Below are 72089 nucleotides of genomic sequence, written 5' to 3'. Positions count from 1 at the left end.
AGGCTCAGGTAAGCCTAATATTGTGAACCAAAGTGGAAGAATCTTAATAGTCCCGTTGAATAGGAACCCCTACTCGACGTGGGGTGTCGGTGCGGACACGATTCGATGCACCCAGCCTTGAGTGGTGTTAGCTGTGGAGGTGCATCCCGTGCTTAGTCTGTGAAGCGAACCGAGTCCTCTCTGGAGTGGCCTCAGCCATCTCCAGCTCCTAGGGAATGTGATATTGTCGGTGGAGAGAAGAACAAGCTCTACCTTAACTCTAATTTATTAATTCTAATTACGTGCTATATATACATTGTCAGGTAACTATCGAGAGGTAAATATTCATAATTATTTACCCGTCGATGTGCTGCCTGTTTTTATCATCCTAAACTACCTCGACGGGTAGTTGGTAAAGGACAATGTAGTGGTAGATCACCACATCTGCAAGAGCCTTGACTCGGACTGCGAACTGACCCCGAATGCTTGGGACCTTCAGTTCAGGTCCATACGAACCCTTACAGCCTAGCAGAACGACCGTTATCGATTCCTGTGTGCTATTTGGAGACCAACCACCACGTGCTCGAAAAGCTTAGCGTGAACCAGCGTATGCACAAAACGTCTTCACGCGCACGTCACTCGAAATTGGTCCTAGTCAGTTGTCGATCGCCTGGACACGACGTTCATCCGGCGTTTTCCACCCCGAGGGTGGTCACTCAGGAAAATCTAGTCGACTAAAAGCTCGGCTCGAAACTGACCGAGTGCTTTTAATAGCTTCGTTTCAACCAGTGGTTTCGGCCGTGGGTTCTACCAGTGTGGGTTTATGCGTAGACAACTGCAAGACTGTAAGCACCAGCTATTCGAGAAAAGCGATTGCTAACGAATGATGAAACTGCCACCTACTTCGACCTAGCGACGTGGAAGCTCCTCGCCGGAGTGAAGATAAGAAGAAGAAATACGGTAGGATAGTAGTAAGAACCTCTTCCCTAAAGCTTTGTAATCCCTGAAAGAGAAAAACTCGTATTAATACAATCACACCCAGTCCTTTTTATCTAATATCTTTGATCAAATGTTTCAATATTTCTTTTTTCTATTTTCTGGTTATTTTGATACCAATCCGTTTGGGTTTAAAGGGTTTCCACCTGTGTACTGTGCCTGGGAGTTGGATGATGCTGATGATCGAGAGTGTTTGAACCATTTTGACCCGCCTTTAGAAAAGAGTCTCAGCCGGACTTAAACGCACGTCAGCAGTCTCCCCTGTCGCGGGAGTGGCGCATAAGCTGCTGAACGGTAGTGGGTACAAATAGCTTCGTTTAAAGTTCAGAATCAAGCTCCATACGAACCTTTTGTGAACTTTCAAATTCAGAATCAGTTCGGTATGAACTTTTTGTGACATAAAGTTTACATTTAGTGCCACCTGGACATTATACGAACTTTATAGTTCACATTTTATACTAATTGGAGTTATGGTGAACTTTGACACAAGTGTCATATATGAAATCAGCTCATGAAGTAAAATTTTGCCACATCACACGTCGGTCGTATGGAGCAGTGGTACGCATCCCGGATTATAAGAGGAGGACTGCAGTTCAAAACTTGTGGTAGGCGCATCGTCACGTGGAGTCTCGCATCTTAAATAAGAACAGGATTTACGTTCCAGCGAATAATCATTGAAAAAAAAATTTAAAATGGTTCTTGCAGTACATCGCCTTATAGTTTTTATTTTATTTTGTAAAGTACAGTTGAAGTTCATTGTCTAGCTGAATAGCATGCTATACAGGACTCTCACCAAACTTTTTGTGAACTTTGTTGTCCACTTTAGAAGCTGAAAGAAGAAGAAATGTACTGTTATCCGTACTTTTGGTTGCTTGGGACAATATCAGAACTTGTTCTTTGAAATAACTTTTGGAAAAATCAATAAGTTTCAGGTTCATTCCATTGACCCCTTAAGGTCTGAGGGAAGGGTTTTCCGTTAAAAAAGCACGTGGTAGCACTCTCTGAGAGAGAAAATTGCCCAATTCAGCCCGCCAGAATGACGCTGTCAGTGTCGCCAAAATTATTTCATCATTATGCAGTTCACAATTGCTTGAGAATTTGCCGTAAACGGAGAACAAAAGGAATTGGCAACAATGGGGAAGAAATTTATCACTCATGCAGTGGTTCGGCGAGAGAACAGCAGCAGCGCCGACCAATCACGCAAAGAGGAAATCAAAATAAACAAACTCCAGCTGGTTTTGGAAAATGAAAACATGAGTCGTTTCTAGAACAACATTAGAAAATATCGTAGGAAGATTTCTGTACAAGGTTTCCACACAAGCTTTGAAAAGTATTTGGGTGATAACAGTGGTGCTGGTGTAAGTAAGACAAATAAAACAAATAAGACAAATAAGACAAATAAGACAAATAAGACAAATAAGACAAATAAAAGGGGCCCTCCTTAGCCGTGCGGTAAGACGCGCGGCTACAAAGCAAGACCATGCTGAGGGTGGCTGGGTTCGATTCCCAGTGCCGGTCTAGACAATTTTCGGATTGGAAATTGTCTCGACTTCCCTAGGCATAAAAGTATCATCGTGTTAGCCTCATGATATACGAATGCAAAAATGGTAACTTGGCTTAGAAACCTCGCAGTTAATAACTGTGGAAGTGCTTAATGAACACTAAGCTGCGAGGCGGCAATGTCCCAGTGGGGGATGTAATGCCAACGAAGAAGAAGAAGAAGACAAATAAGACAAATAAGACAAATAAGACAAATAAGACAAATAAGACAAATAAGACAAATAAGACAAATAAGACAAATAAGACAAATAAGATAGATAAGACTAAGAAGAAAAATAAAGTAAGTTCCTCCAGGAGTTCCTTCGGAAGTTCCTCCGGAATTTCCTCCAGCAATTCCTTCGGAAGTTCTTCCAGGAATTGTCTACGAAAGTTCCTCCAAGAAATCTTTCAGAAGTTCCTCCAGGAATTCTTTCAGAAGCTCCTCCAGAAATTCTTTCAGAAGTTCCTCCAGGAATTCCTTACGAAGTTCCTCCAGGAATTCCTTCCGAAGTTCCTCCAGGAATTCTTTCAGGAGTTCCTCCAGGAATTCTTTCAGAAGTTATTCCAGGAGCTCCTTCGGAAGTTCCTCCAGGAATTCCTTAGGAAGTTCCTCCAGCAATTCCTCCGGAAGTTCCTCTAGGATTTCCTCCGGAGGTTCCTCCAGGAATTCCTCCGTAAGTTCCTCCAGGAATTCCTCCGGAAGTTCCTCCAGGAATTCCTCCGGAAGTTCCTCCAGGAATTCCTCCGGAAGTTCCTCCAGGAATTCCTCCGGAAGTTCCTCCCGGAATTCCTCGGAAGTTCCTCCAGGAATTACTCCGGAAGTTCCTTCTGAAATTCCTCCGGAAGTTCGTCCAGGAATTCCTCCGGAAATTGCTTCGGAAATTCTCCAGAAATTCTCCCGGAAGTAGATCCAGGAATACCTCCGGAAGTTCCTCTGGGAATTCCTCCGGAAGTTCCTCCGGGAATTCCTCCGGAAGTTCCTCCGGGAATTCCTCCGGAAGTTCCTCCAGGAATTCCTCCAGAGTTCCTCCGAGAATTCCTCCGGAACTTCCTCCAGGAATTCCTCCAGAAGTTCTTCCAGGAATTCCTCCGGAAGTTCTTCCAGGAATTCCTCCGGAAGTTCTTCCAGGAATTTCTCTGGAAGTTCCACCAGGAGCTCCTCCGGAAGTTCCTCCAGAAATTCCTCCGGAAGTTCTTCAGGAATTCCTCCTTAAGTTCCTCCAGGAATTCCTCCGGAAGTTCCTTAGGAATTCCTCCGGAAGTTCCTCCAGGAATTCCTCCGGAAGTTCCTCCAGGAATTCCTCCGGAAGTTCCTCCAGGAATTCCTCCGGAAGTTCCTCCAGGAATTCCTCCAGGTATTCCTCCGGAAGTTCCTCCAGGAATTCCTCCGGAAGTTCCTCCAGGAATTCCTCCGGAAGTTCCTCCAGGAATTCCTCCGGAAGTTCCTCCAGGAATTCCTCCGGAAGTTTCTCCAGGAATTCCTCCGGAAGTTCCTCCAGGAATTCCTCCGGAAGTTCCTCCAGGAATTTCTCCGGAAGTTCCTCCAGGAATTCCTCCGGAGGAATTCCTCAGGAATTCCAGGAATTCCTGAAGGAACTTCCGGAAGTTCCTCAAGGAATTCCTCCGGAAGTTCCTTCAGGAATTCCTCCGGAAGTTCCTTCAGGAATTCTTCCGGAAGTTCCTCCAGGAATTCCTCCGGAAGTTCCTCCAGGAATTCCTCCGGAAGGAACTTCCTCAGGAATTCCTCAGGAAGTTCCTCCAGGAATTCCAGGAAGTTCCTCAGGAATTCCTCCGGAACTTCCGGAGGAATTCCTCCGGAAGTTCCTCCAGGAATTCCTCCGGAAGTTCCTCCAGGAATTCCTCCGGAAGTTCCTCCAGGAATTCCTCGGAAGTTCCTCAGGAATTCCTCGAAGGTTCCTCCAGGAATTCCTCGGAAGTTCCTCCAGGAATTCCTCTGGAAGTTCCTCAGGAATTCCTCGGAAGAACTTCCTCGAGGAATTCCTCGAAGGAACTTCCGGAGGAATTCCTGAAGAACTTCCGGAGGAATTCCTGAAGGAACTTCCGGAGGAATTCCCGAAGGAACTTCCGGAGGAATTCGAAGGAACTTCCGAGGAATTCCCGAAGGAACTTCTGGAGGAATTCGGAAGGAACTTCCGGAGGAATTCCCGAAGGAACTTCGGAGGAATTCCCGAAGGAACTTCCGGAGGAATTCGAAGGAACTTCCGGAGGAATTCCGAAGGAACTTCGGAGGAATTCCCGAAGGAACTTCCGGAGGAATTCCCGAAGGAACTTCCGGAGGAATTCGAAGGAACTTCCGGAGGAATTGAAGGAACTTCCGGAGGAATTCGAAGGAACTTCCGGAGGAATTTCGAACTTCCGGAGGAATTCGAAGGAACTTCCGAGGAATTCGAAGGAACTTCCGGAGGAATTCCCGAAGGAACTTCCGGAGGAATTCGAAGGAACTTCCGGAGGAATTCCAGAAGGAACTTCCGGAGGAATTCGAAGGAACTTCCGGAGGAATTCCCGAAGGAACTTCGGAGGAATTCCCGAAGGAACTTCGGAGGAATTCCCGAAGGAACTTCGGAGGAATTCGAAGGAACTTCCGGAGGAATTCCGAAGGAACTTCCGGAGGAATTCGAAGGAACTTCCGGAGGAATTCGAAGGAACTTAGAGAGGAATTCCCGAAAGAACTTCCGGAGGAATTCCCGAAGGAATTCCCGAAGGAACTTCCAGAGGAATTCCCGAAGGAACTTCCGGAGGAATTCCTAAAGGAACTTCCGGAGGAATTCCTAAAGGAACTTCCGGAGGAATTCGCGAAGGAACTTCCGGAGGAATTCGCGAAGGAACTTCCGGAGGAATTCGCGAAGGAACTTCCGGGGGAATTCCCGAAGGAACTTCCGGAGGAATTCGCGAAGGAACTTCCGGAGGAATTCGCGAAGGAACTTCCGGAGGAATTCGCGAAGGAACTTCCGGAGGAATTCGCGAAGGAACTTCGGAGGAATTCCGAAGGAACTTCCGGAGGAATTCCAGAAGGAACTTCGGAGGAATTCGAAGGAACTTCCGGAGGAATTCCCGAAGGAACTTCCGGAGGAATTCCCAGAAGGAACTTCCGGAGGAATTCCCGAAGGAACTTCCGGAGGAATTCGAAGGAACTTCCGGAGGAATTCCGAAGGAACTTCCGGAGGAATTCCAGAAGGAACTTCCGGAGGAATTCCCGAAGGAACTTCCGAGGAATTCGAAGGAACTTCCGGAGGAATTCGAAGGAACTTCCGGAGGAATTCGAAGGAACTTCGGAGGAATTCCCGAAGGATCTTCCGGAGGAATTCCCGAAGGATCTTCCGGAGGAATTCACGAAGGAACTTCCGGAGGAGTTCCAGAAGGAACTTCCGGAGGAATTCCCGAAGGATCTTCCGGAGGAATTCACGAAGGAACTTCCGGAGGAATTCGAAGGAACTTCCGGAGGAATTCGAAGGAACTTCCGGAGGAATTCCCGAAAGGAACTTCCGGAGGAATTCCCGAAAGGAACTTCCGGAGGAATTCCCGAAAGGAACTTCCGGAGGAATTCCCGAAAGGAACTTCCGGAGGAATTCCCGAAAGGAACTTCCGGAGGAATTCCCGAAAGGAACTTCCGGAGGAATTCCCGAAAGGAACTTCCGGAGGAATTCCCGAAAGGAACTTCCGGAGGAATTCCCGAAAGGAATTTCGGAGGAATTTCACAAGGAACTTCCGGAGGAATTCGAAGGAACTTCCGGAGGAATTCCGAAGGAACTTCGGAGGAATTCCAGAAGGAACTTCCGGAGGAATTCCCGAAGGAACTTCGGAGGAATTCGAAGGAACTTCGGAGGAATTCCAGAAGGAACTTCCGGAGGAATTCCCGAAGGAACTTCCGGAGGAATTCGAAGGAACTTCGGAGGAATTCGAAGGAACTTCCGGAGGAATTCCAGAAGGAACTTCCGGAGGAATTCGAAGGAACTTCGGAGGAATTCCCGAAGGAACTTCGGAGGAATTCGAAGGAACTTCCGGAGGAATTCGAAGGAACTTCGGAGGAATTCGAAGGAACTTCGGGAGGAATTCGCGAAGGAACTTCCGGAGGAATTCCCGAAGGAAATTCAGGAGGAATTCCAGAAGGAACTTCGGAGGAATTCGAAGGAACTTCCGGAGGAATTCGAAGGAACTTCCGGAGGAATTCGAAGGAACTTCCGGAGGAATTCGAAGGAACTTCCGGAGGAATTCGAAGGAACTTCAGAGAAATTCCCGAAGGAACTTCCGGAGGGATTCCCGAAGGAACTTCCGGAGGTCTTCCCGAAGGAACTTCCGGATGAATTTCCGAAGGAACTTCCGGAGGAGTTCACGAAGGAACTTTCGGAGGAATTCCCGAATGAACTTCCGGAGGAATTCCCGAAGGAACTTCCGGAGGAATTCCCATAGGAACCCCTGAAGGAACTTCCGAAGGAACTCCTGGAAGAACTTCCGAAGGAATTCCTGGATGAACTTCCGAATGAAGTCCTGGAAAAACTTCCGGGGAATTCCTGGAGGAACTTCCGAAAGAATTTCTGGAGGAACTTCCGAAGGAATTCCAGAAGGAACTTCCGGAGGAATTACTGGAGGAACTTCCGGAGGATTTCCAGGAGGAACTTCCGGAGGAATTACTGGAGTAACTTCCGGAGTAATTCCTGGAGAAACTTCCGAAGGAACTCCTGGAGGAACTTCCAGAGGAATTTTTGTAGAAACTTCCGGAGGAATTCCAGGAGGATTTACTGGAGGAACTTCCGGAGGAATTACTGGAGCAACTTCCGGAGTAATTCCTGAAGGAACTTCAGAAGAAATTCCTGGAGGAACTTCTGGAGGATTTCCTAGAGGAACTTCTGGAGGATTTCCTGGAGGAATTTACGGAGGAACTTCCGGAGGAATTCCCGGAGGTACTTCCGTAGGAATTTGTCTTGATTATCTTATTTGTACTGTTTGTCTTAGTTGCTTTATTTGTCTCTTTTATTTTGCTTATTTGTTCTATTTGTCTTATTTGTTTTATTTATTTTCGATTATTTATCTCATCAAATTCCAATATTTGATTTCAATTTATATATTTGGTATCCTCGTGTTCACAAATAGGAATACGCTTTTTTCTAGTGTCACGCTAGATACAAAGTTGACGGACTTTCTACCGCTCTCATCGCTCCTTTCCTGCCGTGCGCCACAAGAAAATGTGCTGTTGGCTGCTCTCCCGAAATGGTAACTTTTGTATGGAATTTAAAACACTTAGTTGAAGTAAAAAGAGCTTCCTGCAAAATTTATTGCGGTGACATATACTTTTTATTAATACATCAAAATGATCGTTGGAAAAATTCAAAACTTTTGTCAGTTGGGTTTTGCGAAATTCGGTTCCTTTGTGCCTCAAATCATCGGAGAGGGGTACTGAGAAGCGAAAATTTCAGTTCTACAATAGTTCAGTATTTAGAGCTTAATTCAAATTTGGGAAACAGTAGGTCCATGAAAATTTGTAGGAACATTCCTTGATAAATTTCAAAGAGATTGTCAGTTGGGATAAGCGAAATTCGTTCCCAATTCCGAGTTATAGACATTTTAGTACGAAAATAGCACTCTACCGCGAGAGAGCTTCCCTCAGACCTTAAGAACAGAATTCGATAGATTAGGCGATGTTTTAGCCCAACCAGCATATCAGGAATGTATATCTTAAGGTTAGTCAAAATGTAAAACTGATTTGGGCTGTTTTTTATTTGTTTAATAAGTATCTTTGCAAAATGCGCGAAAACGATCCAAAAAAATATGAAAAACGATCCGTCAATAGCGTCTGATTTTGTGGATCAATTAATTTAGTTTCATTGGCCTTCTTTCAAAGAGTTATGGATCATGTTACTGATGGACTTATGGATTATCATCACAGGAACATATTTTCCTATCAATTGCTAAATTTTAGCGTAGCTATGGATCTTAAAATTATTCTTTATGGATACTCCCGAACTATTTTATGGATTTATGGTAGCGTTTTATGGAACATTCAGAAGCTATTTATGAATCGTTTTTCATTTTTTATGGATAGTTCTTTATTATTTATATGCAAAAGTATATTTTGCCCTAGAAAATTATCAAAACCAAACAAAAAAATTTGCAGTTATTTCATTCATAACACATATTACTTACGAGACGAGGCAGCCTTGAGGCTAAAGTCTCTTTAATAAAGATGTAAAAAAACATTTTATTTTCTGTTTATTTTGTGAATGCTAAGAATAATGTCTGTCTCTTATGAAACGAAGTTCGTCGTAAAAATAGTTATTATTGAACTAAAATTCAATTAGTTTTAAATTTGCGAACTTAGCCATTGGAAACAATATTGAAATTCACAATCATCTGTTCCAACGCCAAAAAAATTCAGTTACGATGATAAACGCAAGCAATCATAACCGCTTCAAACGACTAGAAACAAAGTCCTCCTTTTGCCACAGTCATATGACCACCGAACAAAGTATCCCTGGCAGTTGGAAATTGCATCAAAGCGAAATACCATCTGCACAACTAACAGCACCACTCGTTTCGATTGAATTCACTCCATCCACCCCGACGACGCCGGGGTAGGTTTTCCCATGCTCGCCAGATTCGAACTGATCATTGAGTTATTGCTGCAATAAAAAATCATTCCCACGCACGTTATTGTCCCATGGCCGGCTCCGGCGCCGCGGACAAGCTTCGGTATGCTGAAGTTTAGGTCATCCTGCCTCGTTGCTGTGCTGGGCCGTCGATGAAGGTCCATTTTTGGACAACTTCCGTCCGTCTGTTGGTACGGAGCCATCACACACTCATTGGAACGTCACCAAAACATACGGTTCGGTGTAGTTATCTGCTAGGAATGAACAGAAAAAAATGTACAAGATTTATCCACTTGAAGGGTTTTTTCGGTCTAAATATGTATACTTTACAATGCTCAAATAACTTTTCAATGATTTGGTCAGTCATTTGAAGCGATTTCCAGCATCTTACAGCGGTAAAAAGGTCCAACCAGAAATTGAAAAGTTTTCTAAATCTTAAATGCAACGTCAAACTAGCCCGTGAAGAAGCAAAACTATTAGTAAGGTTTCGTTTTGAAGTTTCTGATTACAATTTGTAATAATTAATTTGGGTACAATTTTGTTTGTTTGACAGTCCGAAATCTGTTCAATGTGAGTAGACAGCCTTTCCACGAGCTTTGATAGACAAGTAGAGTATAAAAAAAACTCAGAACGGAACATGAAACGACCGATGGCTGTTGCGGAACATGTGAGTTCCAGAAAAATGCGCATGGCTCACGGACCAGATTGAAATTTATGACGTGAATTGTTTTCGTTTTATTGGCAATTGAATTACGCCTTTCATTGTTTGGGGAAATGTTTTGGACAACACACGAGGCATTGACTATAGGTCGAGAAGAAAGTTTCAGTTTGCTTGATGGAGTGAGCCATTCCTACAGATATGTGACCGTTCGTAGCCTTCATATATGTGGTACAGAAAGTTGAAATTCAATCACTTCTTGTGTCATATAACGCATTGAACAAAGAATCACATTGCCAAAATTCATGAACAGAAATTAACAATATTCGGCAGATATTGCCACTTTTTCCTTCAAATTCTGATTGATGACTGCAATCTGTACATCTGTTTCTAAATGCCTTTATAAACGTAGACAGTAAAACTTTGGAAATAGCTTTTGAATAAGAACGAATTGAAGAATCATCCACGATCATGGCCCACTTATAGATAAGTCCGCGAACAATTACCGAAGATAGTTCGCAATTTCTTAGGATGCCCATTGTCCATATTACCCTCAAGCCCCCCATAAGTACGATTTGAACCGTCATGTCCACATCCTTTGAACAGCCGAAAATTTACACTTCTGCATCATCTATCATAAGATAATTTGTGCAACCAAGTCGATAAACGGCAGGATCATTGCTTGCGTGTTTATCCAAACCAAACTGTTGCAATTTTACGACCGAGTAAGCAAAGGCCGATGATTCAAAGGCAATATGCGTTGTGAAATTTATTTGCGCTGCCACCGAGGATGACCCCCAGCACACATTAGTGCACACAGCCCAATATGTGTTTGTTTGGAGCCGGAACACAGCGCGTCCTCACACACAAAATTAGCCCCAAACTGGGTTTCGCATTTATTTGTTCTGGGCAGGAATATTTCACGCTACTTTATCACCGGCAATTGTTGTTTATGCAGTTAAATTTATTCCTACCGATTGCTTATATTAATGAATTGGTCTTGCGTGCGCATCGATGGCATATTTTGATAACAGCCACTAAACAGCGATAACTACGTCCGATGTGATTTATGTTCGGATTTTCAAACTGGATGGATTTCTTGGAAGTGCAAGGGAGTTTTGTACATTTAGTATGGAAAATTATATCTGAATAATGGAAAATACCCGGTAAAAATATCTACGCGTCATTACAATTCGTTAACTTTGGAATTTCAAATATTTGTTAGAATTATGAGTGAGTTGACATAGACTAGTTGCTAGTTGGCAAGTTGCCAGTCTAACTCACGGACTGAGTTCATTGGATTCCATTTGTGAATCCAATGTGTTAGCTGTGACAGCGACCTTCGATACGGCAATTACTGTGGAGCGCACTTCGAATGTGAATGAACTTCACCCGGTGAAAGTAGAAGATACAGTGTCCCCGCAAATCACAGTAGAATATTTAAATCCAGGTTATGCACTGAGAAGGCGGACTCGCTAGCAAAGGTGGGCGCACAGGAAGGTGAAATTTTTGATAGACAAATCTCGGACAACGAATATTTCCCATTAGTCCGTCAGTACTCTTCGTAATTGACAAATGAATTGGTCACACAACGAACTTGGACGGTGGCTATTTTCTATAGTTCCAGAGGTGAGGACTTAAATCGAGGCTTCATTCGCGTAATGTCGAGGCTTATGTCCAATCACTATTCACTAAACGCACATCTCTACAGTTAATCAGATCGTTAGCAATCTATGAAGGTGCGGAGCCGGTTACGATGACATCGATCAGGTAGTTTTGTATTGCTCTGAAAACGACGCCTCAAGAGAGCTACTATTGGATACCCTTGTGGCCCGAGGTAACCCTACAGGGAAGTAAGAGGTGTTTTGGAGGATCGCGATGTGGAGCATATGCAGGCCATCTATGCCTTTCTTTGCTCAACTGACATCAAAGTTTACTCCTCTTTTTTTCTTTCTCAGTTTTTTTCTTGTCCCTGTCTTGTTGTTTCGTGTACCATGAAGCTCTGACCATCCGGAAGATGCTCCCTGACGAACCATAACTCGAGCACGACGCTACGCCGCACCATTCTGAAGTCAAATACCCGGATGAGCAGCTGAAATACCTCAAACCTAAATCCCAAACATCCAATTTATCGAAGACCCTGGAATTACAAGCTTCGTACCCCGCATAATCAAGTTATTGACACATGAATACTCTAACCGAAATGACAAATATTGCTCCAAGTCACCGTAACACCAACTTTCACTCTAAATACACTCCTTGAGTTTCTTCATCTCCGAATCTTGATCAGTAGCAGCAACTACCTCGGCAATATCCAATGCAGCATTTTTTTTGGACTGCACGTATTATACATTACGTGTTTGGATCAAAGATTTTCATCTACCCTAAGGTCGCAATCGCTCGAACCATAACATATCGAATGTACCCTTCCAATTCATCAACCCACTGACTATCCTGAACATAAGAGCCTAAACAAAACAACATGTCAGCTATATTTGCGGATCCTCTGCTGTACAAAACCTAAAACAAAGTATCTAAATCCATCAGTTTAAAGCTAGGGGAGCACAGTGCATAACGCACCCCTCGGGGCAAAATGGCCTCACTCGTAAAATCAGTCATATAATCTTTCGTGCAAAATCCTTTCATATTCACTCAAAATCAACGATTTGCGATTCTTCCACCTCATCCACAAGACTATATTTTACATTCCACCATTCGGGCGTTTGGCTCCAATTTTAAAATATTTTTTAAATGCCTTAGAAAGTCATGAACCTTATGGTTTTGAATAGAAGATCATTGTGAGATGTAGCTGGTTTTGTAAATTTTGCATCTACACGTTGAAATGGTGAGGTATTCTTGTTTATGTTCAGAAGTTGGCTTTCTCAGTCTGAAATTTCAGGACGATGGTTTATTTATTTTCCCGACGTTTCGGCCGATGAGTTGTGGCTTAATTAGGAGCCGTATAGTCTATCGTCTAACGTAAATTATTGGAAACCACGTTCGATCAGTGGATAGGTCCTTTTTTGCATGCTTTTTGTAAAATTTGTAAGTGGTTTTAAACTCACCAAAACGGCTTCTGTTTGTGGCGGTATAAGCCCCAGTTCGTCACAAAGGTTATAATGTCGCAACAATCTTCATTCAACTCCTCTTGATGGAATGCTTGCTTAATGTCAAGAGTGATAAAGAACCGAGAATTTCTAAATTTTGAGCTAAGATCATCAAATACCGGCAAAATTTGGAAAATATTTGTAAGGCTGTATGAATTGTAATATATTCGTAAAACGAAGTTGAAAAATGCAGCGTCCCGCGTTATTAAAGACCAATAACGATACCGACCTCACAGTCAATTAGAATTAGGGGAGAAAAATTAGTTTGACGCTCATTTCTTCAAGAGACCGAGTAATCCTCTGCATCTCCATAAGCGCACTGGAAAGGCATAGTATGTTAGTTGGTAAGGAAATATAATGGAAATCGCCTTGGTAAGCGACTAATTACTGTTTTTGATCTGCTTTTTCGTTGCCGGTTATATTAACGTGAGCTGGGACAAAAGAGGGAGCACTCTTAGGAAACCCTACCGGGATAAAAACCCCGTATGAAGATTTCAAACGATTGGTCAACTCAAAGATATTATCCAGCTAGTGCGCCACATGGAACTGCAGCACCACCAAACTAAGAAGGATAAAAAAACACTCCTTTCGAGTGGGCCTCATCTTATGTCAACGATAGATATGTTAACACACACGGCCTCCTCGCAAAAAAAGGAAGATCCACCATTAGGGTGGCTCAAATTAGTATGGGAATTTTTTTTTGAATTTTTTGATGGGCCGCCCTCTTATTCGGCTCTATTTGATGCCCTGATGCTCTGGACAAAATTTCAGCCAAATCGGTCAACGTTCGGGCGGTGCTAAACTCGTTGGATGTTTATATGCAAAAATGTATGCAGAATCATCCAAAAACAGTAAATTGCAGTTGGACGGCACAACTTACGATTAAGAACTATGATACTCATAACTACTAATCTCCTCGCGGTTTTCAGCATAACATTCTGTATTTAATTCTACAAGAACTGAATGAGTATCATGGTTCTTGATCGTAAATTGTGCCGTCCGACTGCAAATCACTATTTTGGATGTTTCTGCATACATTTTTGCATATAAACTTCCAACGAGTTTAGCACCACCCAAACGTTGACCGATTTGGCTGAAATTTTGTCCAGAGCATCAGGGCATCAAATAGATCCTAATAAGAGGGCGGCCCATCAAAAAATTTTAAAAAGGTTTTTTTTGAGCCACCCTAGTGCCCATCCTGTGGAATAAGAATCACAGTAGAACACATTCTTATTGACTGCAGAATATACGACAAAGAAAGGCAAAAGTACCTACTGGGCACATTGCTACAAGAGATACTAGGTGATGACACCAGCAGTTTGCAAAAAACTGTCAACTTTTTAAAAGAAACAAAGCTGCAAACGCTGATTTAACACAAAGCAAACCAACCGCGAAACTGATGAACTCAACACCCGGCAAACAAAACTTAAGTCAGCATATCCAGCATATATATACAGAAATCAACCTTAATCAATCATCATCAGTGTACCTCAACCAGTCGCCAGCTCGTCAACCTTTGCTGAACTCAACATGGGAAACAACGACTCCAAGGATACCACACAAAACGGAGATCACGACGTAACGATCATCCAAACCCAGGACGTACACACCAGTATACTAGCAGACCACGACACGAAGCTGACTCTCTTGATCATCATGGTCGGGATTCAACTCCTCATCATGATAGTGACGATCATCAAAAAACAACTTAAACAACAGGCCATCAAGGCAGCCAGGGCCGTTACCATCCTCCCAGTATGATCCAGGAAGGAAGAGCACGTTACCACTAACCAGGACGACCTAGCCCGATGTCAACAACCACACATACACATTATACATTATACAAATTAAATTCAAACTCTGTAATCTTATAATGCGACCCGAATAACCAATATGGTTAAAAGGTCCCAAATAAAAATCAACAACAACAACTGTTTTTGATCAACGCCATAGTCCATATTGGCATATACAGCATACAACATGGCTTGTCCAAAAATTTGTTTGTAAATCGCAATTCACAATTCTTAAGAACTGTCATTAATATGAATCATCATTCTATTTAAAACAATCTTTTCAAACAGTTTGCTTATTGAAGAAAGCAAACTGATTGGGCGATAGCTAGAAGCCTCAGCTAGATTTTTGGCCGGCTTCAAAATTGTAACAACTTTGGCGTTTTTTCATTTATCTGGGAAGTATTCCAATTGAAAACATTTGTTAAATAAATTGATCAAAAAGGATAAAGAGCTCTCAAGACGTTTTTGCCTTTCTCGTATACTAAGTATACGTAAAGGCTCTATAATCGCTCCAAAAACAAACTTTTATAGAATGCCCGGAGACCCATAGTGTTATATACCAATCGAAGTCTCGCCCATTTTTTAGGCACTTACCCTTAAGCGTTTTGCTCGCAACAAGTTGCCAAAGTCTTGTCTTCTTGTTTCTTATTGAATATTGACCGGATCGGACTATGAGCTCCGTTGGGCCAAAATACATTTTCTCAAGACAAAAACAAGTGGAAAAGTCTAGATCACTTTTTTGCCACTTATCTATAACCGATTTGCTAGCAACAAGTTCCATTCGGCTGGGATTTATGTCTCATTGCTTTCTATTGAAAACTGGGCTGATAGGATCAGAAACTATGGTCAATATACATTTTTTTACGCAGAATTGTTTTCAAGCTGTTTCCATTAATTCATAAACTCTGCCAATCGGCAACAATTGCGTTCGACGGGGAATCCTGTCCCATTGTGTTTCATTAAAAATTGGGCTGATCGGACTCTGAACTTTGGCCAATATACTATTTTTTACAAAAAAAAACAAACCTTTTATAGGAGGCCCGGACAAACGGATTTTTTCGAAAAAATACATTAATAAAATGTGATGACTCTTAGTCTTAACCTATTTACTCACAACAAGTTGTATAGGACGGGGAATCCTGTTTCTTTGTTTCCTATCAGATTCGGACTATAGGCGCTGAAGTTATGGCCAAAATACAATTTTAACCGATTTATTGCAACAATTTGCATTTGACGATGCTGTCCCAATGTTTTGTATTGAAAATGACCATAAGAGTTATAGCCAGAATATTAGGTATTTAAAACTAACTCATTTTATGAGCACGATCAAATAGAGATCTGAAAATAGGCAAAGCCGCGTAGTCGATAGCAGTTCTATTCGGTTGTCACGTATTTTTCCAAAAATAATTAAAAATGTGAATTCGTAACTAGTGAAGTCAAGTGGCATCGACAAATACAGATTGAAAATTTTCTCAAGTCGTTCAGAAATTTTCCATCCATGAGAGGCGGAGCAACTTCAATGTTCATAGAAGTGAGCTTTTTTAGATTGCTTTTATTTTTCTCAAATTTTTAATTAGATATCGGTGGACATAATTAATGCCTTGAAATATTATTCCAACAGCCAGTCACCGCAAATTGAACAAATTAAAAAAAAAAGAGCTAGCTCGGATGGTGGAATTGTAAAAACCTTTGAAGGAATAATTCATAGTCGACTTTCTAGAAACAAATTAGTATGTGAGTTAGCAGATGCCGAGTTCTGCTTCAATCAGAGCAGTTCAAAGTATCAAGTCGTCCTGTTTCCGGCGAAACCAACTTCAATCTACCACTAGCTTCCCATATGCAACCGTGAACCTAAATTATCAGTAAAGAGCATTTGTGGTTTTAAAGAAAATATAATCAAATTTTCTACTCTTTTACTATTATCCGATGATGTTAAAGAAGATCTCAATAATAATTTAAATAGGATGTAGTTTGTCAAAAATGCATACGTATGTTTGTCTACATACGTTTGAACATTCTTGGTGTTCTAAATTTTGTCTGCCCCTGATTTGGTCAACTCCTGATCATTATTTTATTTATTTATTCAGACTAAGGCCGAAGTGGCCTGTGCGGTATATAAGAGTCTTCTCCATTCGGCTCGGTCCATGGCTACACGTCGTCAACCACGCAGTCTACGGATGGTCCGCAAATCATCTTCCACCTGATCGATCCACCTTGCCCGCTGCGCACCTCGCCTTCTTGTGCCCGTCGGATCGTTGTCGAAAACCATTTTCACCGGGTTACTGTCCGACATTCTGGCTACGTGCCCGGCCCATCGCAGTCGTCCGATTTTCGCGGTGTGAACGATGGATGGTTCTCCCAACAGCTGATGCAATTCGTGGTTCATTCGCCTCCTCCACGTACCGTCCGCCATCTGCACCCCACCATAGATGGTACGCAGCACTTTCCTTTCGAAAACTCCATGTGCGCGTTGGTCCTCCACGAGCATCGTCCAGGACTCGTGTCCGTAGAGGACTACCGGTCTAATTAGCGTTTTGTAGATTGTCAGTTTGGTACGGCGGCGAACTCTATTCGATCGGAGCGTCTTGCGGAGTCCAAAGTACGTACGATTTCCAGCCACTATGCGTCTCCGAATTTCTCTGCTGGTGTCATTTTCGACAGTCACCAGTGAGCCCAAGTACACAAATTCTTCTACCATCTCAATTTCGTCACCACCGATGCAAACTCGCGGTGGGTGGCTCACATTGTCTTCTCTTGAACCTCTTCCTATCATGTACTTCGTCTTCGACGTGTTGATGACTAGTCCGATCCGCTTAGCTTCCCTCTTCAGTCTGATGTAGGCTTCCTCCATCTTCTCAAAGTTACGTGCTATAATATCTATGTCGTCGGCGAAACCAAATAGCTGGACGGACTTATTGAAAATTGTACCACTCGTGTTAATCCCTGCTCTTCGTATTACACCTTCCAAAGCGATGTTGAATAGCAAACACGAAAGACCATCACCTTGCCGTAACCCTCTGCGGGTTTCGAAGGGACTCGAGAATGCCCCTGAAACTCGAACTACGCTCATCACCCGATCCATCGTCGCCTTGATCAACCGTGTCAGTTTATCCGGAAAACCGTGTTCGTGCATTAGCTACCATAGCTGGTCCCGATCGATTGTATCATATGCGGCTTTGAAGTCGATGAATAGATGATGTGTGGGCACGTTGTATTCGCGGCATTTCTGCAGTACTTGGCGAATGGCGAACACCTGGTCCGTGGTGGAGCGTTCGCCCATAAAACCCGCCTGGTACTGCCCCACGAGCTCCCTTGCAGTTGGTGCTAGTCGACGGCATAAAATTTGGGAGAGTATCTTGTAGGCGGCGTTCAGCAATGTGATTGCGCGGTAGTTGCTACAATCCAGCTTATCGCCCTTTTTGTAGATGGGACACACGACACCTTCCATCCACTCCTGCGGCCAAACCTCTTCCTCCCAAATCTTGGTAATGACCCAGTGCAGCGCTCTAGCCAGTGCTTCACCACCGTGTTTAAACAGCTCTCCTGGTAGTTGGTCAACCCCAGAGGCTTTGTTGTTCTTCAGCCGGCCAATCTCCTCCTGGATTTCCTGGAGATCCGGAGCCGGTAGAATTATATCCTGCGCGCGTTCTCCCAGGTCCATCACCATACCGCCATCTTCGTCTGCCACATCGCCATTCAGGTGTTCTTCGTAGTGCTGCCGCCACCTTTGGATCACCTCACGCTCGTTCGTAAGAAGGTTCCCGTTTATGTCCTTACACATATCAGGCTGTGGCACGTGGCCCTTACGTGAACGGTTCAACTTCTCATAGAACTTTCGTGTGTTATTAGCGCGGTACAGTTGCTCCGTTTCTTCACGGTCTCGATCTTCCTGCTGGCGCTTTTTCCTCCGGAAAATCGAGTTTTGTCTGTTCCGCGCCTGTTTATATCGTGCCTCGTTCGCCCTCGTGCGGTGTTGCAGCAATCTCGCCCATGCTGCATTCTTCTCTTCCACTAACTGCTCATATTCGCCGTCATACCAGTCGTTTCTCTGATCCGGGGGCACCGTGCCAAGTGCAGCGGTTGCGGTGCTACCAATGGCGGATCGAATATTTCTCCAGCCATCTTCAAGAGACGCTGCGCCTAGCTGCTCTTCCGTTGGAAGTGCCACTTCCAGCTGCCTCGCGTATTCTTGGGCTAGTCTACCGTCTTGTAGCCGCCCAATGTTAAGCCGCGGCGTCCGACTTCGACGTGTGTTGTACACCGTCGAGAGTTTTGAGCGCAGGCATACTGCAACGAGGTAGTGGTCGGATTCAATATTCGCACTGCGGTAAGTGCGGACGTTCGTGATGTCGGAGAAGAATTTACCGTCGATTAGAACGTGGTCGATTTGGTTTTCCGTTTCTTGGTTAGGCGATCTCCATGTGGCCTTGTGGATATTTTTGCGGGGAAAGAAGGTGCTTCGGACTACCATTCCGCGGGAGGCTGCAAAGTTTATGCATCGTTGGCCGTTGTCGTTCGATACGGTGTGCAGACTATCCGGTCCGACCGGTCTATACATTTCCTCCCTTCCTACCTGTGCGTTCATGTCACCGATGACGATTTTAACGTCCCGCAGTGGGCATCTATCGTATGTCTGCTCCAGCTGTGCGTAGAACGCTTCTTTCTCGTCGTCGGGTCTCCCTTCGTGTGGGCAGTGCACGTTGATGATGCTATAGTTGAAGAAACGGCCTTTAATCCTCAGCTTGCACATCCTTGCGTTGATTGGCTGCCACCCAATCACGCGTTGGCGCATCTTACCCAGCACTATGAAGCCGATTCCCAGCTCGTTGGTGGTGCCACAGCTTTGGTAGAAGGTAGCCGCTCGATGCCCGCTTTTCCACACTTTCTGTCCTGTTTAGCAAATCTCCTGCAGCGCCACGACGTAGAAGTTGCGGGGATGTAATTCATCGTAGATCATCCTGTCGCACCCTGCGAAACCTAGCGACTTGCAATTCCATGTTCCAAGCTTCCAATCGTGATCCTGTATTCGTCGCCTAGGTCTTTGCCGATTATATCGAGTCGCATTATCTCTTATATTGTTCGTAATTATTTGTTTTCTAGGCGGCTTATTGGGCCTGCGCAAACCTCCTGTCTCGTAGGAGGGCCGTCGTGTCAGGGATGTTTAGCGTCCCACCTAACACCAGGACTTGGGCTTGTGCGCTTTGAGCGGCACACGGTCGCTTTGGTGGGGCCTACTTGCGGATACATGCAGCTTTTTATAGAGGTTTAACAGGGCCCACTGTCAAACCCCACCACATCCTAGGCAAGCCCCACAACTCGCAGATGGCCTGGGGAGGGATCGTCAAGCCCTTGGACATAGTCCCTGCTGCCCTGATCATATGACAGTTTTAATATGATTTCTTCACGATCCAATTTTGCCACATTTTTTGTACAGAATTTTATACTCAGAAAAAAAAAACTGATAACAACTAATGATTATGAATGTCCAAAAAAGAAAAAAAAATATACTATTTTGGAAGGTTATAAGACAGTCGAAAACCATTAATTACTTTTTATTTGTGTTGTTTTTACCTCTCTAAAGAACTTTTCTCGATACATTCCATAATGAGCGTGAAAGGCATCATCACCGCTAGGTGGATTAATCTGGATTTTTGATAAGTATGTCGAAAATACCATCATCACCCGGGGCTTTCATATTTTTAAATTTTCTAGTAATAGATCTCACTTCATCCAAATTAGTTCCCAACGAAGGGTCAAAAACATTCTCTTGATTGAGAATGTCTTCGAAGCTCCGTTTAATCTGATCCTCAATTGGACTAGTAAAGTCTAGACTAAAATTATGGGCACTCTCGAGCTGCTGAGCGAGTTTTTGAGCCTTTTCGCCATTTGTTAATAAAATTTTATTTCCCTCTTTAAGCGCTGGAATTGGCTTTTGAGGTTTTTTAAGAATTTTCGTAAATTTCCAAAAGGGTTTCGAACTGGGATCCAACTTCGAGACATTATTCTCAAAGTTGGTATTTCTCAGAATAGCGAAACGTTTTTTAATTTTAATTTGCAAGTCACGCCAAATAACTTTTAACGTGGGATCGCGAGTTCTTTGGTATTGCCTTCGCCTCACATTTTTAAGACGGATCAGTAGCTGAAGATAATGGAGTTGAATTTAATTTCACATTCAGGAATTGCAATGCCTCTGGCTTCGACAGTTTGTCAAGGATACGAGAGCATTTTAAATATCACTTTTGCTATCGATAGGAATATCAACATCAAAATTCCTTTCGATATACGTTTTATATAAACCCCAATCAGCTCTTTGATAATTAAAAGTAAAGCTGATTGGATTGTTAATGGCTTCTTGTGAGATTTCAAACGTCACAGGAAGGTGATCAGAGTAAAAGTCAGCATGAGTTACCAATTGGCCACACAGTTGACTCGAATCCGTTAAAACTGAAGGATTTCGACTGAAAGAAAAACAAGTTGGTCCATTGGGATATTGAATATTATAATATCCCGCCAAACAATCTTCGAAAGAAGTTTCACCATTGGAATTGCTTTGAGCATTATTCCATGAACGGTGTTTGGCATTGAAGTCACCAATTATGAAAAATTTGGATTTGTTGCGAATTAGAATTTGAAGATCAGCTCTCAACACTGGAAAGGCAAGTAGGCAGCAATAAAAGAGAATTGTCCAAAATTGGTTTCAACAGAAACCTTCAAGGTTACGAAAACTTTGATTTCAAATGAAGAATATAATTTGTGGTTGATATGTCTATTAATGACAATGGCGGGCCCACCACTAGTGTTGTCCAGATGATCATTTCAGTTAATTAAACAATTTGGATCTTTTTTGATGAAGAATCCACGTTTTAAATAATGCTTATGGATCCTGTACACCTCCAGTGGTGCAAAGGGCCGACTTGAAAGATATCCATCCTGAGCGTTGCCCAGCTATCGCTTTAACCTGTTGCCAGGTTAGATTTCGGTCGACTTCTTTTATTTCTTTATTGAGGCTTCGCCGCCATGAGCCTCTGGGTCTGCCTCTGCTGTGATGTCCCGCTGGGTTCCAGTCTAATGCTTGTTTACAGATTTCGTTTCCACCCCTACGTAGAGTGTGGCCGACCCAGCCCCACTTCCGGTCCCGAATTTCTGTTGCTATCGGCCTCTGGTGACAACGACGATGGAGCTCGTTGTTTGAGATCCAGTTGTGAGGCCACCAGGCCCGAATTATATACCGCAGGCATCTATTAATGAACACCTGCAGCCGTTGTGTGTTCTCCACTGATACACACCATGTTTCGCTAGCGTATAACAGCACAGATTTCACGTTAGAGTTGAAAATTCGTATTTTGGTGCGTTCTTATCTGCCTGTTTTTCAGGATATTTCTTAAACTCGCAAAGGCAGCCCTTGCTTTCTTGATCCGTGCGCCTATCTTGATCTTGGTACCGCCGTCTGACCTGCCGAGGAGGAGTGCTCGGCAAGGTCGTTGAGCTTACTCTGCATACCAGAGCGGAGTTGCGCGAGGAGTGCAACGTCATCAGCCAATTCGAAGTCGTTTAGGTGCTCCATGGTTATAGGCTGCCATAACAGCCCGCGATTTGGTTCACGGTCAATCGCATCTACCAGAATCTCATCGATTACGATGAGGAACAGTAACGGTGATAGAATACATCCTTGCGTCACACCAGCTACGACCCGGATAGGGTCGGACAGGGCCCCATTGTGTAGCACTCTACACGAAAAGGCCTCGTGCTGTGCTTCGATGAGGCCGATGATTTTCTCAGGAGCCCCCTTGCGTCTCAGGGTGCCCCACATATTCTCGTGATTGAGACGGTCGAAAGCTTTTTCATAGTCAATGAATACCAAGTAAAGGGACTCTTGGAGTTCGTTGACCTGCTCCAGAATGATGCGGAGCGTGACAATATGGTCCACACAGGATCTTCCGGCACAGAATCCGGCTTGCTGCCGCCAGAATCCGGGCTAGGATATTTTTGCACAGAACTTTGAGTACGGTACACAGCAACATAATGCCTCGCCAGTTATCGCATACAGTCAGGTCACCCTTTTTGGGCACCTCCACTAAGATACCTTGCATCCAGTCGACCGGGAAAGTTGCGGTGTCCCAGATATTACGAAATAAACGATTCAGTAGTTGAGCGGATGTCATGGGGTCAGCTTTGAGCATTTCGGCTGATATGCGGTCGACCCCTGGGGATTTATTCGATTTCATGCTTTGGATGGCTGTTTGAATCTCTAGCAGTGATAGAGCTTCGGTATTGACGCGTGTTATACGTCGGATCCTAGGCAGATCATGCGTTTCAGCTGGTCAGTTGAGTCGGTCAATAGAGGAGGTGAATGTTCCCGGTTGCGGCGGCTCTCTCTCCTTCGTCGGCCAGAGAGTCTGCCCACGCTCGCTTGTCCCGTCGACATGAGCGTTTTACTTCCTTTTCAAGAGCCGCGTATCGTTGGCGGGCTAATACTTTGGCTTCTCTGGTTTTCGATCGCTCTATCGCGGCTTTGGCTTCTCTTTGCTCCTCTATCTTCCTCCAGGTCTCATCGGCGATCCATTGTTTTCTCTGGGTGCGAAGTTCGCCCAGTTCTCGCTGGTGGCGATGAAGACATTCTTGATGGCGGTCCATTGGTCTTCCACGCTGCCACCTTCCGGAATATCTGCAGCACGCGTCTCCAGTTCACATCACGTTTTAAATATGTTTCAGTAATTATAGCAATGTGCACATTATGAACTGTTAAGAAGTGAGTAATTCTCGCTGAGACCGGGTTACTATTTGCACGAGGCTCTTAAAAATTCCTAAATTTATGTTCATTCGAAAGCTTTTGGAGAGTATATTAAGGATCCGAGTTAAATTCTTCAGAAAGGTAGACCCCTCGATAGTTATACGCGAAATGACGTTTATGGACCCCTCGATTTTTGTCAATTCCAAAAGCTTTCGAATGAACATAAATTTAGGAATTTTTAAGAACCTCGTGCAAATAGTGGTCCGGTCTCAGCGAGAATTTCTCAAGTTGAATAATTCATCCTCCCTGCCCTTTTAAAGAGTGGGAACTCCAATTTAAAATAAAAAATAAATAAAAAATTGGATCCATTAAAACGAAGTCCAATTACAATTTTTTGAGTAAATTTGATACCGACCTGAACAGCATCAGTTTTGAACATTGCATCAATCATGTGATGCAATTCTTTTATGTAGTAAATCAAAGTCGGAAGTGAACGACTGTAATTTTTCGTTGAAGAATGGTTTTGATAATCATTCATCGTCGATTAATTTTCAGAAACGAAACTTTGCCTGCCTGCAGCGATGCTTGCATAGGTAGGTATGTTTGAAAAATTTGTATTCAACGAATTCAAATCGAGGCTAATTTTTCTAACAATGCTGAACTGACTGAACATCAAAATGTGATCTATAAGCAAAAGTAAATGATGTTCATACAAGTTATATGATTTGACTAGTTTGAAGTGAAATGTGAAATATCTTGATAGTAAGGCAGTTCGAAGTGATCCACACGCAAACGAACGCAGTCGTAATTGATAGCAATTTATTTTAGACCGAATGGCGGAGGAATGTATTGGAGAATGAATGAGTGGGAAATCATACAGTAACAATAATAATGCCAATACTAAAAAGCAAAGAGTTCATCACATATTGCTGCAGATCACCATAATTCTTTTGAAATCATGTTTGATTTATTCGAAACCATGGCTATTGCGCAAAACATTCGCGGCTTCCATTGCTATAAAATGCTTTCAATACGCGAGCAAAACAATATTCAAGCGCTACTCATAAATTAATAATTGCTGTTTGCATTCAAATTCTGTTTGAATTTTTATCGCCCTCATCGCTAATGGACAGCAAGAGGTCGCGGGGCCACAAACGATCGATTTAAACAAACGCGCGTGATACCGATACCTACCTATCTATTTGCATTCTCGCGTACCGTAGCGCCATCGAGCTTTGTTTCAGCTTCCGCGCGAGAATGAAATTGAATGCAAAAAAATAATCATCGTATTTACCTCTATTAGAGAAGGTGGGGGTGGACGGGGGAGACGGGCGGAGTCAATGCCTCTGCAAAGCAAAGCTACACAGTACTCAAAACTATTGAAATTTAATTACGGATGCAAATTTAATTTAAAATAATATGTTTGACTATCATCGTCCGGAATATAATAGAAAGCTGCTTGAAAAAGCGAGCGCAGCTGCTGCTCGGATGAGTTCGACTTAATGCGACTAGGCCATGCTTTGAATCGACCCCTGATTTATAGGGTGCCCCTTGGGTTTTTCAAAATGGTCGATACATTACGGTTTAATGCCTGAATATAGTCGTTGAACTTATGTTAGTCACTTTACATTTGAAGCTTCTTCATCTTTTAGCTTTTCATAAAATTAAAGCATTACAAAATAAAATATATTTTTATAAAATATTTAACCATGAAAGAGGAATTTTATTTTATTTTACTGAAATTCACTTTGACACAGATTAAAGCCACCCGATTCACATTCGTGTTCAAGCATTATTCATATCACGGTTTCGGAGTGGGAAGGCTTACAAACGCATTCTAAGCCATACACGGTCATAGTTTCTGTTGATATGTGGGCTGAATATTATTATGGCAGCAACGCTATTTTCCCGTCAGTTTAAATATAGTTATTTCATCGATGTTTAAATATTTACACATGAAATTAGAGCTGTAATCCGGGAGCAGTAGTACTTCGCATGGGTGGGAATTGTGTTTTCGCTCCGAGTGTTTCGATACTGAAACCATGGCATCTATGGCGCATTTTACAGCCCATAATTATGTGAAATACTGCAGTGCTTTGGAGGTTCACTGACGGTTGTCGTGCAGGGATGGCACATGTTGAGATCTTTTCATTCATGTTATGTGTCATGTATAGTTGATAAAGGTCCATCACTTCTGAAAAATAAGTCAAGGAGTTATTTTCAACAACGCCCTTTCAGAAATATTTTGGAAAATTCAGCTCTGAGAGCAGGATTGAATTAACGAAACCAATTTTGGAATACAGACAATATTTCTGTATACCGCGTTGAGTTGTGACTAGACTAATTGCTTAGAGCATACGATCCATGTCCCCACAGTTATTGTACGAATGTAGATTTTCGAATATTTAGTTGTTTTCTGTTTTCAAGAAGACTTTTCAAATGGAGACCTGTGCATATTTGTCTACCAATCACAAGCTAAGTTCTTTATCTAATTTACAGTTTTTACCCAATCAATTTTACTATTTTTTATATTCGACCTTCTTTATTCGACATTTTGTCCTTCGATCTTTTATCATAGATTCAGATAGACGATAACAAATGCCAACATCAAATCAGATAGCTCACTCAAAATGAATCTTCGAGTTAGTAACCTTACATCATTGCACAGATGGATTACCGGAAAAATTTGATAAATTGATGTGCCTGCCTTCGCAGCTTTCCACGGAAATCTTATCCAATATTTCTGTATTTGCCTTGCCTCTTTTTTCAATATCTTTCCTCCGCTTTTTGATTAATCAAGAAATGTAGGTTCGTCTTCCAATGGATGAGTGCGCTTCCTAAGGCCAACGCTAGTTCATCCTATTCCATGGTGGAAGGAATCACGAAAAAAAAATCCCACAGGAAAGTAAAACTAATGGCGATGAATGTGGCCAGAACTCATTTCGAGATATGCTTATTTATCACTCCAGGAGCGGACGATATGGATGGGATTCTTCCTTGGGTAAACAGCACGTAGAGAGTGGATTTTTTTTTGCAAACTCCCTGAATTATCCTCGCCGAAGGGCATTGGTGTAGATCCACTTCAGGCTGCTTGTTTATTCAACATCTTTGATCTCACTCGAAATTTGAATGTTATTATTTTTTGGCGCTTTCCCTCCCCCTGCAAAACCGTATCAATAAATCCCGGCAGCATCCCCGGCGAAAACCATTCCGAAAAACACCCACTTAGCGGGCGTAACCGCGTGCCTCCACAACGAGATGCAATGGTTCATGAATAATTTTGTCATATCTTTGGCCAGCGAGCGCCGTTCAGTGGCAATATCCGTCGTTGTCGGCTGCCTGCCTAACTGCCAATTCCCGGTGCGGATGCGGATGGCAGAGAGCCATATACCACGGCGGATGGAGCCCTGCTGCTGGCTGGTGCTGGAAAAATTAATTCAATAACTTCAAGACTAAAAGCACTCGGAAACTTTATGCCACATCATCATTATCTCCAGATATTGTTTCGGTAGCACGCTGTGGAAGTTTGTTCTTAATGTGCGTCTTTTCTTGTATTAATATGTATGCTTTTATGGGAAGAAGTTTCAAATCATGATGCAGTTATGAAGTGATTTTAAACAGTTTTTATTAGAATCTGTATTGCTTGTGACATTTGTTTAGTGTTTTATACGATGGAACAGTAGAGGGAGCAGATGAGAGGTTGATTTTTTTTATTCTAAAGAAACGTTTCATCTAAAAGAATGTTTTCCAGTCAAATTACAATAAAATAATTTTGTTACAAATCATTTAAAATTCGAACTTAAGTCCACATTCAAATACATCCGACGTTCAGACGTAAATCAGAATCCATTTTTTATTACTATGTCTGAAACTTGATTATGCATATGTACAACATGTGATAGATTTAGTTCGGAAAAGGTATTGGAGGGTAACCGCCCCTTCGGTGGGGTTTGATCCCACGACCCCAGTTCGCATGACAGGTGCTTTCCCTACTAAGCTACGAAGGACCTCCGTCGTCCACCGCAGCTTAGCGGGTACTGATGAAACCAAATTCCCAGCACCAGGTACCAGCCGATCTCTCGCAATACATTTTCAGAACTAACTCTCTCAAATGTATTTTGTACACATCATGTCAACCAAGTAGGATGAGTATTTAGTATTGTCCGGCTCCTACACACTTGCTTCATCAGCAACGGCGCTCAATGAAGTAGGGTTGTGTGAGGTTGTGCCAGTTTGGTCGTCAGATCCCAACACGACCACACAAGCGAAGAGAGATCGCCACTCGAGATCAGTACATTCAAAGTTAATTGCCTATATGCCGGGTATTAAGCCACCCGGAGTGGAAATTAATTACTATGTCTGAAACTTGATTATGCATATGTACAACATGTGATAGATTTAGTTCGGAAAAGGTATTGGAGGGTAACCGCCCCTTCGGTGGGGTTTGATCCCACGACCCCAGTTCGCATGACAGGTGCTTTCCCTACTAAGCTACGAAGGACCTCCGTCGTCCACCGCAGCTTAGCGGGTACTGATGAAACCAAATTCCCAGCACCAGGTACCAGCCGATCTCTCGCAATACATTTTCAGAACTAACTCTCTCAAATGTATTGTGTGTACAAATGAGGGTTCAGAAAGAGCACCCCGAAAGTAAGTTGCGAAAAAGCAATGGTGTTGCCCGAAAATCATCATTCGCTGAAGAAGAAGTGTCCTGTGCGGTTGAACTCGACTGAACGTTCAGAGGTAGCCAGTTCGTGTGCTAACCCTGCTTGAAGATGCCCTGAAGGATGTCTCCTAGGCCAGCAAAATAACACCTTGTCCGTTACTCGAAGCGAAACGCGTGCTTTTTTTTAATCTTTATTAGGTCGATACAAATATTTAAAATCTATTTTGTCTCCTCCCCCTTTTTTGCCAAAAAATAATATTTTGAGGGGACAATAAAAAAAAATTCGGATAATTTTGAGGTTTTTCAAAACATTCTTTAGCAAATCCGAGGAGTTTTTTTCTTATTTTTTTCATTTATTTTTTATTATCCCTCCCCTTCTTGAGCTTTCGGAGACCAGTAGGACAAAAAGTTAATTAAATATTTGTAACGGCCTTAAGGTCACTCCTGACGGAATCCAAGTTTAAAAGTGCTCGCGTTTTCGGGGGCACACCACTCGATACGGAAGCAACGCACAACTGTAATTTTTATTATTTCACGCATGCTGCGACGCAGCGAAGCTAAATCAACAAAAATGACAGTTGTGTGCCGCCTCTGAATCGAGTGGTGTGCCCCCGAAAACGTGAGCACTTTTAAACTTGGATTCCGTCAGGAGTGACCTTAAGGTGTTTTTTTCAATTTTAAATTAGGTTTAACACCGGTATGGAAACGAGCTTAAAGAGCTCCCTTCGTGGGTTCCGCCACGATGCCTATTTGTGTGCTGATGAAAAAGGGGAAGGGTGGGCCGGATGGGCCCCCCTTGCGTGCCAGCCTAGGGCTCGCCAGTTAATTTTCCTATTGCTATTTTTTGGCTTAACCTAACACTTTAAAAAGCAAACTAATTGTAAAAACAGATAAAACAAACGATACAAAGAAAATTAAAAGAGGATGACACTTTCACAAACAATCACGGGTGTTACTAAGGGGTCCGCCTGATAGGAAGAAGATGCTTCCGGTAGGTCGTGGTGTTGTTCCCTCACTGGAGCATGGACTGCATTCCTGTCAGCATCGCAGTTTGGTTTCATGGGAAAGTTCCGTAGTCCTGAATGTTGGTGCGCTGTTCTCCGGTGTTAGATTTGTAGGATGTGGGCTGTGTTAGGGTCTGCCTATGCTTTCCCAGTCAACACAAAATCGCATATGCTAGCGCAGGCCTGCCCAACCTATTCAAGCCACGGGCCAATTTTCAGAATTAACACCTGCTGGAGGGCCAGCAAATATTCGGCAATTTATTTTAAAAATAATGAATGTTATTCCTCATTTTTCTTCGGGGGAAAACTAACCCCGATTGAATTGTCTTAAGAAAATCATTTTTTACGTAACATGTCTTTTGGTCCACCTCTACCAGAAAAGCTAGATCACTTGCCCATTCGGGATCATTCAGTTCGGGCATTGGCTTATCTTTATCTTGTAAAAATAGTGCTATTTCGTTTCAAAGAAAATAAAATCTCTCAAACCTGGTACCATGGCTTAGTAAACGAACTTCGCAATAATACAGCAAACTTCTGTTTCCGTATTCTGCTTCCATTTCCGTCAAAATAATTTAGAATTGGAGGTTGTGGATTCCTCGCGATGATAAAATTTATTGGATTACTGACGAGCGTCAGATCTTCAAAAATATTCATCCTTTTCGCACATAGATTTTCTTGGTGGATAATGCAATGCGCAGGGAAATATAACCCTACCACCGTAATTGTTTTTCCTTTCTTAAATTATTACAATGCGAATCTTACAATACCAGTGTTAATTGTATGGCCACCTTAAGTTTTAGAGGAACGTACCAGCTCCTTCATACTGGTCTATTCCGGTAGTCGTTACACTCATTGGGATCAAAGCTGCCTATTCCTTTGTGATTAAAAGATGATCATTAACTCCTCTTATGAAGACTCCTACCTGCACCATGTTTTCAAAATCAGTATTGCCATCAATGGCGAGAGAGTAAAATCTGAAGTAGACGGCTTTTTCACGTAACTAGTGTTAAAATTTTCTGCAAGAGCTTGTACGCACCGTGTTCCGAGGCAAACTAATGCTACTGAAGGAGACTTTTCCGTTAGGGCTCATGAAGCCGACAATGCTGCTATCAACGCTCGATTATGGCGTCGGTGTGTAAAAATCAATCGGTCACGGTACTTTTTGGCACTAGCTGGAAGAAAACTCACTGGCGAAAAGGACTTTTTTCCCTTCACCTCACCCAAGATCGCCAGTGAGCTTTCCTCCAGCTAGTGTCAAAAAGTACGGTGACCGATTGATTTTTACACTCCGATAAGCCGCCATTAAAGTAGTCTCACACCTCGGGAATTTGGTCTTGAAGGCTACTTAAAGGCTACCTTACACCTCGGGAAAATTACCAAGCGTGGAAAGCTGGATATCTGATGTGCATTCTATAACATGTTCTCCGTCCTAGAATAGTTTCATTCGTTTTGCCAAAATCTCACTAACAGCAACACTAACCCGTACTGCATTTTCCGGCTTCCTGTCATGTTTGTCGGAGGTCAGAGTGAAGAGAGTTTGTTACTTCGATAATCCACTGTTCCACCAATAATTTGAATCAATAATGGAAATTTTTAGGGGCCCTCCTTAGCCGTGTGGTAAGACGCGCGGCTACAAAGCAAGACCATGCTGAGGGTGCCTGGGTTCGATTCCCGGTGCCGGTCTAGGCAATTTTCGGATTGGAAATTGTCTCGACTTCCCTGGGCATAAAAGTATCATCGTGTTAGCCTCATGGTATACAAATGCAAAAATGGTAACTTGGCTTAGAAACCTCGCAGTTAATAACTCTGTGGAAGTGCTTAATGAACACTAAGCTGCGAGGCGGCTCTGTCCCAGTGTGGGGATGTAATGCCAATAAGAAGAAGAAGAAGAATAATGGAAATTTAAATATAATGAGCACATTGTCACTCAATGCAGCCATTTCAGAATATGTATGTTAAATATTATGTTTTGTTTCAAATAAAAAGGAATTATTGGAGCACAATGATTAACAGACTAAATTATTTTTAATCCGGTATTAAATAATAAATTATGAAAAAGAAGCTTCTCGAGCCACAAAGGGAAGCTCGTGGGCCGGGTATGAAGTGTTTTTTTGCCACGGCGCGCGGACCACAAAAAATTGTACCGAGGGCCGCATCCGGCCCGCGGGCCGTACGTTGGGCAGCCCTGTGCTAGCGAATAAGTGTACATGGTGGAGGCGATATAAGCGCATTCCTCCATTTGACTGCATGCAAAATGTGCGTATATGGCCTCCACTTTGTACACTTACTCGCTATGATATACGATCTTGTGTTTGCTGGGTTGGTTCATATTTTCCAGCCGTTTTCTGCCCTAATGGACCCTATAGGATCATTCAGCCCTTTTCATAGAAAGGTTTGAAAGCCGAGTGTGTGATAAAATTACGATTTCAAAGCCCGAAATTTTTCGGAGGAGCCATCTTGCTCGAATAGGTTGTTTCTTCAAACCTTGGTAATAATGTGGAAGAAATTTCGAAGACATGGGTCACATTGAGGTCGGAAAGGGGCTCCATCAAAGTTGTGAGAGACCCTTGTATGGCCGCCCAACAAACATTCACTAGTTGAACTAACATCAGTGTGATGATATAATTCAGCGCTGTGTTGAATTACGTCTGTACTATTTCTTATCGCAACTTCTGTTCAAGCTTTGTTCACACAATTTTGGCGAAGTTATACAACTACAACATCTCATTTTGAAAAACGGACTTTATTAACTGATTCGTTAAACCTTTAATAAGCATTTTACTAAGCCTCAATTCAGCTACATGTGAATTCTTCGAAAATAATAACGCATTGAAGGTAACACTGTCAAGATCTCCAATGAGCGTATTTTGAAGCAATTGCTTTTTTCATATAACCATTTTAAAATTTTCCTTAATCGGGTCTCGAACTGCTGACATTTGATCATCCGCCGGTAACGTTGTCATCCGCGCCATCCTTGATTTGTTAGATATGGCTCACTCAATGCATAACATAAATAATCTTATTGCTGAATATGAATCATAATTGGACTCTTATTCAATACGTCAATCTGTCAAACTACAGTTTGTTAATAACTGTACAAGATTTTTATTTCAACCATTGTTCAGCCAGTCATAACCATCGCACACTAGGAAAAATACGTAAAAATAATGTCCATAAACGATAAAATAAAATCCGTTCCCAATGCTATTTATGAATTTATGAAAATAAAACCAATGTATATTCGGCCTTCCTCAGAATCTCTTGATAAACGAGTGCGATATGATTGTCAAATGCTGAGATTATGTATTCCAATTTCACCGCAATAAAAATACATCCATGAGATAATATTGTCAGATTTTCTGGATATGATATACACTGCGCGGCGTTTGTAATGTTCCCAAATGCGTACTTGCACAAAACTTCACGCGGCGAATGACTGTCGAAAAGTACTGCCGCGCCAAACGATACACCGCAATGCTATTCACCCATAAGAATCAAGTAAACGGGGTGCAGAAAGCGCGGCGGTATCTTTCCTGAAGGGTATGCAGCGTGCTATTTTGAGAAAATCAGGCAATATTGGGATTCCACACATAAAAGATTCAACAATTTTCCGACGTTATTCAACGGCGTTATGTTCGGCTTCTAGTAAATTTAATTCCGCATGAATGCATGATTTTTTTTATTGCTCCAGCAGTTTTGTTCTTTAAACTCGCCGACAGCTTAATAAATCACGAATATAAAAAGCATGTCTTGAAAATAAACCATTATTTTCCTATAACTTAAATTTTCCAGATCTAGAATCCAGATTTTCTCTCAAGCAGAAAAAAGCATAATGTTTTCTTCCACTGTGCGATAGATCAGATAAATGAGAAATCCAATGGTTAAGAAGAACAAAGGTTAAGAAGGATGTCCAATGCTTGCTTATTAACTTACTATTCAAACTCAATCCAACCACCCTTTCAGAGCATCACATCATAGTCGAACAGAGAACTTTAAAAATTATTAGTTCAGCACATTGTTAAACTTCCCCAATATGCTGAAATGTGATAAAACGAAAACGTTAGTTCGACTTCAAATAAAATTAGTAAACAAATAAATAGGCTATGTCAAATATTAGTTAGATTAAATGCTGAAATGAAATCTGTCTAGCGAATTATTCAGCATCCATTTTATTCAGCTACGAAGATCACAAATAAACAATAATTCAACCTAGATGCGGTCTGTAATCTCGATATGATCTCCTGCTCTTTCTGGGAAGTCAGTTCCCTCCATGGGCCAGTAGAGCCTTTAATCTTTCTCAGGGATAGTGTGTGGTTGCTACTCCAAATCAGCGCCCAGTTCTGGCCGTCGACACTTTTTGTCCTTTTTGTCTTTTTAACGTCGGCTAGTGGGACGGAGCGGGTGTAGGGAAGACCTTCGTGCCCAACGCTTGCTAGGGCATCGGATTCTACGTTTCCCTACGTATGCCACAAAGGCTAGGGATCCAGGATAGACAAGTATTTGGTACCATAGCCGCCAGTATTCCTTGGATCCAAGGGTGTCTAGGAGTGTCGCTCTGGAGAGCAGCGACGACGCTAGCTAAACTGTGGCTGCGACGAAGATGGCAGCAGCTTCAGCCGAGAAGATGCTGCATTAACTAGCTAAACTGTCCGAGCTATTTAAACCGGGACCGGCAACTCCAAAACCGAAACCGCGACTGGAGACTGAACTATTTGTGTATCGGATTTCGTGGTTCTGGAATCGTGTTCCCAACAGTTCTAGGAACGATCTTCTCAATTCGTCTGTATTTTCCCCACTTTTAAACCGGGTGGCTATGGTGTGCTCGACCCTGGAAGGAGGCATTAGCCAGCTTTTTGCTCCGCGTCAGTGGACCCTCGCTACTGGGAGGAGTCAGATGCCGGCCACGTTTCGCAAGATCTGGTCAGCCTCGTCGAGGAGAGGAATCTTGCACTCCCCCGAAGTGGCAGTCGCAAAAGAAGTGGATTTGCTGCAGATAACGGGTGGCCACTAAAAACCGGGAACGAAAAGAATGGCTTAGGAAGAAAACTACAAAGAAGTACAGTTCAATCTGATATACGTTATATAAAGAGTTGGCCTTAGTCTTTAAACTAAGATTAATGAATAATAGCATATGGCCGTGCGGCGTAGTTTAATCTTGCAGGTATCACATGACTGTTGGACGGCGGCCATCTCCGGATGATGCTTCTGATCCTATAGATGAGTTGCTTTGTGTCTATGGCCTTCTAATCTCATTTGAATACAATGGAGCTCGGTCTACTTAAAATCCTTTAACAGTTTTCGAAACATTTTCTCGTTCAAAAGTGTCCAGCGTATACTTTTCCCACGATCTTTGTTCGCTTAATCCTTCCTGTTTTGACGGCATTTTTTAAACAACTGAACATGTTGGAGTAAAAGTAGTGGGCGACAATTTTATGAATATTCTAAGGATTCATTCACATATGGAAATATTTCTCTGAAAGCTTTGATGTTCTCATAGAAAAATATTGAAGAATTGAAATTCCCGTTTTTTAGTGACCACCCGTTAGCCATTAGAACTCGGTGTCGAAAGGGGAGGAAACCGGCGTCAACACAAGCGGCTTCTACTGGCATGGAAAGAAGCATTCCAGAGGCCAGCTGACAACAATTGTTGAAAACCGGGGAGAGGACGGTCAAAAAATCGCTCCGCGCAGAGCTGGTTAGCTCCAGGCCGTAGAGTAGACGACTATCTATAATCGCCTGGCCAACCCTTAACCTGGTGTTCCTGCTGTTGGTCCGATGTTTTTTGGCCAGGGTTTTCATCAGACTGATCCGGGACTTACAAGCCACCTTAACAGCCCGGAAGTGTGGAACGAAGTTTGATCGGCGATCGATGTCCACTCCTAGGATGCGGACGATTTTCCTGTTCAGAATGGAATCATGACCGAGTCTGATGGTCCGGTAAGTTGGTGAAGCCTCTGGCAAATGTGGCTCCGAATGCATTTTCCGGCGTTCATAATAAACCCGATGAAGGCAGCCCAACGGTGAATAGTGAACCGCTGCTTGTGTCTTTATCCTGGTTCGTCCAGGAGTATCACCCACCACGACCAGGAGAATGTCGTCGGCGTAGACGAAGAGGTGAACATTCGCCGGTAGGACGCCGAAAACCCCGTTCATTGCGACCAAAAAGAGGGTGACTGCAAGAACCGACCCTTGGGGGACGCCGGTCTCCTCGGCGAATTCTCTAGACGCAGTTCCGCCAATCAGAACCGTGAAGGTCCGTCCGGTGAGGAAGTTTTCGCCCCATTCGTGAAGTTGTTTGAGGACCAAGGGTTTTCAGGTCCTGCTAAAGATGGCAATGTCCAAAGAAACCAGGTCAACATGCTTGCCTTCGTTATACGCGTTTTGTAGAACGCTGCCCAGGTTGGAATGGTTGGTTAATCGACGATTCCAGCTTCCCACGGAGCCGTCGATTAATCATGAGGGAGATCGGTCTGTATTTGGTGGGTTTCTGACCCGCCACGTTATTTTTGGTGGAGAAACACCTGCCAGTGATTGAACCTACCTTTCCACGACCTTAGAGGTGCAGAAGGTCAGCGAGATTGACCTGTACTATTCTGACGCCAAACCTGAACGTTGTTCTTCGTTCTGATGCCAGACCTGAACGTTTCCGCGTGCGGAAAATTCCAGCACGTCCAGTCCTTGTTATCTTCCGGAATGCAGCAGATCAATGGATTTTTTGAACGCAAGTGATAAACTTCTTGGCATGGTGATCGTAAGCGATCCATGCATCATAGATCTCTTCGAGTCTCCATCTACTCTTCAAAAAGTTAGCCATTGGTTTCAACCGTAGAATCCGGAGTCTTCGCACCCGTTTGCAAAAAATGCTAGAACTTCTTCTAGCATTTATTTTTTTGCAAACCCGGAAGATCGAAATAGGATTCAAGTGAACGTGACTTATATGCGGTTTGCTTAATAGGAGTACACTTGGCACTATGAGTATAATTTAAAAAATATTCTTCTTTATTTTACCGTTTAGTACATGATTCCAATCCGCCTCCATCGCATTGGCACAAGACTCCCTTAAAGGTCTTTCTTCGTATTCCGCCAGGCTTTCTCAGGTCACGCAATGCCGATATTTTTAAGCTTTCAGCTAATTCAACATATCAAAAGAGCTAAAACACGATTACTTACCGCCGACAGTCATCAAACAATGTGCTTTATCACTGGGAAGGGTCGTTTGACCGAATACTTTTTGGCCGAAGGCCAAAGTTTTTTGGTCGAATATACCACTTGGCCGAACGGACAACTAGGCCGAAAGCCATTTGGCCGAATAATTCATCTGGCCAAAAAAGTCATTTGACCAAAAAAGTCATTCGGCCAAAAAAGTCATTTGACCGAAAAAATCATTCGACAGAATAGCCATTTGACCGAAAATGTCATTTGGCTGAATAGTTCAGTTGGAAAGTTAGAAATGAGGTGTGAAAAAAGAGTAGTATGAAATGAGAAGTGAGATGTCTCACTACTCACTTCTCATTTTTTACAGTGAGAAGTGAGAAATTAAGAGTGAGAAGTGAGAAATGAATAGTGAGACGTCTCCCTTCTTATTTCGCACTACTCACTTTTCACAGTGAGTTACTTCGCGTTTTTCACTTTTTACAGTAAGAAGTGAGAAATGAGGTGTGAGAAGAAAGACGTATCACTTCTCACTCCTCATTTCTCACTTCTCACTGTAAAAAGTGAGAAATGGGAGATAAGCAGTGATTGAAATGCCCTATTTGGCCAAATGTCCTTTTCGGCCAAATGTCCTATTCGGCCAAATTTCCTATTCAACCAAATGTCCTATTCAGCCAAATGTCCTATTCGACCGAATGTCTTATTCGGCCAAATGACCTTTTCGGCAATATGTCCTATTCGGCCAGATGATCCGTTCGGCCAAATGAATTCCGGCCAGAATATCGGCCTTATGGCTTGTTCGGCCTAGTGGAATTCGACCAAATGGCTTCCGGGCGAATAGGTTTCGACCAAACGACCCTTCCCTCATCACTGGTATTGTCCATTGCTTCTATTTCCAATAGGTCTTAAAGCGACGGTATTTCCCCAGATGCTTGTAAACATGCTTCAATCGTTCCTGTTTACAAATCTGGCAACATACACAGCTTCGGGAACAACCGACCGATATCAATCTTAATCTGCTTCGCTAAAGTTTTTAATTCTGTCAAACCCATCAGTACAGTCCATCGTCTACAAATATCAATAAGGAGTCAATGGAGTTTACTCGTACATCGCTAGACAAATTGGAGAATCTTAGCGATTTATCGAAGCGATTTATTTGTTTACAAAGGGACTTACGCACTAGCGATAGTAAATCATGATCACCTGGATTACCTACTTGGATCATTCGGTGGTTAGAATCGTATTTATCCTAACTAGGCTTTCGCCAAGGCACATGACGCCAAGTCCGATATGATTTCCTCTGTAGCACCCCAGGGCAGTCGAATAGGTCCGCTCATCTTTATTCTTTTTATTAACGACCTGTGTAATAGCTTGAAGTCCGAAAAACTGCAGTTTAAAAAAAAGGAATAAGACAAACAATCTATGTATGCAATTCACAAATTGAAAACGGTGTGCAAAACGAAAAACGGGGGAAGAACCCGTATTGAAAGTGGAGGCCATACACCCCGAAGGTCTCCGTGGAGGTACTGCTGTTAGCGGAAGTTGTTAATGGACCTGGATATGGATAACATTTGGCCTCTGGAAGGATTCTATTACAAACGACCGAGTGACACTCGCTTGAATTTCATTCGCCGAATGACAAACCCCTGAATATAGAAAGTTTGTGAATTACTGTCGCCCGATAATACTAAACGCTTCAAAAGACCATTTGTCTGAATAGCTAATTCGGCCGAATTGCTAAAACAGTCGAACAGAATATTTTTTTTAATAATGATATCTCATTGAAGTTAAATTAAGCAAGTTTTGCATAACTTTCGAATCAATAGTACGATCCGGCCCATTTTCAATAAACACTAAGTCCCGTTACGCTGGGATATGGACACTCTAAAGTAGTGCGTAATGGTGTTAATCCGATCATATCGCGAGGCTCGGTTCTCTGAAGCTGACAATATTACATCCCAAAAACCCTAATCCCTTCGGCATTAGAGCGAGTGCAAGTGATTTGCTTGTGTCGATGTAGGAGTGTCGTAGCGGGTAACCGCTATCGTCACCCCGAGGCATAGCTAAAGTATGTGTAGACTATACATGCTGAGGTAGGAGTGTCCAAGCGTAGTATCTGTTGCCCAGACAGTAACCACTATTGACTCCTCGAGGCATGACAGTGGAGTGTTAGAGTGAGCATCCAAGTAATTAAGTGCAGCCTATCCCCCAGAAGTAATGCTGGGAAGCTGTCCCAGCGGAAATTAGGGTTGGTGCCCAAGGAGGGTTTAGTAGTGGGTGAGAGTCTCACACTCTGGTACACTGCCATGTGATAGCTTGGCAATCACTAATCGTGTGGGCAGTGCATAATGCACTACCCTGTACAAAAAAGAAAAAAAGGGAACAATGAGACAGGATTCCCCGTCTAATGCTACTTGTTGAAAGGGGAAGCGTTTGGCTTATAGTCATTCGACCAAAAATCATCTGACCTACCTGGTCTGGTTGACTACAGAATCGATACACGTTGTAGAGCTCCAGCTCGTTGGTCTTGGGCGAAGGTCCTCCAATTTCAACGAACGTTTAAGGTCCGATTACAGCGCGTGTAGCCAGTGTGTTCGTGGTCTTCCACGAAGTCGCTTGCCTTTATCTGGTTCTTTGTTGACTATTGGTCTCGTAATTTTTCCTTTCTTTCGACATTTTAACGTCCACACATCATATCTGTAGAAGACTGGTAGAGCAAATTCCGTTTCCGTTTGCATGTAGCGAGACATGAGGAAGTTACGTAATCCGTAGATGGCCTATTCGCAGCAGTAATACGTTTTTTCACTTACAGAGGAATCGCCATTGTCACATGTCACAAACGTTCCAAGGTGAACAATATCTTCAACAACTTCAAACATATTCCTATTAAGCACTAGGCCACTAGATCGTACTCGTCCTCTCCCTCTTCAGTGGGATAAAATCCTCCATTACTGCCCTGCTATCGATTCCAAAGAGAAGTCGTCTGCAAAGCTCAGGAACATAAGCGACCTTGATATGGCAGTGCCGTTCTTCTGCACGCCAGAGGGATAAATGAACAATAAATTCATAGGGTCATCACCCTGCTTCAATCCATATAAAATCACTAACGAGGTTGATACTTCGTCTGCAATCCAAATACTTAATTTCTAGCCAAACCATGTTCAGACATTATATTTTTTGGTTTCTTTATTTACGATACTTTAAGCCCAAAGCTGGCTCGTCTCCTAGGCAAATATTATCTGCCACAGCTCATATCTTTTCACTAAGTCATACGCTGCTTTGAAATCAATGAACAGATGGTGAATCTGCAAGTTGTACTCCCGGAATTGATTGAGGAACAGCTGAAGGTTAAACATCTGATCCATCGTTGATTGGTCGTCACGAAAATCTGCCTGTTATTCGCAGATGAAAGGCTTTTCAAGCAGTCACATCGGTGGATCGATTGATGCAGCTGCTCATTTCCAAGTTTGAGACGGCCTCGGGCTGAAAGTCTCCTTAATAAAGACACAAAAAAAAAGAAAAAAAAGTTTGAGACACTCGACAGGAATCTTGTCCATCCCAGCAGCTTTGTTGTTCAGCTCACTTAGAGCATTAGAACCTCATCCAGCGTTGATGATTCACTTGGCCGAATAACACGCTAGGCCGAAAGTTATCTAGCCGAATTCCATGAATGACTTTCGGCCAGATTGGTTTCAGTTTACTGGTTTGTAAAGCCAAATGAAATGCGGACAAACTGACGTTGGTCACGAAAATAGAAGTTATATTGACAACCATCAAGTACATTGCAGTGCTACTATTGGGTCAATCACTATTATAGTAAATTTTTACTACTCCGTAACCAATAATGGGTTAGCAAGGGAAGTTTACTTCAACACTTCACAGCAACTCTAAAAAATAACGTTCCGTCAATTAATCTACTTGATCTAAATATGCATTCAACCCGAGTCGTTACCATCATTGATAAAGATATAATTGTTTCCTAAAAGCTCACCCAACCACTCCAGTTCGCCATCCTACTCGGAGTGAGCATTTCCTTTCTCCTTTACTCATTCAGGCCGGGAGCGTTGGAATCATATTCACATTTTCATTATTCAGCACGGATTTCCGTGGTTAACCTGAGCAAATTGATGAACAATTTTTCGAGGCAATACACACACACATACACAAACATGAGCACTCCTGAACCCTTGGCCCCAACATGGCTGGCTTCCATCCGAACTCGGTTGAGGCGAAAATTAGCGCGCTCGGAAGAAAGATAAATAAAGCCACCAGTACCGCACAATGTGCAAGTTTTGCATCCACCGCAGGAACCACACCGGACTGCTACTGCAGCAGCTCCGGCTGCACGATCAGATGGTTGTCTGGCGGGCTGATGGCGTTTTCCATCCCGGTAGGTTGTCATGTTCCTGTCTATAACAGGGGTTTGCAGGATGGAACTTTCTTTTAAAAATCTTTAATAGTGTTCAATGAACAGTAAGTTGCGAGACGATGGTGTCTTATTAAATGCAGTTGGTAATCGGATTGTATTGAGTAGAGATCTTTATTGAGACAAGATTCTACTGCATGAAATTTACCTTTACCATCAGGTTATAAATCAGTCGGGAGCAGTTGTTGAAAGGACCTTCGAAAACGTTTCTTTTACTGTAGGTACAGGTTCGGAATGTAGTGAGTGGTTCGCCCTGAAATCAACCTAAGGACCCAACCCTGCCCAGTCGTCGCAGGTCGCTCACTTGGACGCTGATGATGATGCAGTAGCAACAGCAGCAGCAGTAGTAGCAGCGGGCAGCACTGATAGAATGTTCGTCCTCGTGGTCATACAGAGCGAAGCAGTCAGCCGGCGAGCGAAATAAGCGAGGCGTAAGGGAAAATCTTTTGATGTTAAAATTTTAATGAATTAAAATGAAACTAAAACTAATGCCTCTGGGTTTTTGGGAACCGAAGGGCAGGAACCGGAAGGGGTTAGTCATGGCCCTTCTGGCGAGGCGAGGGTAGAACAGACGGTTTCCCTCCCTGCGGCGGGGTGGGGCGATAACTTGGAGAACTCGCGCGCTTGTTACGGACGAAGGACATGGTGATACTGCTACTATACGGCTAATGGTATTTATTCTAATGTGCTGAATGCTCTTTGCTCCGCAAATATATGTATGAATGTGTTTGTATACCGTGTATGTATGCAGACCGGAAAGCTTGTGCTAAAATTGGTGTAGCCAAATAGGCACTCGCAGTAGTTCTCTTGGCCCTAGAAGGAACGGGAGTCGGGCTTGGGTGCGAGATGCATGGTTCGGGATTCGAGTGTCTGCGGCGGTGGCCACTGTTTGAAATTCCGCCAAGCGATGGAGCGGGTGGTGTGAAACTGAGCAGGGAAACTTTTCTTTGAGTGGGCGCGCATAGTTTGTGCTTGAGTGGATTCAAATTAAAATGTATGTGGTGAATTAATTGTTAAGCGAATTTAGACAATTATATTTTGGAGTTTCTCGGGAGAATTCTAATTGAATGCTGGCAGTCAACAACGTAGAGGCGGTCTTTATCAAATGTTCGCCTGGATGAGCTGAGCATTCAAGTTTCACTCCAGTTGGATGACTATTGAATGATTAGCGTACTAGAAAACAATACAGAACGTTACACGGTATGAAACAGTTGAAGAAAATAAATTTGCTCTAAGTTATTCTACTTCATAGTGACCTAGTAAAGCACGAAATAATTATTTTCAATATAGATTACTCAGAACAAAGAATGGAATACAGTGTTTAACTTTATTACCTTCGTCATTCCACTGTAACTGATAATCGTAATAGACTGCAACATAATTAAAGTATCTAATTTAGTCAATTTAGTGCAGTTTACCCTGGAGCAATTAAATTCGAGTAATTTTTTCTCAATCCATTCCTTAACTATCTAAAGACAAAAATTTAAAAAAAACCTCAAACCATTTAAAAAATAGGAACAAAAAATCAAAAAAGTACAAGTTGGCTTGATATTCGCCCAATATCTTCATTATTGAAAGAAATCGATGGAGCCAATAAAATTCGTGTTTCTCGGTGCGCAAGTTAAATTGGTGGTAGGTCATTTGGCATAATGCCATTTGACATAAATGTCTTTTGGCGGAAAGGTTATTTGACATAATAGCTGTGTAATCATCAACATCGAAACTAATGGAAAATAGGTTCAAAAATCGAATGAATTTCCCAAGGAAATTCGAAATAATTTCCCGAGGAAATTCGAATGAATTTCCGAAGAAATTCGAATGGATTTCCCGAGGAAGTTGGAATGAATTACCAGTGGAAATTCTAATAAATTTCCCGTGGAAATTCGAATGGATTTCTCGTTGAAATTTGAATGAAATAATTTCGAATGGATTTCCCGTGGAATTTCGAATGAATTTTCTCGTGGCTATTTGAATGAGTTTCCCAAAGCAATTCGAATGAATTTCCCGAGGAAATTCGAATGAATTTTCCGAGGAAATTCGAATGAATTTCCCGAGGAAATTCGAATGAATTTCCCGAGGAAATTCGAATGAATTTCCCGAGGAAATTCGAATGAATTCTCTCGTGGCTATTTGAATGAGTTTCCCAAAGCAATTCGAATGAATTTCCCGAGGAAATTCGAATGAATTTTCCGAGGAAATTCGAATGAATTTCCCGAGGAAATTCGAATGAATTTCCCGAGGAAATTCGAATGAATTTCCCGAGGAAATTCGAATGAATTTCCCGAGGAAATTCGAATGAATTTCCCGAGGAAATTCGAATGAATTTCCGAGGAAATTCGAATGAATTTCCCGAGGAAATTCGAATGAATTTCCCGAGGAAATTCGAATGAATTTCCCGAGGAAATTCGAATGAATTTCCCGAGGAAATTCGAATGAATTTCCGAGGAAATTCGAAATGAATTTCCTGTGGAAATTCGAATGAATTTCCTGTGGAAATTCGAATGAATTTCCTGTCAAAATTCGAATGAATTTCCTGTGGAAATTCGAATGAATTTCCTGTGGAAATTCGAATGAATTTCCTGTGGACATTCGAATGAATTTCATGTGGAAATTTGAATGAACTTCCTGAGGAAATTCAAATGAATTTTCTGAGGAAATTCAAATGAATTTTCTGAGGAAATTCGAATGAATTTCCTGAAGAAATTCGAATGAATTTCCCGAAAAAATTCGAATGAATTTCCCGAAGAAGTTCGAATGAATTTCTCGAGGACATTCAAATGAATTTTCCGAGGAAATTCGAATGAATTTCCCGAGGAAATTCAAACGAATTTCCTGAGGAAATTCAAACGAATTTCCTGAGGAAACTCAGATGAATTTCCTGAGGAAGTTCTGATGAACTTCCAGAGGAAATCCAGATGAATTTCCCGAGGAAATTCAAACGAATTTCCTGAGGAAATTCAAACGAATTTCCTGAGGAAATTCAAACGAATTTCCTGAGGAAATTCAAACGAATTTCCCGAGTAAATTCGAATAAATTTCCCGAAAAAATTCGAATGAATTTTCCGAGAAAATTCTAATGAATTTCCCGAGAAAATTCAAATGAATTTCCCGCGCAAATTCAAATGAATTTTCCGAGGAAATTCGAATGAATTTCCCGAGGAAATTCAAATGAATTTCCCGAGGAAATTCAAATGAATTTCCCGAGGAAATTCAAATGAATTTCCCGAGGAAATTCGAATGAATTTCCCGAGGAAATTCAAATGAATTTCCTGAGGAAATTCGAATGAATTTCCCGAGGAAATTCGAATGAATTTCCCGAGGAAATTCGAATGAATTTCCCGAGGAAATTCGAATGAATTTCCCGAGGAAATTCGAATGAATTTCCCGAGGAAATTCGAATGAATTTCCCAAGGAAATTCGAATGAATATCCCGAGGAAATTCGAAAGGAATTTCCTAAGGAAATTCGATTGAATTTCCTAAGGAAATTCGAATGAATTTCTCGAGGAAATTCGAATGAATTTTCCGAGGAAATTCGAATGAATTTCCCGAGGAAATGCGAATGAATTTCTCGAGGAAATTCGAATGAATTTCCCGATAAAATTCGAATGAATCTCCCGAGGAAATTCGAATGAATTTCCCGAGGAAATTCGAATGAATTTCCCGAGGAAATTCGAATGAATTTCCCGAGGAAATTCGAATGAATTTCCCGAGGAAATTCGAATGAATTTCCCGAGGAAATGCGAATGAATTTCCCGAGGAAATGCGAATGAATTTCCTGAGGAAATGCGAATGAATTTCCCGAGGAAATTCAAATGAATTTCCCGAAAAAATTCGAACGAATTTCCCGAAAAAAATCGAATGAATTTCCCGAGGAAATTCAAATGAATTACCCGAGGAAATTTGAATAAATTTCCCGAAAAAAATCGAATTATTTTCCCGAAAAAAATCGAATTATTTTCCCTAGAAAATTCAAATGAATTTCCCGAGGAAATTCTAATGAATTTCCCAAGGAAATTCAAATGAATTTCCCGTGAAAATTCGAATGAATTTCCCGATTAAATTCGAATGAATTTCCCGAAAAAATTCGAATGAATTTCCCGAGAAATTCGAACGAATTTCCTGAGGAATTCGAATGAATTTCCCGAGGAAATCGAAATGAACTTCCCGAGGAATTCGAATGAATTTCCCGAGGAAATTCGGATGACCTTACTGAGGAAATTCGGATGACCTTTCCGAGGAAATTCGAATGAATTTCCCGAGTAAATTTGAATGATTTTTCCGGGAAAATTCGAATGATTTTCCCGAGGAAATTCGGATGAATTTCCCAAGGAAATTCGGATGAATTTCCCAAGGAAATTCGGATGAATTTCCAGGAAATTGAATGAATTTCCTGAGGAAATTCGAATGAATTTCGAGGAAATTCGAATGAATTTCGAGGAAATTCGAATGAATTTCCTGAGGAAATTCGAAATGAATTTCCTGAGGAAATTGAATGAATTTCCTGAGGAAATTCGAATGAATTTCCTGAGGAAATTCGAATGAATTTCCTGAGGAAATTCGAATGAATTTCCGGAGGAATTCGAATGAATTTCCGGAGGAAATTCGAATGAATTTCCTGAGGAAATTCGAATGAATTTCGAGGAAATTCAGATGAATTTCCTGAGGAAATTCGAATGAATTTCCGAGGAAATTGAATGAATTTCCTGAGGAAATTCGAATGAATTTCGAGGAAATTCGAATGAATTTCGAGGAAATTCGAATGAATTTCCTGAGGAAATTCGAATGAATTTCCTGAGGAAATTCGAATGAATTTCCTGAGGAAATTCGAATGAAATTACTGAGGAAATTCAAATGAATTCCCTGATGAATTCGAAATGAATTTCCTGAGGAAATTGAATGAATTTCCTGAGGAAATTCGAATGAATTTCCTGAGGAATTCGAATGAATTTCCTGAGGAAATTCGAATGAATTTCCTGAGGAAATTCGAATGAATTTCCTGAGGAAATTCAATGAATTTCCTGAGGAATTCGAATGAATTTCCTGAGGAAATTCGGATGAATGTCTCGAGGCAATTCAAATGAATTTCCCGACAGAATTTGAATGAATTTCCTGAGGAAATTGAAATTAATTTCCTGAGGAAATTCGAATGAATTTCGAGGAAATTCGAATGAATTTCCTGTGGAAATTCGAATGAATTTCCTGTGGAAATTCGAATAAATTTCCTGTGGAAATTCGAATGAATATCCTGTGGAAATTCGAATGAATTTCCTGTGGGAATTCGAATGAATTTCCTGAGGAGATTCGAATTAATTTCCTGAGTTAATTCGAATGAATTTCCTGAAAAAAATCGAATGAATTTCCGTAGAAAATTTGAATGAATTTTCTGAGGAAATTCGAAAGAATTACCTGTGAAAATTCAAGTGAATTTCCTGAGGAAATTCGAATGAATTTCCTGTGTAAATCCGAATGAATTTCCTGAGGAAATTCGAATGAATTTCCTGAGGAAATTCGAATGAATTTCACGAGGAAATTCGAATGAATTTCGAGGAAATTCGAATGAATTTCCTGAGGAATTCGAATGAATTTCGAGGAAATTCGAATGAATTTCCTGAGGAAATTCGAATGAATTTCCTGAGGAAATTCGAATGAATTTCCGAGGAAATTCGAATGAATTTCCTGAGGAAATTCGAATGAATTTCCGAGGAAATTCGAATGAATTTCCTGAGGAAATTCGAATGAATTTCCTGAGGAAATTCGAATGAATTTCCTGAGGAATTCGAATGAATTTCCTGAGGAAATTGAATGAATTTCCTGAGGAAATTCGAATGAATTTCCTGAGGAAATTCGAATGAATTTCCTGAGGAAATTGAATGAATTTCCCGAGGAAATTGGAATGAATGAATTTCGAGGAAATTCGAATGAATTTCCTGAGGAAATTCGAATGAATTTCGAGGAAATTCGAATGAATTTCCTGAGGAAATTCAATGAATTTCCTGAGGAAATTCGAATGAATTTCCTGAGGAAATTCGAATGAATTTCCGAGGAAATTCGAATGAATTTCCTGAGGAAATTCGAATGAATTTCCTGAGGAAATTCGAATGAATTTCCTGAGGAAATTCGAATGAATTTCGAGGAAATTCAGATGAATTTCGAGGAAATTCAATGAATTTCCTGAGGAAATTCGAATGAATTTCCTGAGGAAATTCGGAATGAATTTCCCGAGGAAATTCGAATGAATTTCCTGAGGAAATTCGAATGAATTTCCTGAGGAAATTGAAATGAATTTCCGAGGAAATTTGGATGAATTTCGAGGAAATTCGAAACAATTTCCTGAGGAAATTCAAATGAATTTCCCGAGAAAACTCAAATGAATTTCCCGTGTAAATTCGAATGAATTTCCTGAGGAAATTCGAATAAATTTCCCGAGGAAATTCAAATGAATTACCCGACAAAATTCTAATGAATTTCCCGTGTAAATTCAAATGAATTTCCCGAGGAAATTCGAATGAATTTCCCGAGGAAACTCGGATGTATTTCCGAGGAAATTCGAATGAATTTCCCGAGGAATTCGAATGAATTTCCCGAGAAATTCGAACGAATTTCCTGAGGAATTCGAATGAATTTCCCGAGGAAATCGAAATGAACTTCCCGAGGAATTCGAATGAATTTCCCGAGGAAATTCGGATGACCTTACTGAGGAAATTCGGATGACCTTTCCGAGGAAATTCGAAATGAATTTCCTGAGGAAATTGGAATGAATTTCCTGAGGAAATTGAATGAATTTCCTGAGGAAATTCGAATGAATTTCCTGAGGAAATTCGAATGAATTTCCTGAGGAAATTCGAATGAATTTCGAGGAAATTCGAATGAATTTCCTGAGGAAATTCGAATGAATTTCGAGGAAATTCAGATGAATTTCCTGAGGAAATTCGAATGAATTTCCTGAGGAAATTGAATGAATTTCCTGAGGAAATTCGAATGAATTTCGAGGAAATTGAATGAATTTCCTGAGGAAATTCGAATGAATTTCCTGAGGAAATTGAATGAATTTCGAGGAAATTCGAATGAATTTCCCGAGGAAATTCGAATGAATTTCCCGAGGAAATTCGAATGAATTTCCCGAGGAAATTCGAATGAATTTCCCGAGGAAATTCGAATGAATTTCCCGAGGAAATTCGAATGAATTTCCCGAGGAAATTCGAATGAATTTTCTGAGTAACTTTGAATGAATTTCCCGAGGAAATTCGAATGAATTTCCTGAGGAAGCTCGAATGAATTTCCCGAGGAATTAGAACTTAGAATGAATTTCCCGAGGAAATTCGAATGAATTTCCAAGGAAATTCGAATGAATTTTCCGTGGAAATCGAATGAATTTCCCGAGGAAATTCAAATGAATTTCCCGAGGAAATTCGAATGAATTTCCTGAGGAAATTTGAATGAACTTCCCGAGGAAATTCGAATGAATTTCCCGAGGAAATGCGAATGAATTTCCCTAAGAAATGCGAATGAACTTCCCGAGTAAATGCGAATGAATTTCCCGAGGTAATGCGAATGAATTTCCCGAGGAAATTCAAATGAATTTCCCGAAAAAATTCGAACGAATTTCCCGAAAAAAATCGAATGAATTTCCCGACGAAATTCGAATGAATTTCCCGAGGAAATTTGAATGAATTTCCCGAAAAAATTCGAATGAATTTCCCGAAAAAATTCGAATGAACTTCCCGAAAAAAATCGAATGAATTTCCCGATGAAATTCGAATGAATTTCCCGATGAAATTCGAATGAATTTCCCGATGAAATTCGAATGAATTTCCCGAGGAAATTCGAATGAATTTCCCGAGGAAATTCAAATGAATTTCCCGAGGAAATACGAATAAATTTCCCGAGGAAATTCGAATGAATTTCTTGGGGAAATTTGTATGAATTTCCTCTGGAAATTCATTCGAATTTCCTCGGAAAATTTATTCGAATTTCCCCGGGCAATTCATTCGAATTTCCTCGGGAAATTCATTCGAATTTCCTCGGAAAATTCATTCAATTCATTCATTCGAATGATTTTCCCGAGGAAGTTCGAATGAATTTCCCGTGGAAATTCGATTGAATGAATTTCGAATGAATTTCCTTTGAAAATGTGATTGATACTCCCGTGAGAATTCAAATAAATTTCCTGTGAGAATTAGTCTGAATGAATTTCTTTTGATATACCGAAGAATTTATTGCAGATTTTGTATTTTCCGTGGAAATATTGTACAAAAAGAACCATACACAAATTACGTAACGCTAAAGGGAGAGGGAGGGGGTCAGTGTTATGGTTAATAAAAATAACCAAAATCATAGATGTATAGGTACAAAAAATGTTACGAAAGAAAGGGAGTGGGTCTAAAGTTGCTGTAACATTTTTATACTGTGTAGGTAAGTACCTTTGAGGCGTTTTGCCTCCCCGAAATGTTAGATGTTCCGTCAGAATGTGGAAAATTTTGGTTTTTCCTACTTTTCTATTTATTATTTTGACACTTTCTTTGTCTAATCTGTATAATTTTTGTCTAGATCTGTTACGACCGTCTTGAACACGGCAAATATGAGGAATACCCACAAGACCATTTGCCCAGAGGAGTGGGAGTGAGGGGGAGGGGGAGTCCTCCACTGCAGCACATAAGAAAAACTAAGATTTCCCAACCAAGTGATTATGCCCATTCAGTTAAACTAAACTATGAAATGTTATGTATGCCATGATTACAACAAGTGGCATGCGTCGAAGCTGAATTAATCAAACACAAAAATTTTCATTGCTGACCCCATTACAAACAGCCAATCAAATGTGCAACCACTCATCAAAGCGAAAGGTGTCCCCAGCGCGGCGCACATTATAGCGATTAGCATATTTTTCACTAAAACTAATCATCTGTGTGTATTTATTTGCTCGTTAAATATTTCATTTGCCTAATGCTGTTTATTGCACTCGCATAAATGAACTGCCTCGTGCGCCTTTTCATGTTGAGGAGAGCGCGATCGTGCTTTTTGTCAATAGGCCTCAATAGGACCGGTGCGGTAATTGACACCCCCACTCGATGGAAATGAACAACATAAATCGGGAATACATATATCGAAGAGCCAATGTGCGAATGTGATATTTGAATTAATGTTTCTTTCGGCTGCTGAATAAATGCAAATTTTTCAGCATCTGATCAGAGGGCTTTGAACAATTCCAAAGCCGCTCTTTTTTGTTAAACTTTACACTACCTCTGTTGATGGGCATAGGATAGTTGATCAGAGGTCGAATGGTAACAGTGGGAGTTTTTGTCCAAAACTTCCCTTCAGTTTTAAAAATTGAATCTATCATAGTTAAATATAGGGTTAGTATGCTATTATTGGTCCACAAACTGCATTCCAAATTCCTGAAAAATCGATTTTACGTTCTCTCACTATTGGTTGAAGTTTCTTGATACGTCAAAATTAGTAGTTACACGTAAACGATGTGCACTGGCATTCATTCATTTGTTAATTAAAATGCGAATTAAAAATGAAATCTGCAAATTACTTTTTTGAAATAAATCTGTAAAAATAGTTTCCTATATTTTTATTCATATTTCGGGTATAGAGTAATTTTATTATGAAGAAACGAATGCCGATAAATTTCGAATGGAACGGAACTAAATGGAACAAGTTGAATGAAAATAAAATTTATGTATAGTTTTATGATGCCCAATTCGCTGTCAATTAATTTGGTCCGCAAAATAAATGCAATTATTTGCTCGGTTTCATGTGCCATATGCTGCCTAGCCGTAGGCTCTGAGGCATAATCATTTCATCGCTTATAAGCGGGGGCTTATGGGTTTTGCGGAATAATTATATTGATATTGGATCACGTTTGGTTACAGAATAAATCAACATACGCCGTTGTTTTTGTATAATATGTTCTACCTTTCTCAAACGCTTCATGTACCCAAATGCTACAGGATCACTCAATAAACACACTTTTGCTAGAAGCTTCAAAAGCCTAAATTTTCTTTCAGAAAAAGTGCAAAATAAAAATGTCTTCCTCAAACCAACTTGCTTTTTTTTCATCCCATTTGATATTATTTTTTAGGAAATAGAGGAATTGGTCTTCAGGAATTAAGAAACGCTTTCGAAAATTACTACTAAAATTTGTTTTGCATTTCCGCATGAAATTTTTTTAGTTTCTTTCAGAATTTGTTTAAAAATTTCCTATTTATTGCAAAAGACGTGTGGGTAGTTTTAAACATGGACAGAAATAAACATCAACTAAATACTACAGGACTCACTTGATTACAAAATTCGTTGTCGGAACTCGTCGATCTGACGGTAATTGTCTATGTCTGAAATATGCACTACAATGACACGTACTATAGGATAAACGGTAAAAGATTAGCAAAAAAGGGGGGAAATCTATATCTTTTCTAGACTGGATGAGACTTACAGTTTAACATTGGTGGTTTTAGAAAATACTGGAGGAGATTGTACCTCAGTATTAAATATATTATAATCAGACATCCTCTGGTTCGATGAGATACAAATGAAATAAATTACTTTGCCACAAAACTATCTGCCGAATTTTCGGTATTATCGTACCTTATTTTAGAATCTGTAGGTTTTTCTCCGAACTCATCCATTCTTGATAAGCTTCTCAAGTACCCGATTGCCCCCAACAGCACTGGCACCGATTGCTTGTTTTCACAGGCATTGATAGGACAACAACATCTTATCGAAGTGCATCTCTAACAAGGCACTCGATCCTGTACCGGCAACTGGAACATGCGAATTGGAGTGGGTGCACCACATAAACTAAACCATTGAAAATCTCGGCTCGCAAAAGCACAAGAATAACAAGCATCAAGTTATGATACTTCAACGCGTGCCTTTCGGCTGCATATCGTGGCATCTGATATGGATATTACGAAGGCTGCACCCGTTCTTTATATCTTCCTCCACCCACTGCACTGCAGATTCGCGCAGCTGGGCTCCTCCGGAGCAGCAGGCAGGTCTGGGAATTTTCCGCAATCGAAACATAAAAAGCTCTAGAAAATCAGGAAGGATGCTGCTGGGGGGCGATTGTCTAGCTTGTTCGTGATGTTGTTCTTATGGATGCCACAACGAGGTGGCCCCAGCCGTATGACATGCACTTCAGAATCTGACTCAGAGGTACGTCGAAAGGAGTAAAAACATGTCAATATGCTCGGAAGTTGTTTTTAGTTTGCCAAAGGGCGGAAAGATTGGGTATCACCATCAGTATCGGGGCGAAGTGAATGTTTAAAGCATGTTTGGATTAATTTCAGAAAACAAAGAAAAACTTGTGAGGGGCAACTATTCTTATCTTCCCGTTATTGTCCATTCGATGAGATTCAATTTTGTTCTTTCAGCACGCAGGCTCACATATACCACCTCACTCATACTGTTTCATCTTTGTATTTTTCTAAATAACGATTTAAACAAAGTTTTAGAATCCGCGCTCATCACACAATGGTTCTCTCGACCGAAATATTTTTTTTTCGGAAGTTCCGCCAAGAATTAATCCGGAAGATGCGCCCAGAATTGCTCCGGAAGTACCGTGAGAAATTATTCCGGAAGTTTCGCCAAGAATTCCTCCCAGAAATTCCTCCAGAAGTTCCACCTGGAATTCTTCCGGAAGTTCCTCCAGGAATTCCTCCGCAAGTTTCCCCAGGAATTCCTCCTAAAGCTCCGGCAGGAATTTATCTGGAAGCTCCGCTTGGAAATCCTCAGGAAGCTCCGACAGGAATTTCACTGGAAGGTCCGCCAGGAATTCCTCCGGAAGTTTCGCCCAGAATTGCTCCGCAATTTCCCCCAGGAATTCCTCCTAAAGCTCCGGCAGGAATTTAACTGGAAGCTCCGCTTGGAAATCCTCAGGAAGCTCTGACAGGAATTTCACTGGAAGGTTCGCAAGGAATTCCGCCGGAAGTTTCGCCCAAAATTGCTCCGGAAGTGCCACCAGCAATTTTTCCGAAAGTTCCGCTAGGAATTCCTCCAGATGTTCCGCCAAGAAATCCTCAGGAAAATCTTATCTGCTTCGGAAGTACCGTTAGGAATTCTTCCGGAAGATCCGCCAAGGATTCCTTCGGAAGTTTCGCCAGGAATTCCTCTGGAAGTTTCGCCTGGAATTCTCTCGGAAGCTCCGCCAGGGAATCTTCAAGTTCCGCAAGGAATTTCTTCGAAAGTTCCACTAGCAATTCCTCCTGGAGTTCCGGCAAGAACTCCTCCGGAAGATTCGCCAGGAATTCCTTCGGAAGTTCCACCTGACAACCCTCAAGAAGGTTCGACAGGAATTCCTCTTCAAGTTCTGCCAGGATGTTCTCCGTAAATTCCGCTATAAATTCCTCCTGGAGTTCCAGCAAGAATTCCTCCGGAAGTTTCGCCGAGAAATCCTCCAGAAGTTCCGCCAGAAATTGCTCCTGCAGCTCTGCCAAGAATTTCCCCGGAAGTTCTGCCAAGAATTCTTCAGGAATCGCTCCAGAAATCCCCCAGTAATTCTTCCGGAAGTGCTGCAAATAATTGCTCTGGAAGTTCCGCTTACGGCTTCTTCGGAAGTTCCTTCAGGAACAGGAATTCTTCCGGAAGTTCCTTCAGGAGTTCTTCCAGAAGTTCTTTCAGGAATTCCTCCGGAAGTTCCTTCTGAAATTCCTCCGGAACTTTCACCAGAATTTATTCCGGAAGTTCCGCAGAAAATTTCTTCGGAAGTTTCGCCCAGAATTGCTCAGGAAATAACGCCAAGCATTCTTCCGAAAGTTCCGCCAAGAATTCCTTCGGAAGATTCGCCCAGAATTGCTCCGGAAGTTCGGCCAGGATTTTTTTCGGAAGCTCCGCTGGGAATTTGTCATGATACTCCACCAGTAATTCCTCCGGAAGCTCCGCCAGGAGTTTTTCCAAAAGTTTCGCCAGAAATTCCTCCGGAAGTTCCACCAAGAATTCCTTCGGAAGATTCTCCCAGAATCGCTCCGGAAGTCATTTTTTTTCAGAAGTTCCGCCAGGAATTCCTTCAGCAGTTTCACCGAGACTTCCTCGGAATTCTTCCGGAAGCTTGGCCAAAAATTGCTTCGCAAGAAATATATTCGGATGTTTCGCCCAGAATTGCTCAGGAAGTGACGCCAGGCATTCTCTCGGAAGTTCCGTCAAGAATTCCTTCGGAATATTTGCTTAGAATCGCTCCGGAAGTCCCATCAGGAATTCTTTCGAAAGTTCCGCCAGCAAATCGTTCGGCAGTTTCGCCGAGAATTTCTCCGGAATAAGCAGCCATCAGACGCACATCAACACGCTGAATCGCCAATTTCAAATAGGTCATCAATATACAGATACAGAGGTTCAACAACTACGTGAAAAGACCGCACTAGTTGAACATTGCATCGAATACCAACATCGTTTTGACATCAAACACCCAACCACCATTGACTGCACCTTTAGAACACGCACACTGTCGATCCTAGAGATGTGCCATATCTCAACTACAGCTTATACCGTCAACCGACGAACCGACACCGATGGACTAAGTCACACCTTCTGTCGTCCGTTTCATGTACACGAAAAAATCTGCCACACACCCCAAGCGACACTGACCAGCGCAATAATCCATCATCTTCACTACCACTTGCTCAACGTTCAACACCTTCATCACCACCCCCAGATTAGCAAGAATCCAGCATCAGCAATAGCGCCTTCAGTCATCCAACCGCCTATATTCCTACCGAATAGTGACCTGTGTCATAGAAGATCTGTTCTGTTTAACATACTGACTATTTGTGCATTATTAATATCCAAACACTATGCACGCTGACCATCGGGTCTAATAACTAATCAGCAATTCATTATGGGAATGATGGTTCAAAGCCAACGTAAGACACAGATATTCCAATGAGCAGTCACCATTGGAACAAATGTTTTACATGTGGTCGTTTCAGATGCTCGTGAATAAGAAAACGTTTTCATGTATCGCGTGGAATAAAAAAAATAGTGAACTGGCGGTGCAAAGATAACATTTGAACCGTTTGTTTGGGAAACTGAATATGTAACAATTTTGGCTAAAATGAGATTTTTATATATTTGAATGAATCCTTGTCCAAAAATACGTATTCTGGCAAAAATAAGAAAAAAAATGTTCAGGAATGTATGATTTTTTTTTTAGTTTCATTTTGTTTTTTCTACATATGTGCACGAATTAACACCCGTCTTCCGTGGGAAGACAGTAACGTGACTTTTTCGTAAACATCTAACCGTGGGACCCCGTGATGCTGAGTCGACACCACGACCGTGGGACTGTCATCGTTTAGCTAGGGATAAATAGGTTTCTTTATTATTAGAATCGATATAATAAATCAGTTTAGTTCTAACCATCATATAATTCGTTTCGGCTTTATTATTTTTTGAAGAGACCCTAGGTCTTCCGTTAACTGGCGCCCGAATAGGGACCCGTAGTCGCGAGTGGGAAGAGTATAAGTTCAAGTGTCGGTGAAAAATCTTCAAAAAGTGTTTGCTGCAAAAGTCTTCATAAAAAGTAGTGATCAGTGAAAATCTTTAAGTGAGTTTATTCCAATTAGCTCCGCCAACGGTTCAAAGAGCCGTACTGTGATCTGAAAATAGTCAACGGTAGAAAGAGCCGTGCTGCAAATCAAGGTGATCAGTGAATAGTGAAAATCTTAAAGTGAGTTAATTACAAATAACTCCGCCAACGGTTCAAAGAGCCGTACTGTGAATTGATCAAATTCTGGTTCAAAGAGCCAGCATCGACACCAGCAAAGCGAAACTTGAGACACCGAGGATTCACCTCAATCGGCATTAGGGTCCTTAGTAGCTTCTGGCAAAAAGGATCACCCCAAAGTGCCTGCTCCCGTTTCCCCCACCGAAGACGAAGGTCCACGAACTGGAACCAGCAGCGATGCACCTGCTAAATTTAATGTAAGTACCCCGATTTCTTTACTTTTTTAAAAAAATTCTAAAGTGATTAAAATTCTAAAGTGATCAGTAATTTTGAAATCAAAAGTTTAAAATAATAAAGTGACCAGTGATTTTGAATAATTTAACTTATTTTCATAAAGTTGTAAAGTTATTAAACGATCAGTGGTTTTGATTTATTTAACTTGGAGATAATTTCAATAACACCGTATAAAAATGAATTCGGTGGACAACCAGTCCCGAAACCCCGCGATCCACCCATATTGCCTCCCAGAATGTACACGACTCAACCAAAAATATTTTTGCCTCCACCTCCCCCACCTCCTCCGAGAGCAACTCTTCTAAACCCATTCCAAAATACATACCCAGCTAGACAAAATTTCCAATCCATTCGCACAGAATCCGTTTCAACAAAATCCATTTGCACAAAAAACGTTCCAACCGAATCAATTTAGAGCAAACTCATTTCAGCCAAATCAATTTAGATCAAATTACCCGCCTAAACCAGCTCAACCGATGGAAGTTGATCAAAGTTTAAAAACAGGAGCCTTGAATTACAGCAACCGCCCTCCGCTTAATTTAAAACGTCCATATCCCCGTCTCAACAATATAACCCCAACGCCAAAAGGCAAGCGCATCCACTGAAACATCACATATAAACCCTGAATGCTACGATTGGTACGACGACCAATTGTTTTGTTAAGATGATTCATTTTGTTATGAGCCTCCTCAATTAGAATATGAAGAAGAAGAAATATCTGGAACTGATCATCCAGAATCAAACTCCGAATCTCAGGGAGCCAATTTTTTTAGAATGGCGCCCAAAATGGTAGTTCCAACGATGCCCTACATTATGTTAAAAACAAATATTGGGGAGTTCCCTTTTTTAGTCGATACGGGTGCAAATATAAATCTTATTCACCCAATGTTGGCAAATCATTATTCTCTGGCGAAACCATATCGCTTTAATGCAAACGATATTGGCAGTGCCAATGGCAAGTTCAATGCTGACAAAGCAATTTCCCAAAATTGATCATTCTGCTCAGTTCCTCCTCCATAATTTCCATTCATTTTTTCATGGAATCATTGGAACGGGAATACTAAATGCTTTGAATGCCAAAATTGACCTTGGAAAAAGTATGTTGCATTTGAGTAAAGATAACGAAACATTAAACATTCCACTCCTTCAGTATTCGCCTCAGCAAACATGCACAAATACAATAAATAACCTGTCCCAACATAATCCACAACACGAGACTCAGACAGCCTGTCGATTAGATCATACAGAGCACACGTTCAGAACATCTCATCTTTCATCAATTGAGAAGGAACAGTTGCTAAGTGTGTTGAACCGACACAAAGAGGCATTCCATAAACCTGACTCCAAGCTCACGTGTAGCACAGTAGTCGAATGCTGTATAAACTATAAATACGGTTGACGATACCCCCATCCATCAGAAAATATACCCATACCCCGCTGCTTACGCAGCAGAAGTAAATAAACAAATTGATAAACTTCTCCATGATGGAATAATAAGGCCATCGCGGTCAGCGTGGACATCTCCAGTCTGGATAGTCCCGAAGAAATCTGATGCTTCTGGAGAAAAAAAGTTTCGTATGGTAATTGATTACCGGAAACTTAACGAGAAAACCATTTCAGATAGGTACCAGATGCCAGAAATCAATTATGTAATTGATCAGCTGAAGGGTCAGAAATATTTCATCACCCTCGATCTAGCCTCTGGTTTTCACCAGATAAAGATGAAGGAGAGTGATATTAATAAAACTGCATTTTCTATCAACAATGGCAAATATGAGTTCACTCGTATGCCGTTTGGTTTGAAAAATGCTCCCGCAATATTTCAAAGAGCAATCGATGACGTATTGCGAAATCACATTGGCAAAATATGTTACGTCTACATTGATGACGTTATCATATTTGGAAAGACATTAGAAGAAGTACTTCAGAATCTTGAAATAATTTTAACAGCCCTAAATAATGCAAATTTAAAAATTCAACTGGACAAATCTGAATTTTTACATAAGGAGATTGAATTTTTGGGTTACATTATCACATCCAATGGATTGATGCCCAACCAAAAGAAAATTGATGCTATCGAACGGTTTCCTGAACCTAAAACTATTAAGGATCTGAGATCATTCCTAGGAATGATGGGATACTATAGAAGGTTCGTAAAAGACTTCGCGAAAATCGCAAAACCTCTTACAAACCTTTTGAGAGGGAAGGATGCCACTCGAAGAAAAACTTGAGTTAACTGAATGCGAACATAATTGCTTCATGAAAATGAAAAGCTTGCTGTCCTCTTCGGATATTCTAATATATCCAGACTACAGCAAACCATTTATTTTGACAACTGACGCTTCTGATTATGCCATAGGAGCTGTATTATCCCAGGTGGAGAATGGAAATGATAAACCTATTCACTTCGCATCTAGGAGCCTTTCGAAATCAGAAGAGAAGTACTCTGTGCCAGAAAAAGAGATGTTGGCAATCTATTGGGCTTTACAAACATTCCGGAATTATTTGTACGGGACAAGTTTTAAAATCTTGACAGATCACCAACCTTTAACGTTCTCTCTCGCCAAAAATACAAATGCCAAATTAAAGCGTTGGAAGTCATATTTAGAAGAACATGACTACACAATTGAATACAAACCTGGTAAATCTAATGTTGTGGCCGACGCACTTAGTCGAATTGTATTGTCAATGACCGGAACCCAACATTCAGCAGACACTAGTGATGATATGTATATCATCTCCACAGAATCACTTTTAAATGTTTTCCAACATCAGCTTATCATTAAACAAGGTGCTGATAAGATAGAAACATCTCATCCTTTTCCAAATTATACCAGAGTTACAATTTTTATGCAAAATATTAATGACAATTCTATTTTACAGGTTCTGAAGACTCACGTCAACCCAAGTAAATTAAACGGTTTATTAACAGATGAAAATATAATGGGAAAAATTCAAGAAGTATATAAAAACATTTCGGTCGGGGAAAATCTGTTAAAATTCGTTTTACTCAAGGTTTGCTGATCGACGTCCCGGATGACCATACACAATGGGATATTATAAAAACAGAGCATTACCGAGCTCATCGTGGCCTAGAGGAAAATAAAATTCAAATTTTAAGGAAATTTTATTTTCCACAATTGAGCAAAAAACTTCGCGAATTTCTTAATAATTGCCAATTGTGCCAAGAAAACAAATATGATAGAAAACCTATTCGCTTTCCTCTTCAGAAAACACCCATTCCAAATGCACCTTTCCAAATTGTCCACATCGATATAATGTTTATCGAAAAATTGATATTTCTCACTTACGTCGATAAATTTTCTAAATATGCACAAGTTCATCCTGTGGAATCAAGAGCCGTTATAGATCTTGTACCTGCTATTAAAGGAGTACTGTCAAAATTCAAATTACCAGAAATCGTTGTAATGGACAACGAAAATCTTTCCTGTCTGGCGAACTGGTGAACTTTTTTCAACCAAAATAAAATTACTCCTTATGTAGTAGCAACCGGTCGAAGCGAAATGAACAGTGTTGTGGAAAGATTTCATTCCACATTACAGGAAATTTATCGAATAACAAAAGCAGAAAATCCTCAAACAAAACCCCACCAACTAATTGAGATGTCTGTTATCAAATACAACTCCACCATCCATTCTTGCACAAAATACACCCCATTCGAAATTATCATCCCAAGCTCTAAATCCTCAACCATAATCGAGACAGTATACAAAAACTTGAAAAGGAAACAAGAAAAAGACTTGGAACATCATAATAGAAAACTTCATCCATGTGACATTCCCTCAGACAAGGCTATATTTGAAAAAACGAGACGAAGATTGAAGACAGTACCCCGATACAAAAAAGTTAGAATCAAAAACGTTAACAAAAGTACTATAATAACATCAGACAACAGACGAGTACACAAAATGACTTAAAAATTCGATAGGGCTAACTCGTATTTGTTTTTATTCAGGATACTTCTGGTACTATACGTCGTTGGACTCAGCAATACGCAGACGATTTCAGTACAAAAGACGGACAACCAACCATTATTTATCTATCATCAAGGATATGGAAGAATGCAAATCGACTATTACTATTACATACACCATTTTAATTTAAGCTCATTTCAATTACAAATACAAATTCTTAAATCAGAGTTTAAACAAATAGAAAACAATCAGTTCACCACTTTAATTCTGACAAAATTTAATGATATTGATTCCAACCTAAAAAGATTGTTACCTGTAAAGAGAGTAAAGAGATGGAATAGTCTAGGTACGGCATGGAAGTTTTTGGCAGGAAGTCCGGATGCAAATGACTTAAAAATTATAAATAACTCCATTAATAGCCTTATTGTCAACAACAATCAACAAGTTAGAATAAACAGAGAAATATCACTACAGATGAAAGAAGCTCTTTTCAAAACAAAGGAATCCATCAAATTGTTCAATTCTAAATCCTCTGAATTATATTCTCTGAACATATATTTAAATCTTGATTTTTTGTATGAAAAACTATCCCAGATAAGAGAGACAATAATGTTAGCGAAAATAGGAGCTCTTAATGATAGGGTTTTGAGTCCATCTGAGATTGATTTGCTTATAAATGATTTAGCTAGGGAAAACATAACAGTCTGGAACATCGCTGAAGCACTGACCTATGCCACCACCTCAATAGTTACCAACGCCCTCGATATCGCTCTCTACTGATAAAGCTACCAAAGTTGGATCCAAGGATTTTTAGAAAGATTTTCGTTCTTCCAACATGGTTTAATCATCAACAAATCCATGTTCCTAATAGCTACTACCTTAACCATGGAAATGAGTATTATATCGTTCACAGCCTGGAACCAAAGATCTTCGAGACAACAGACATAACACCAGATAATACCGCATGTGTGCCCAACCTTCTGAATGGAAAATCTGCCAAATGCGTATACCTTGCCAACCCGATGGAAGAAGTCGTCTCAATCGACAATCAACATATCCTCATCAATCTTCAAGAGAATTTCACTCTACACACCAACTGTGGTTTACCGACAAGGAACCTCTCAGGAACATACCTTATATCATTCTCCAACTGCGAGGTAACCATTAATAACAGAACCTTTTCACATCAAATTAGAAATACAACAGGTAAACCAATTTACTTACCGTTGTATGGAATTCCTATTGAAAAGCAACGAACAGTTGTCAACTTAAGCTTGGACCATCTCCATAATCTACATTTGGAGACTAGACAGCAGATGGAAACCATTCGTTTAAACGCCACAAGCTTCCAATGGCCACATTGGACAATATTCGGAGGACTGTCGGTCACTCCTATCATCATAAGTGTTGTTTTCTTTTCATTTCTTTGTCTTAGAGGATCTAAGGTAGACATCCGGATAAAGCCAGAGGAAAAGACCAAGAAGGACGAAACCGAGATCAACGTACTCGAGGAGACCATTCGTACGGAGCCTCATTTCTAAGGGGGGTCTAGTTAACACCCGTCTTCCGTGGGAAGACAGTAACGTGACTTTTTCGTAAACATCTAACCGTGGGACCCCGTGATGCTGAGTCGAAACCACGACCGTGGGACTGTCATCGTTTAGCTAGGGATAAATAGGTTTCTTTATTATTAGAATCGATATAATAAATCAGTTTAGTTCTAACCATCATATAATTCGTTTCGGCTTTATTATTTTTTGAAGAGACCCTAGGTCTTCCGTTAACTCACGCACTTTTAAGAGCAGTTATGGAGTACTGCTTACAGTTTTCCTCAAAAACTGTATTGAAGAAATCCAAAGATTTGTTCAAAAACAGTTTTTTGTTGTTTTCTCGCAAAAAAATCGGTTTAGGTCTCTTTATATCAATTATAGCAACTTCGAAAAGTTCATATTACAGTGAACTCTTCCATAATCTCTATGAAGAAGAATTGTAGAAGTTAGATGCTCAAATAAATGTAAAAAAAAATCTATGAGAATAGCAAGAGCTTACACGGATTTCAGCAGCAGATTACAGAAAAATTAAGTAAGGAGCATTTGATAAAAAAAATAAATCAAAACTATCACCTCCCTTGCTCTGCAATCCCTACAATATCGAGTTAGGGAGAGTTTACTCTTTACTGTATTGACCCACACAACGTATTGTAGCATTCCGACGAAATCACTCAGCACAAGACGTTAGTCTTGACACGGTTACCCACAGCCATCAAGGTCACATTCCCATGCAAAATAGTCCCTGGAAAAATCAAACCACCACGGCCGCCGTCTGACAATAGCGCTTGCCGGAAAATTCCTAATCTAAATAAATTTCCATCACGCTAAAGCTTCTCCATTTTACGACTCCTTCGAAACGTGTTTCGCATTTCCCAGTTACAGCAGCTCATCTTCATCACCATCAATATCGTCATCAGCAGCATCATCATCATCAACGCTATTGCCAGCCACCGACGACACCGGTTTTTTTTTCACCACCGCCCGCGCGCACACCAGTTTGAACAGCGAGGACGGCTTTTCAGCATTGTTCGAGCGTGAAAGCAAATCCGATCATTTTCAACCACTTTACTTTTCCATGAAGGAACCGGAGCAAATTAAGCTCGACGTGCAATCTGAATCCGTTCAGATGGATGGCAAGATGTGTGCACTTGACCGTCATTGTACAACATAGTTTTTAAAGAGTTGCCTAATTCAAGAGCAGAGATACAAATTTAGATGGAAGTTATTTAAAGTTGTATGAAGACAATATAAGAGGTTATTATTGTTCTGTCTAAAAAAATTCAGCCCTGTTTACATATGTAATTCGCTCTTAAGAAGCTCGGCCCGGTTTCAAAGATAAAAGTTTTAATACGAATATGAGCATAATTCATCCAAACATAAAACATATTCATTCCTAATCATGCTGCAGGCCTGCAGGATTTTTTTAGAAAATTTTTCTTCGATTAGTTTTTAAGTGCAGGTTGAACTAAACAACCTCAAAGGATTGTTAAATCATCTAAGTTACTGTTCATTAGAAGATTTACTGAAAAATGTATGAAGCCACGAAAAAGAAACAACATTAGGTAATCTTTTTCATTTTTCGACATTAAAGATTTTAACTTCATATTTTGTTAAGTTTTAGCTTTTCTCACTCAACAAAACTCAAAGCAAGCTATTGGAATTTGGTTCCCATGTCAGAAACCATGCCAATTATCTGTTTTTCCGATTTTCAATATATTTTTCGTTAAACAAATTTCTTTCGAAGAATGTATATGTTTGTAAATTTAATTTCTTTGTCAATTGAATTTAGATTGATAACTCAAAATTAAAAACGAAAAATATTTTTCTATTCATGGAATTAAATGGCATTGTTGGGTTCATAAAAAAAATTAAATTCAAATTACATGGCACACAGGCAAACAACAAACCGCTGAAACTGCATTACTGTAAACTGCTCAGTCGCAAATTACACGGAAACGGCATTAAGTCCCGGACATCTTGATGACGTCGGAGGAAGTTTGTAATTTTTGCACGAAAATGCGTTTTCCTTTTCCCCGAAGGCATCCACAGCAGCAGAGGCAGAATCAGCAGCAGCAGAAGTAAACCTGTAATGAACCTCTAAACGAGAATTTGCAGGTAAAAATGCGCCACAGTCGGCTAAACGAGCCGAACGAGAACGAAGAAAATATTTTATAAAACACTGTCCACCTCAGCTGAGCACTAATTACTGTCCGACCATTTAGCTTTCCGGACTTATTACTTTTTTCCTAGCTTCCCCAAACAAGACGACAGAGCTGCAATCCAGTCTCGGTGACAGGCTGGCATTCTCCATGGCAGGTGTAATGTTACACTGTTAGCGAAGAAAAATACCAACAGAGACGGTACGTTAATTGCATTTTGCGTTCTCATTGGAGCTAAAACAGGGAGGAAAGTCATCATAATCTCGCACTTTGGTTGTCCACTGAGGAGGATCTGGCAGCAAAATTAACTGTCCATCAACAGTTTTAAAATTACTATATTTTTATATTTTTGAGAATTGTTTTTGCAACTTTTTCTTCAAACAATCGCACAGATTGACCAGCCTACTAATGTCGGCCGTGTTTTGTCTCAAAACTTTTGATACAGTTTCCCATCGTGTATTATTCGACCGTCCGCTCTGAAACCTCAAACGAAAACTATTCCATCAGAAGACCTTCGTCGTCAGCAGCAGCAGTCAACTAAAATTTTCTCACATTATTGTTCAGGTTATCGTTTGATTGCTGTTAGTTATTGAAACGTGCATCATTGTGTGAAGAACGATCCTTTTCAGGATCACAATTTATTTCGAACACTTTTTTCAAAATGTGCAAAAGACATTCGTATTCTTCCCACAATGCGCCTTCCTAATATTAGTGCTGTCCAATGAGCAGCTCGAAGTAGCTCGAAGTTGTTCCTGTCACGCTCATGCCCGTTTGTTGACAAAAAAGAACGAGCAGGACGGGAACAACTGCTCATTGGACAGCATTTATTAACAGCAACCAAACGTTTGTTCGAACACTGCGTTAAAACTTCACTTTGTGTTACTGCCAGTCGACGACGGCCACTTACTTTCTGCTGGTACCGCTGCTGACTCTAAGACACTACCCATAATTCCATTACCGGGAGGGACCGAAATCCGTCCATTTTATGATTTATGATTAAATTCAAAGAGCTTAGAAATGATTAATTTGCAAACTTGTAACCTTATCATGTGTATATGCTTGGTACAATGTTGTTCGGCTGCAGAAATAGGAAATAAGGCTTAAACTTTAAATGACAAAAATCAAAAACCATATTACGAGTTAAATTTAGTACATGATTTCATTTTGCTGTTTTAAAAATGTGTGTTGCGAACTGAGCATGTAATGTTAATAATTCGTGATCATCCTAATACAAACATCAAAGATGGCTTCTAAAGGTAAGTGTTGAGCAAATTACAGTGATATTTAATATTTTAATTTTGGCGCTAATAAGATATCAAGATTCCATGAACCGAAATCCGTACGCTGTGGACGGATTTCGATTCAAGAGGAGTTCATTTTATTCGTATTTTGAATAAGCTTCGCATAAATAAAAGTTGAGGAATGTGTCGCATCAAAAAAATAGAGACCCGTGTGAAGCATAACATGTTACAAACATGATGGTTGGATTAGCATTGTACCGTGCAAATTCATATTTCGGACACTTAAGACAGGTGCTGTTAAAAATGAGAAAAATATTGATGAAAACTATTCTGATTAGTGTTTTTTATTATGTTACGCATCAATATTGGTTAATTTGAGCTAGCTATGTAATTCCTGGTTGAAAGTATCTTGATCTATTTGTGAAAATTAATATTTATTCTAGCGATAATATAATTCAAATGTCGGACAACTTTTTCGACTAAATTCATATTTCGGACAAAATCAATTCAAATTTCGGACACCCTTTTTGGAGGAATATATATTTCGGACAAAGTAAATTCAAATTTCGGACAATCATTTTCAAATGCAACACTTCGCCGGTTTACCTATGTGTATTACACCCAAATTGTATATCCACAAAACCATGCTTTTATGAACTGTTCATATAAGTTGTTTAGAGCAATAGTATGTACCTACCAACGAAAATGATGGACAATTGGTACGTAGTTTGGAGTTATCACTAGATCAAGAAGGTCACTGTCATGAAAAATGATATGAATGAAAACATTTTAATATTTCATTTCAGTTTTAATATGTCATTTTATTTGATTTCATATTTTACATCACATTCAAATAGGACAAAAAATGCTCAGATGTTTATTTGACTAAAATTGCAGAGTTTCGTAGAATTTTCTGTGTCTTCACTCAGGGACGGGAACGGTTGACATTTCTTTCTATCATTCATTCTGCCACTCAGTCGAAGATAAACAAAACCACGGCAGCCGCCGCAGCAGCCACGACCAAGCAGACGACAGTCAGCACATGATTTAATTATTTTCTCTTCCCACAATTAATGTTTCTGTACGCTCATTTCACGACGTATGACCGTTTTTGGTGGTAAATGATTATTTTTTCACTCCTTGCTCATTTTAGAGACTAGAACTAATGAATTAGTACCAACAGCTGGCATAATTTCTAGGCTTTGCGCCACAGGCAATTAAACTCGATTCTGTTCTGTATGCGCTGCGCACGAACCGAAACAAGAAATCTGCTGACTGCACCGACGGCTCGACTCTCACGCAGCAGCAGGCAGGCACATACAAACAGTTTGCCTCATCGGTAAAAAAATGTCACAATGAGGCGTACATTTTTTTTGGAAAACTGTTTCGATTTGTGCGGTGCGTGAAATTTGACCGGATAAAATGTAAACATTCGCATAATCACAGTGTTTTACTGTACATTTCCCAACACTGGTCTTCACAAACGTCCACTTGATTCTTTACCAGATTTCCTTTCTTCTTTTGAGTGCTTCCCATTTTTTTCTTAGTTTTTGCTTCTTGCAGTTTCTCTTTTTGCTTCTTACGTTCTTCCAACCTCCTCATTTTTGCGGCCATTTTCGCATTCTTCTCTTCTTCCATTTTTTCCTTCCGCCTCATTCTTTCTTCTAATTTCAATTGCTTAACCACTTCTTGACTTTCTTTCTCTTTCAGTTTCAACTCGGCTTTTTCCTTTCTTTCTTCTACTCTCCGTTGCTTAGCGATTTCTTTCAACTGCTTTGATTTTTCTTCTGCCTTGTACATCAGGTCCCATGATTCACTTGTGGCCACTGCGGGAACAACGCGATGTTTCCGTTTTCTGGAAATCCGTGGATTTACCTCGCAATTTCCTGGTTCAATCAACTCTACTGTTTCCATAGTTTCGGGATCGTATTCCTGTTGAACTTGTGGGTTTCCAGGATACACGGTTACACATGGGAGATCCAACTTTGCTTGTAATGCGCAATTGTTTGTAACACCTGTATCCACAGATTCGGGGTCGTTCTCCTGTTGAGCTATAATTGAATACCATTAGAGCATGTCAAAAGCCGTTGCTGCTAGTAGTCGTATTATATTCTTCAGGACGTTCAACTGTAGTTGTAAAAATGTAAATTATAAAAATCAGAAAGCATAACTTAAATTCTAATAAGCATTTATGTCATACTTACTTTCTTCGTGAACTTCGGATTCTTCACTTTGTAGAACCGATGCGCTGAGGTTCAGACCGATTTGAGATGGATAAATTTCAAAGAAATCCGGTGGACCGTTGACCTCGATGGATACCCTTTTCCATAAATTAAAAAGCTGAGTGGCTTCAGAGTCTCCTGTCCAAAACAAGTTTCTCTGCTGCTTTTCAAAAGCAAGCAGTAATCCTTCTGGAAGTCGACGGTTTAAATCGCGGAGAAATAAGGAACTTGACAATTGTGGTTCATCTTCTGTAGAGGTGACAGGAAGAGGGATGTTCTGTCTTTTTTCTTTAGAAACTGAGAACGGATTTAGCAATGAATTGTAATCAATTGCATTCACATTCCACGGAACTATACCACACTTCCTGAAACCATTGTTGAGAGTGGCATCTTTATTTTCCATTGCGTCTATTGCTTACTTCAACAAAGGTGCAAAATCCGATCTTGTAATCATGGCACCGATCTTGTAATCATGGCGGGGCCCTCCTTAGCCGTGCGGTAAGACGCGGCTACAAAGCAAGACCATGCTGAGGGTGGCTGGGTTCGATTCCCGGTGCCGGTCTAGGCAATTTTCGGATTGGAAATTGTCTCGACTTCCCTGGGCATAAAAGTATAATCGTGTTAGCCTCATGATATACGAATGCAAAAATGGTAACTTGGCTTAGAAACCTCGCAGTTAATAACTGTGGAAGTGCTTGATGAACACTAAGCTGCGAGGCGGCTCTGTCCCAGTGTGGGGATATAATGCCAATAAGAAAAAAAAATCATGGCACCACCGTGATCAAACCTCCATTTAACGAGCACTGTGTCCCAGGAGCTTTTCATCGGCTTGAAGAAGGAAACATCCAGTGGCTGAATGAAGTGGGTTGCATTTGGAGGGAGAGAAACTAAAATTATTTGCTTCGGCTTGCAGAACTGAACCGTTTCGTAGGTGGCGTGTGACCGGTGACCATCAACGAATACAATGACCGGGAAATCGACATTTTGCTTTACAAGCCAGGGATGAAACACGTTGGCCATATATTCGAAGAATGATACGGAATTCATCCAGCCTTTTCCTGTGCGCCCAACTCCCCTTTTTTTTTAGAACACTCTTTACGACTTCGCGCGCCAAACGTTCTTTATACGGAAATAGTATTAGCGGTGGAACATCAGTTCCAGCTGCAGAGCCTGCCATCATGGTCGTATAGGACTCTCGGTTTGAATTGCCTTGAACTGCTTGTACATTTTTCGTAGACTTTGCAGCAAATATCTTTTTTTTTCCTGGGATTAGGAGCCATTTCAAAAGCGCTATCATCCATGTTGAATACGCGATTTGGCACGGTAAGTATATGCATCCAATCATTTGACACCAAGTACTGCTCGGTCTCGGCGAACCATGCTCAAACTTCATCCTCTGATATGATCCTTTTTTCGATATTTTATTCGCGGTACGCTTTTATATGTTTGGGTGCCACTTCATAAACCTTGCTACCCACCCGTTCGACGGAACTTGTAGCTAGCAGGGCCGATCCGCCCTTAAACACGTGGCTTAAGCGCCACTCCACGGGGGAGACCACGTGTACTGATTTATTGCCCGGACGAGACTCTCCTTAGGGCGAGTCCATTTAATCTCCTCGAAAGGAATTTTACAGATCGTTTCAGCTAGCTAGCGAACCAACGACCGAACGGGTTTACCCTAGTTATCGCAACTTCCTCATACAACCAGAAGGCACTCAGAGATTTCGGTAAGGGATCCACCCATACTCAAATGCGATGCAACAGGTTATGCTGCTCGCAACATCTCATCATCGGAGATCCGCCGATCGTCGCGCAACAAACAACAGATAGGAGGTGGTCTGACTGCCCCTACGTCACACTCCCATATGGTGGAGGACGGGACTCGAATACAACAAACGCGATGTGACGTAAAACACATATAAATCAATCAAACAGCAGGGAATTGGGACAGAACTAACATTTATTATAAACAAGAGTCGAAATAGCTTTTAGGTTTACATGTATTTGGTTTCATTGCTCATTTTCATTCATGTTCAGATTGTATTCGTCCTCTCTATTCTATCCCTACTATGTGTGCGTTCTCTCTCCCTGTCTAGTTCTCATGTGCTCATGTGCTTTAAATGTTCTTGATGTGACGTCACATTTCTAGCAGCGCATCGGTGGGGCTAGTCTGCGCTCCTGGTGACAAGAAAGGTTTAGCGGCGGCAATTCGTCACGCACGCTTCACGGTGTCACCAATTTTTGTGAATGGCTTTATGGGCACATTCCTTCAGTCTTTGACTGGACAAAAAACAACTCCGAGATGCCCTCAGTGGACGTTCCACTCCACAAAAGAAAACTTCCACTAGATGGACTCACCGGATTCTGATGGCTTACCGGCCCAGTCGTTGACCTACGGGCAGGTCAATGTGCCCGTCTCGAGCGGCGACGATGACGCCAAGCGCCTGCTTGGACGATGGCGGTGGGCTTGCCCACTCTAAAAGCGGCGATGCAGCGATGGCGACACGCGGTAGCAGCTTTTGATGGCGGTTGGCGGTACGATAGACGGACCGAATTATGGACCCTGTCCAAGTGGAGGTCCCCCAGGCCTCGCCCGGACGATTTGTTGACGGACCGTCCGGCTTCCAGCTGGGTTGACGGTTGCTGGGAAGGCTTTCGTCCGTGGAGGGAAAGGAATTCGCACGCTTGGGTGCGAGTGAGGTTGCTGCGAATTAGATGGCCAAACGGCTAAACAGAACACTTAGCACAAGCACAGCACAGCACATATAGAGCACGTTACCTTATCTCGTTGGTTTTAACTCAATTATCGCACACAATTCCTAACTACGCACACTTTACTTCTAATCTAAGGACGAACAAATATTTAATTAATCACATGCACTTAACGTCACTATATTTAACATACTTTATAAAAAAACGAATAAATTACAAACGCGCACACTTCCTATATACTGGCTGTTCACAGACGAAATGGCAGAATCTATGTTCCCTCAGATTAAGGAAAGTGAATCCCGGACAATCCTGAGATTCGCCATTTCCCGAAATTTCTTCGTGCACATTCGTGATTGCACAATTCCGAAGGATAACTCGGTGCGCTGGACCTGCTGCCGTCCCTTTCCAACCTTTCGAGGCGACAACTAAACTCGCCCAAGGAAAGATTGGGCAAAAATTTATGGCTTGTTGCCTATGCTAAGGGACAGTTAAACATTTAAACATTTTGAATGGAATTTTCGCCCATTCACATATATACAGAAACACATTTAATATTTACAAAATTCTGACCGTTACAAACTTCTTTGGGAAAGATGCTATGCTTGTCCATTCGTTTTGCATACTGCCCTACGCTAATTCTTAGTATTTCTTCACACACCGGAAGTCCTGCTGAAGCCATTTCCTCAATCCAGGTTACGATTTCTCTCTCTTCAGGTTCAGTAAAAACGGGTGGTTTTCCTATTGTTTTTGTATGTTTCCCCTTTAGAAAGTCGAAGAGTGTGCTCCGTGGGATGTCAAACTGGATTGCAGCAGCTCGGATGGAGGAACCAGTCCGGATCGCATTCAAAGCCTCCTTAATATTTGATTTCCGGGTAATTTTCATGATGCCTGAACGCGTATAATTAAACTATAATTATAATGCATACTTGCCCGAAATAAAAATTAAAGAGGCAAAATATAATCCATATTTCGGACGGATTAATTTATACTTTTAAAGGTAAAATTTCCTCATATTTAGTAAAACGAATTAATGATCAAGCAAATACTTACCAGATTTGTTTGGTAGGTTGGAATTAACTGGAAGAAATTAATAAAACTCGCGAGAATCTACATGAATCAAGAATCGCAATTTCTTAGCTGCACTATTAAGAAAACGTCAGTTTTATGTGATAATGGGACGTGCCACGGTATACAGAAAACGAGGTAGGCTCGTTAGAAAAATGACACTTCAAATGTGACGCATATTTTATCGCCACATGTTGGAGCACAAAAGTAAGCATGCTGCGACCGTATAGCATCGTCTCAGTCCAGCTTGTGCGAAGATAGCAGTGACGTCACATGTTTACATTCAAACTGAATGTTTACATACGTGATGAGCCTGCCTTGTTTTTTGTATGCCGTGGGGACGTGCGTTTATAGTTTAGCCTACTACAACGTAATTTTAATGCAAACCCACTTTAAAATAATTTTTAACTAAAAAGAATACTCAAAAGCAGTAAAACAAACAATTTCCGAATAGTTCAAACGCATATGATGATGAATAATTAGGTATTTATTCTTTAGTGTCCGAAATATGAAGGTGTCCGAATAATGGTTTTACACGGTACATTAAGGTGATTATACAATCAAGCCATGTGGTGAATTTCAAATTCACCACACGGTTTTCTACTCCTATTATCAAAAGTTCAAAACGAGCGTAATATTTTTTGTACAGTGCTGAAATTAAAGTCGATTGCTTAGCATGAGTAATCAAACGATCTACAGATGTTGTGATCCCCATGAGCGTTGTTGTTCTCTCAATTCGTGCTCTTGGAAAATTACTAGAAATAGCACGTGGTTTCCAAGATGGCCGATTTGTGGCTTTGTTGTATAACCACCTTAAAGTGGCTTTGCTTGATGTGCTTAGGTGTTTAGGTTAGGATTTCGGTGTCCCACGGAGTAAGTGAGTTAGTAAGAGTGAACGAGTGAGTAACAGGAAATGCTTATGTAAAAGTGAGTAAATGAGCGAGTAAGAGTGAGTAAGAGTGGGCGAGAAAGAGGGAGCGAGTGATTGAGAATAAATTAGTGAGTGAAAATGGATGAGTGAGTAAGAGTGGGTGAGTGAATGAATAAGGGTTTGGTCAGTGAGTAATAATTAGCGAGGGAGTGAGAGAGTGATCTCGTTTGTCTTCGGGAAGTTGCGTTGACTTAAGGTCACTCCTGACAGAATCCAAGTTTCAAAGTGCTCGCGTTTTCGGGGGCTCACCACTCGATACGGAGGCGACGGACAACTGTCAGACAACTGCAGCATGCGTGAAAAAATAAAAATTACAGTTGTGCGTTGCTTCCGTATCGAGTGGTGTGCCCCCGACAACGCGAGCACTTTGAAACTTGGATTCTGTCAGGAGTGACCTTAAAGAAGGCATCAGGCGCGTTATTTTAGAAAGACATTATTTACTCTGTCTGTTTTATACCGGGCGTACGCATTTATTTAAAGCTGGATGGTGCGGATAGAATCGATTTGCTTGTCTAACTGAAGCCAAATTAGTCATTGAAGATTGTGCTTATGTTCGCTTCAGAGCTTATGTTGTGAAGTATGGATATAAAACAAAAATAATTAAACTTGTGTTTTGTATTTTTTATTACAAATAGTTTTTCATTAAATTTTGAGCGGCGAATTA

Source organism: Armigeres subalbatus, chromosome 2 (assembly GCF_024139115.2).
Source record: "Armigeres subalbatus isolate Guangzhou_Male chromosome 2, GZ_Asu_2, whole genome shotgun sequence".
NCBI lineage: Eukaryota > Metazoa > Arthropoda > Insecta > Diptera > Culicidae > Armigeres > Armigeres subalbatus.
Note: the sequence above shows the minus strand (reverse complement) of the source record.